The 60,948-nt window shown below is 46.1% G+C and overlaps 6 protein-coding genes across 9 annotated transcripts in view; 4 read left to right on the top strand and 2 right to left on the bottom strand.

Moving 5' to 3' along the window:
* Positions 1 to 2,006: 2,006 nt before the first annotated feature.
* On the top strand, positions 2,007 to 3,869 carry LOC117835460 (uncharacterized). Its single transcript, XM_072290457.1, has one exon. It carries the CDS (start codon positions 2,007 to 2,009, stop codon positions 3,639 to 3,641), a length of 1,635 nt encoding a protein of 544 aa, XP_072146558.1. The 3' UTR covers positions 3,642 to 3,869.
* Positions 3,870 to 9,016: 5,147 nt separating this feature from the next.
* On the top strand, positions 9,017 to 11,134 carry LOC117837410 (uncharacterized). The gene is made up of 2 exons (XM_034717027.2): positions 9,017 to 10,155; positions 10,666 to 11,134. The coding sequence occupies exons 1-2, from the start codon at positions 9,428 to 9,430 to the stop codon at positions 10,733 to 10,735; spliced, it is 798 nt and encodes a 265-aa protein (XP_034572918.1). The 5' UTR covers positions 9,017 to 9,427; the 3' UTR covers positions 10,736 to 11,134.
* A 139-nt stretch (positions 11,135 to 11,273) lies between these two features.
* LOC117837408 (pentatricopeptide repeat-containing protein At1g03100, mitochondrial) lies at positions 11,274 to 27,676 on the top strand. 4 transcript variants are annotated; one of them, XR_004636342.2, is made up of 5 exons: positions 11,274 to 12,434; positions 13,583 to 16,024; positions 24,368 to 24,514; positions 26,096 to 26,671; positions 26,774 to 27,676. XR_004636342.2 is itself a non-coding variant. In XM_034717025.2 (2 exons), exon 2 carries the CDS (start codon positions 13,587 to 13,589, stop codon positions 15,906 to 15,908), a length of 2,322 nt encoding a protein of 773 aa, XP_034572916.1. In that variant the 5' UTR covers positions 11,274 to 12,434; positions 13,583 to 13,586; the 3' UTR covers positions 15,909 to 16,169. The 4 variants fall into 4 exon arrangements, 1 of the variants encoding a protein (XP_034572916.1); XR_004636343.2 differs by lacking the exon at positions 26,096 to 26,671 and having other exon boundaries at positions 26,774 to 27,655; XR_004636341.2 differs by lacking the exons at positions 26,096 to 26,671; positions 26,774 to 27,676 and having other exon boundaries at positions 24,368 to 24,593.
* An 816-nt stretch (positions 27,677 to 28,492) lies between these two features.
* Positions 28,493 to 32,925, bottom strand: LOC117837409 (type I inositol polyphosphate 5-phosphatase 4). The gene is made up of 11 exons (XM_034717026.2): positions 32,486 to 32,925; positions 32,262 to 32,361; positions 31,844 to 31,918; positions 31,630 to 31,717; positions 31,419 to 31,523; positions 30,811 to 31,329; positions 30,517 to 30,652; positions 30,202 to 30,392; positions 29,992 to 30,100; positions 29,605 to 29,753; positions 28,493 to 29,460 (listed from the first exon to the last, which is right to left on the bottom strand). Exons 1-11 carry the CDS (start codon positions 32,519 to 32,521, stop codon positions 29,214 to 29,216), a joined length of 1,755 nt encoding a protein of 584 aa, XP_034572917.1. The 5' UTR covers positions 32,522 to 32,925; the 3' UTR covers positions 28,493 to 29,213.
* Positions 32,926 to 41,050: 8,125 nt separating this feature from the next.
* On the bottom strand, positions 41,051 to 45,178 carry LOC117840701 (pentatricopeptide repeat-containing protein At5g61370, mitochondrial). Its single transcript, XM_034721224.2, is given in 8 exon segments — positions 41,051 to 41,440; positions 41,541 to 41,613; positions 42,153 to 42,266; positions 42,497 to 42,775; positions 42,983 to 43,096; positions 43,177 to 43,265; positions 43,605 to 43,651; positions 43,654 to 45,178. Coding segments are annotated over 8 exon segments (2,190 nt in total). The 5' UTR covers positions 45,090 to 45,178; the 3' UTR covers positions 41,051 to 41,402.
* Positions 45,179 to 55,746: 10,568 nt separating this feature from the next.
* LOC117837909 (protein NETWORKED 1D) overlaps positions 55,747 to 60,948 on the top strand; it is a 9,087-nt gene continuing 3,885 nt past the window's right edge. Inside the window, exons 1-4 of the mRNA XM_034717718.2 lie at positions 55,747 to 55,990; positions 56,646 to 56,711; positions 56,817 to 57,121; positions 57,724 to 60,948. The exon at positions 57,724 to 60,948 is cut by the window's right edge and continues 125 nt beyond it. Of these exons, the coding sequence (XP_034573609.1) occupies positions 57,022 to 57,121; positions 57,724 to 60,948 (3,325 nt within the window). The 5' untranslated portion in view covers positions 55,747 to 55,990; positions 56,646 to 56,711; positions 56,817 to 57,021. The remainder of the gene's footprint in view (positions 55,991 to 56,645; positions 56,712 to 56,816; positions 57,122 to 57,723) is intronic.

Raw genomic sequence — 60,948 nt, 5'->3', positions numbered from 1 at the left:
TAGTAGAGAATTGGCTTTCGATGCGCCCCCTTTTGTCCCGGTTTAAAGTTGGCCCGGGACAAAAGGTTCACCAACCGGGACTAAAGCTCGGTCACTGGTGGGAGGCTCACCAACCGGGACCTTTTATCCCGGTTGCAAAGGTTAGTGTGAAAAAAAGATCCTGAGAGGCATTTTATCCCGGTTTGAAACACCAACCGGGATAAAAGACCCCCCCTTTTTATCCTGGTTGGTCTTACCAACCGGGATAAAAGGGTCGAGAGCCTTTTATCCCGGTTTGTAATACCAACCGGGATAAAATGGGGGTCTTTTATCCCGGTTGGTGTTTCAAACCGGGATAAAAGGGTCCCCAAAGAGGTCACTGGAACAGGACTAAATCCCTCGAACCCTTTTATCCCGGTTTGTAATACCAGCCGGGATAAAAGGGGGTCTTTTATCCCGGTTGGTGCCAACCGGAATAAAAGGGTCCCCCACGAGTTAATACAAAAGGATAGCATCCCCTACATAATCAGATGTGGTGTGTAGGTGGGATGGCAAGGAAGCTACGCGCGAGGCTGGAGGTTGTATGTTCGAATCCCACGTAGCGCGCACGCGCATATTTCGCGTGAAAAATCGCCTCCTGGGAGCATGGAATTTCTTTTTTTTTTTGCGGCGCATGGCGTGGTGACCCGTTTTATCCCGGTTGGTAAGGTCTTTTGTCCCGGTTGAGTGACCCGGGATAAAAGACCCCCCTTTTGTCCCGGTTGGTTTATCCCGGATGGATTTTCAGGAGATTTGCACCCTACCAACCGGGACTAAAGATCAGTTCTCTACTAGTGATTGCTTACCCTGATCTGCAGCAGCATTGCCTCCTACTCCATGCCCCATAGGTCCAACCAAATTCTTGCAAATTTGCATCATCCAGAAAATAAATAGAGATGCTCAAGCAATTCTCTCTGAAAACAAAGAGAGGTGCTGGCAGCTCAAGAAATTTACTTTCCCTAGCTGCTCGCCGGCAGCATTCTCATCTCCTAATTCTTCTGCAGGTAGGACAGCAAAATTTAAAGCAAGTCAGAGCAGGGAGCAATCATAATTCATAAGTAGGCGCCGGCGTCTAGTCCATGCGATTGACCACTACCTCCATCTCCATCTCCCCACACCATATCGAGCTCTAGTTCATGCCCAGGATCATCCCAATGAGCAATGCCATTCCAATCTATAGGGCTGTTTAAGCCCAACTGGGGAGGCTCAAGGTTTAGGTCAAAGGCATGTGCCGCCATTTCTGTTCTACTCCTGCTACAACATAGATCATGTAGAGACTAGAGAGGCATGATCGGAGAAGCTCTTAGCTTTTTTCCTTCCTTGATCCAATGGCGATATTTATAGGCAGCGGTGTTTGTCAGTTTTCAAATTTGGTCCATGGGCCATGGCCCAGAGAAAGTGGCGTGCGCGATCTGTGTAGCCCATCTAATCTAATACATGAATGAACATGTTCCATTGGCACAAAAAAAATTTTAAAAGGTGTGAACTTGTTCATTGCTGACTGGACGGTTCATATACGCGGCATGCAGCCCCTTTTTTTTGGTTTTTTTTTTGCATGCAGCCCCTTTGACTCCAACGCGTTCTAATCTAATCTGAACAGATTGACGACGCCTAAAAATCAGCAGCAGCCAAACAACTTGATCATTTGACACTTTCTATCTTTTCGGGAAAGATGTTCGTGCATGCATGGAATGATGGAAAGATGATCGGCGCGGCAGCCAAAAAATCAGCAGCAGCACAATTACAGCCCGGATTTTCATCTACCAGTCTCCGCTAAATCAGAAGCTGATATATGGGAACATATCTAGTGCAAATTATCTACCTCGTGCAACTTTGGAAACAATAAATCAAAATCATAAGATGCTAATCCAATAAGTAGAATTAGTGATAGGATTATTTTACAGTTAAGTCCTTTTCCAAAGGTTGCGACGTTCCCTTATATATACCTGGCCAACGAGATCGATCCAACCCTAGCCCACACACCGCCGATGCCGGACATCAAACTTCCCCACTTCGCGGCGGCGCCGCCGCCGCCCGTTGTCGTGTTCCAAGACGACGACCCATTGGAGCCTCGGCCGGCCGCCGGCGGGGCGCAGGCCGCCCCGGCAGCCAACGGCGGCCTGGTCCTCAAGGTGCAGTGCGAGTTCCCGGCGCTCGGGAGGGGCGCGTCCTGGGACAAGTTTGCGGTGCTCGTGGACGCCAAGGCTCCCGCCGACGTGGCGCGCGCGCCGCTGGACCTCGTCACCGTGCTCGACGTCAGCGGCAGCATGAATGGCCAGAAGCTGGAGCTGGTGAAGCGTGCCATGTGCTTCGTCGTCGACCAGCTGGGCCCCGCCGACCGCCTCTCCGTGGTCACCTTCTCCGACGCCGCGTGGCGCATCACCCACCTCGCACGCATGTCGGCCGCCGGGAAGGCCGCGGCGAAGCTGGCCGTGGAGCGCCTCGTCGTCGTGGGAGGCACCAACATTGGCCAGGGCCTCCTCGTGGGCACCCAGGTGCTCCTCGGCCGCCGCCACAGGAACGCCGTCGCCAGCATGATCCTCCTCTCCGACGGGCAGGACACGTGCCTCCCGCCTGCGATCGCCCAGCCGAACGGTGGCGTCGCCAAGAGTTACGCGAGCCTCGTGCCGCCCTCGTTCGCGTCGGCCGGCTCCCGGCCCGGGCCGATCCACACGTTCGGCTTCGGCGCCGACCACGACGCCGCCGCGATGCACGCCATCGCGGAGGCCACCGGCGGCACCTTCTCCTTCGTCCAGGACCAGGCGGCGATCCAGGACTCGTTCGCGCGCTGCGTCGGCGGGCTCCTCTCCGTCGCCGTGCAGGAGACGCGCGTCGCCGTCACGTGCCTGCACCGGGGCGTGCGGGTCCAGGACGTCAAGTCCGGATCCTACGAGAGCAACGTCGCCGCCGACGGCCGCGCCGCCACCATCGACGCCGGCGAGCTCTACGACGACGAGAGGAGGCGCTTCCTGGTGCTCGTGTACGTGCCGAGGGCCCGCGCGACGGAGGAGGTCACCCGCCTCGTCAAGGTCAGCTGCACCTACCGCGACGCCGCGACAGGGCAGACGGCCCACGCCGCCGCCCCCGCCGCGGTGATCCAGAGGCCGCTGGAGCTGGAACACATGCCGCCGCCGTCCATCGAGGTCGAGCGGGAGCGCGTCCGGCTCGCGGCGGCCGAGGGCATCGCGGCGGCGCGGGCGGCCGCCGACGGCGGCCAGCACGCCGGCGCCGCGCGGATCCTGGACGCCCGGCTGAAAGAGGTGGAGCGGTCGGCGCCGGGGGCGGCCGGCGACGACCCGACGTGCGAGGCGATCAAGGAGGAGCTCCGCGACCTGAGCGCCCGCGTCGGCGACCGGCGGGAGTACCAGCAGACGGGGCGCGCGTGCCTGCTCGCCGGCATGAGCTCGCACGCGCAGCAGCGAGCGTCAGGGGTGGAGCTGCAGGGGTCGGCGGGGAAGGCTGCTGCTACTGCTACTACTAGGGCGTACCTGACTCCCAAGATGGAGGAGATGGTGGATCTGTCGCGTGAGAGCAGCAGGAAGCGTGGCAGCAGCCAGAGGCCAGGCGGCAGGTCCGAGCAGGTTATTAAACAGGTCAAGCAAGATCTCAGCGAGAATTTCTGAGCCAGCGATTTTATCTGTGGCTTCAATCAGACTACGATACCCAGGTTGAGCCATTACCGTTCAATGCAGTGGCAAGCATGCAATTGGCTGGCCCTAATTAATTTTTCATTTCAGAACATGAACTTGCGCGGTGTATGGTTCTTGCTGGTAGTACCAGTTACAATGATGTTTTACAATAATAATATCTATAAACTTAAAAAATCAAAACAACCTACAATTTGGAACGAAGGGAGTATTTTCCATGGATCGATTTGTAGCAGCCCATTATAGCATTACGAGGTCAGTTCCTGGATCATCCTAGCTAACGTCAGATAAAACTGAACGTATTGACATCCGTGATTATTACTTGATTTAGCAGCTAACATTCTAAAGTGTAGGTGATCCGTGCATATTTTTCTGGTTTCTTCGGTGTCAGTTGTGTCGAGGACGAAGATCATGCATGCAAGAAACATGTCGAGCAAAGACATGACACAAACAAATCAGAAGCATTCGAAGTGCAGAGGCGATCATGCATGCATAAGCTCTGACTTTATTGGGTCCAAAGGATTTCAAGACTGGGCCCAGATGCACAACCCGATTGCTTGCTTTAAGGCCTTGTATGTGTGTAGCCCATAGGAATTTCTGGCTAAAGAAGACGGAACTGATTTTCCTGATGTTGATCATTTATTAGGATTAGGCAGGATTAATTATTTATTCGATATTTTCAGTTTCCATGTCATTCAATGACACGGCCAAATCATATTAAGATGTGGAGGCTGGGATATTTTTATCCCATTATTATCTAAAAAATGTCATTCAATGAGGAGGGATGACTGCGTGATAGGAGGCTAGCTTTAAATAAAATAATTTAATTGGCTTTGTATAAAAAAATATATATTATTCCTTCCGATCGTGTATTGCCGATCCCCTTTTCCCTTTCCTTTTTTCAGCCATAAAGGGGATTAAAGGGAGGAAAACTTGATCCAGCACATCCGATTTCCATTCCCTTTCCTCTTTAGTTTTAATTTTCTCAATCCCCTTTATTTCCCTCCCTTTATTTTTAATTTTTAATGATCACTTGGATTTAAAAAAAAGAGCAGATATTCACCACTCCTGAGTCCTGATCACATATAGGTGCAGCTTATTGTAAAAAGTTCCTAGCTTCTAAACTCTAATTGATGCAGATTATGCGGTGTTTGTGTCGCCTGATCAGTGCACAAACAAACATTACTGATAGCAACAAGGTAACTAATCCGTTGCGATCGGTCTCTCGCGTAAGATCGAGATTGAGCTAAGATTCAAGCTGTTCCATCGTCACCAACCTACTTTCCTTGTTATCTTGGAGCCTATTTGTGAGATCAACAAGGAAACAGTAGTCTATTTATAGCTAGCTAGCATGCTGTCATCTTGATTCCTGGCAGGCTCTGATACTAGCTTGATCACTCAATCAGATGTGTCTCAGTTGAATTCATGTGTTGTCCACCGCTAATTGATCCCTACTAGAGTGCCTTTTGAAATGTTGCACTTCAAGGATGTACAGGCTGACATCAAGATATTCTACAAACCTGTCTGTAAGCTGATTTATCAGACTGCTATCCTTACAATCAATAAGTGGTTGCAGTAAAAGTACCGGTGGTTAACTTGGATACATCCTTGATCCTTGCCATATGAAATGTAGGGCCCATCAGCTGGTTAATTATTAGGACTGCGCAACGATCAAAGTTTTGCTAATAATTGGTGCTTGGGCATGGAAAGTGTGTGTGGATCAAGTTGCAGTGACTTTGGATTAGCAGGAACTCGGTAGATAAGGAGCCTTGGATTGGAAGGCACAGCCCAAGAAAAGGGGCCGGGTTTTGAGCCCACTGACCAAACTTTGAAGGCCATTTCACAAACCCTTATCCATATGTTGGCCAAAATGATATCATTGCTCTCAAAGAGGATGAATCCTTTATGGTGGCATCTGATTCCTGCTGGCCCAAAGTGGTTACAACTGGTAAATCATGTGAAAAGGAAAACTATATTGCTGACTCAAAAGTTGTATGAGGGGCCATGCATATATATAACAACAGAATCGATTATGGGGTTAAATGGCAGACTCCTACCGCAACCACTTGTTCGTTGTCACTATCATGTAAGGCTAATCGTTGTTACTGGTCCTAAGCTGCCTTTCAGATGATAACAAAAGCCAAAGATGGGCTCACTATGCGACACCTGCTGGCCCGGTGATAACTTTGTTTACCAGGTTGTCAAGTGTAATTGTCCATCATCGAGGTGATAGGTTTGCATCCAGGCTTTGAAAGAGGGGGAGAGAGCACATGTTTGCCCATTTTGTTCTAGTTTAATAATTTCAAAGATGCAGTGCCAAAATTCCTTTTTGTGAACAGGTGGTGATCTTGAACAGTTGAACTTGTGAAATCTCTCTTGTTAGTGACAGTTCACAACGATTTCTTGCCATAACTTTCTCTTTGTAAAAAGAAAGCTTTTCTTGTTTTCTGAAACTTGTGAAAGGAAAAGCTGAGATGTGATCACTGGAGAGACAAAACAAAAAGAGAAGAATGTGGTTGCGCATCCATCTGTACCGAACTGGAGTACTGTCCATCATCAAGTAGAATAGCACACATATTAAGATGCTGACCGCAAGATGGTGACCTCTAATCGGAGGATTAGAAACTTAGAACGTACATATTAGAAGATCGATGGAAGCCTGATCATCACAAGGAGAGTGACCTCCAATGAGAGTTAGAGCTTGGGATCAAAAGGCCTGACCGCAAGGAGAGTGACCTCCAATGAGAGCTGATGCTTGACACCAAAAGATGAAAGCCTTCAGAGGCATGCATGGCGTGATGATATCTCTCCAGGGCATCATTGCCCGTGAGATCAAAGGGGAGTTAAGGCCCTGTCGTCTGGGTCATCCACTGACTGTTTGAGCATGTGAGATCAAAGGGGTCACAATGTTTGTAGAAACAGGGTAGGTTGGCAGTACCAGAAGTTCATGCTGATCCTTAGTTTCTTCATGTATTGGTAGGGCGCCTGCATAAATGTGGTCTGTGTCACTGATTGTAAAAAAAATCGTATATAGGAGGCTTTCTAACCCAAAATGTGCACAGAGGCCGCGGCATCGATTGCGCATATTTAGCATAAAAGATATGTATTCCATTTTCTTTTATAACTGTTAGAGGTCCCAAATTTCATTGCTGCTGTCGTCAGAATCAACCAAGTGAGAAGCATAACCTTGCACTTTCAGATTTCAGAATGTTCCAATGTCGAATCTTAACAACCCTTAATCGTACGGTATATAGCTGCTCATCAACTCCTTGATAATATAAAACTCCTGATGATTCACCCACTGAAAATTCCTTCACCAGAAAAAAAGAAACATGAGATAAAAACAACCAGAGAAAGCTAAGCCAAAGATGCTTACCACACTGAATCAGCATGGCAGTTAATGAGGGACCCCTACGAATATATCACTTTGGTCTCAAGCTAGCTAGCTAGCTACAGGTCATGGTCAAAGTGGCCATCCAATTTTTTCGGAGAGTAGAGTACCCACAAGAACAGGACCCATCATATCCATGCATATGCACTGTGCTGCTAGCCATCAACCCCATCAACTGATAAAATTTTTGTTTGGTCCAGCATTTCAGTTCAGCCACTCCTTTCTGATATATCTGAATCCCTCAAGAACACATGGATTCTACTGATTGTTGGCCCATCCCGTCAGCACTCCAACTGCAGAACTGAAGACAATTATTGAGCCGAGTACTGGTCGAAATGGGGACGGCCGTCTACTCGTCGGAGCAAACGGATTGAGTGCGAGCAAATCCAGTTTTAAATCCGGGGGTGAATCTTTTAAAGAGCTGCCGGGATGCGACGAAGCAGGATACAGTTTGAATAGTTGGAGCATTGATTTGATACTCCTCGAGCGTCCTTTTTTTTACGGCCGTGCTCCTTACGTGTCGATTGTCCATTGAGATCCGTGTCGCTTGTTACCTTTCTCCAAGGAGCATATGACAGCTACTCCATCCGGCTTTATTAGGTTCATAGACTTTGTTATAGTTAGATACACCATATACCTTGATGCATAATAATATCTATGCATCTAAAAAGTCAAAATAACCTATAATTTAGGATGGAAGGAGTACTATTTTATTTTTTACGATACTAAGCACAAATGCACACAACAGAAGACAGTATTCTAAGATATCTCTTGAGCTTGTTGCTGCTCACGAGTACCAGGTACATGTCCTGTGCTGTAAACATCAAGTAAAATCCTGTTTATTGCATCCCAGCCTCGCTCTCCATTAGAACGTACTGTATAAAAAGAAAAACAAAGGATAACTCGTAGGGTTAGGATTGTGTAGGAAAATCTGCCATCTAGAACAAATGGGATTCCTATATATGGAAAAGCCCTACGGAATGACTGGTTCTACAAGAATTTTGAAGGATTTATAATATGAGGTCTAAATACTAAAAAATGAGCTAATTTTATAGAACCACAACTATTTTTGCGGCACTGTAACATAAGGAATTACAACTTGTTGGTGACCATTTTATAAATTAACTATAACAAATTTGGCCACATGCAGAAAAGAACTAGTACAACTTTCATAAAAACAGGTCGCAGACTCGCAGGGTCCACTTTTCATCCAAAAATAGACGTGATTGTTTTTTTCTATTTTGGCTGGCAGGTCAACTTTTGGTCCAAAATAGTAGACGTGAACTTTTTTCTATTTTGGCTGGCAGGTGGGACCCACAGCCTGTTTTGTTAAAGTTGTATTTCCTTATTATTAGGGGGCCAAAGTTTGTTGCCATTTGTGTGATGGCGGCCACTAGAAATGATACTTCCTTGTTATGTCGCAATTAGTCATGGTTTTGCAAAATTTAATTAACTCTAGAAAACTCTTCATGTTTATCTTCATCACTTTCCTATGCGAAACGGCCATTTTTCTTATCTATGTCATTTTTATTCTTTTTTATATTTTTCTACGTGTGTTTTGAGAATTCAACGTTCTAAAGGAGCTCAGGATGATGGACGGTAAAACGTTCCCCTCATGCAGAGCTTGTTTGAATAGAAATGGATTGGAGTGGGAGGAAGGAGATTGAGTTTAAAATGAACTAATTTCCCTTCCAATCCTTCCCATTCCACTTCAATCCATTACTATTCAAACAAGACTCCTCTATAGAGTTTAGGGTACTTTCCTTTCCTTGCATAGATCAATGGTCATTGTTTCCTTGCACGTCAAAGCAAGATCAATGGTACTTTCCTTGCATGGGCGCTCACAGTTTTGCAGCTGATGATTATCCTTGGGCGCTAGCATGCGGCAACTTGCGAGTTAGCAGTGTGGCCCTTGCGATGCACCAGCGGCCACTGCACGATCCCGTCACACGCAATGCATTGCGAGGTGGGCCATCCACGTGGCGTGCGGGGCCCCACGTGTCAATGGCCAGTTGGCCACTAGTGTGCATGCACTTTCTCTGATTCTTTGTTGCAATTTGCATTGCATCTGCTGTAGCCTCCTGCAATGCACACTCGGATTGGCTGTTTGGCTCATCTCACCTCGTCCTCCTCTGTACTCGCACTTTGCCTGTCAAAAGGTGAAGCTGCATGCATGTATTTAACAGGCATCAGAGCCTTGCCCGCTGCTTGCTCGCATCACTTCCTTGGCTGCCTGCACTGCACGCTCTGCTCCGTGAGGCCGTGACTCTGCATGATGCTCTGCTTGGATTAATCGTTCGTAACTAGCTGGTAAGCAATTGGATTAGTATATCCGAAACCAGTATATAGATACCTCCGGCGAAGCACTGAGATGCTGGGGAGGATGGCGGGAGGAGTCGCCGACGCCGAGCAGCGCGACGCCTCGTCCGATCGCGGCCGTCACGCGGGCACCGCCGTTCCGCCGTCTCCCTTGTCGGCGCCCCCCAAGCTGTTCTTGGCTGATGATAGTGGCGTTTGCCGCGTGTCGCCGGTGCCGGTGGAGGCTGCCGCCGTCATGAGCCCCACCTCCACCCTGCAAGCGGCTGTCGACAGCCCCACGTCTCCGGCGGCCAAGGTCGGCGCGTTCTCCAGTCACGGGGCGAGCTCGTCATCCGGCGGCGACCGCCGGTGCAAGAGCAGGAGCCGCAGGTGCCACCGCCGCCCTGCCTGGGAGGCGGCGAGGAACGCCGGGCTTGGCCTCGCCGGCGCCCTGAACGGCGACGACGCCGTCCCCCACGCGGCGACGGTCCTGAGAGGACAGAGCCTCCGGAGCCCCGCGTTCGCCGTCGACGGCCACTTGGTGCGCTCCTCCTCCCCGCAAGGCCGCCGGTGCCTGATGATGTCGCCGACGGAGATGGAGGCGTCGGAGGACTATACCCGCGTCATCGCCCGCGGGGGGCCGAACCCGAGGACGACGCACATATTCGACGACCGCGTCGTCGTCGACGGCTCCGGCGGGTTCTCCATCGGAGCCGGCGGCGAGGACGATGAGTCGTTCCTGAGGTGGTGCCATGGATGCAGCAAGGACCTTGGGCAGGGCAAGGACATCTTCATGTACAGGTCAGTACTCAGTACCACTGCCCGGGAATCGTGTTCAGTATCAGTTCCGAACTCCCTTTAGTACCGGTTGTGTAGCCGGTATTACTATATTGGTTAGTACCGAGTGAAATAACCGGTACTAAATTACCTACCACATCATACATGGTCGAGACCTTTTTCGTTTCCTTTCCTTTTCTTATTTCTTTTCTGTTCTTTTCTTTCTTTTCTCATTTTTCTTTTCTGCCACGTCACACGCCGTTCCACCACTGTGCCATGCCGGGCTGCCACCCCTCCCAGCAGCTCTTGGGGAACTAGCTGTTAGCACATTAGTATTGGGTTAAAAACCAACCGGTACTAAGGGGTAGGATCAAAGCTCAGTTTTCAGTAGCGTCCGTACGTGCAAAAGTCTCTGTCTGTACACTGTACTGCATTGGCTTCTTTTCTTCAGTAACTGAACGATGCTCATGAGTAACCGTAGTTTCTTTGAAGCCATTTTGACGGACTGGCCAACTTAACTGTGCCGTGTTGCAGGGGCGAGATGGCCTTCTGCAGCCACGAGTGCCGCTACCGCGAGATGCTGCTCTTCGACGAAGAATCCTGAGGCGACATCTATCTCGGCTTTTTTTGTTTTCCAGCTTGGCGCGAAGAAGAATCAATCGATGGATCATGCTCCATTCCTGCTTCGCTGCAAGAATTTCATATCTATACAGTAGCTATTAGGGTTCCGAGCTTCAAAACGTGGTGTAGTAGTGTTTGTTTTTCAGCCAGCTCTAGATCGTTTTGCTAGCTGCTAATTGTAGACGAGCTGTACTGCTGGCTGGCGCTTAATTTAGCTGTGCCTGATCTGATGCGTGCAACTGTTGCGTTCCATCATCCACAATACATCGCCGGCTACTAGAGGAAGAACTGGAAAAACAAATCGCGTACCCATGCTACAATCTTATTGAAATTGTACGAATAAGAGTAAGAAATGTTAATGAATGACATATTTAAAGATTAACGAGGGTACCTCATATTAAAAATGTAGAAGTGTTTAGCACCGTAATATAATTCATGAATTCGATAAATTTCCAAGATCCAAGAGCTAGAAGAACCAACCTGCCAATTTGAAAATTAAATCAATTAGTTTGTGATATGAGACAATACATCTCAAAACTAGAACAAATTCGAATTGATTTCACTTGGTCAGGAAATGGCTCAAAAGTGATCAAACAAGTTTTCACATCAACAAAGCAATAAACTATAGTTCTAAATAGCCCGCTATAGCCTTGCTATAGCTTTTTTAGAGAGCTGGTGCTATGCTATTGCCAATTGTACCGCCATGGCCACTAAGGATGCTTTAGCTCCACTAAACACCGCTATTTTCCTTAGCCGCAAAATCTATTTAGCACCGCTAATCCTATTTTACGCTATGTGGGTTGATGATGTTTCATTATCTCCGCACTAACGAGGTCCAAAAGTCCATTAGTTGCTAAAAAAATATGATAGCGATACAAAATCAACTGTAATATTTAATTTTGAAGTGGTAGACACGAAGACACGCTCTCATGTAACCCTGGACATGAATAATTTTTCATAAAATTTCCAAGGCCCATGTTTTTTTTGCATGATTGACTCAAAATTTTCATATTTTTATAAAACCGCTAAATGAAATAGCTTCCACTATATCCCGCTATATCTTTTTATAGCTTTTGAACGAAGCCGCCGCTAAATGACTTAGCCTGCTATTTAAAACATTGAATAAACATGGCCTGAATAATATTTTGATCATTTTTTAGGTACTGGGCCTGTTGCCTTATTGGCTGCTGGGCTGCCGGCCATCTATCTATAGGCCAGGCCAGTAATCCACACCCTGCTTGTTTGGAGAGGAGGGAGGCCCAACTGGCAACGCAGCAGCAGCAGCATCTCCTTCCTTCCATCGGCGGTCGGCGCCTCGGCCGCACGACGCCGCCGCCGCCGCCAGCAGGGGAGGCGAGGGGTTCTCCGCGCCGCTGGTGGCTGACACACCCTGCCGTAGGAGCTGCTCCACCTCCGCGGTCCGCTAGGCGCCACTCCACCCGCCCATTCTCCACTCTCCAGGCTCTGCTCGAGGCTGCGCCGCCCGACATCGACGACGCCCTCACGCCCGACGCCCGAGCGGGAGCAGCCGAGCCTAGTGCCAGCGTGGCTGCGTATTTCCGCGGCCGCCCGACGCCACGACCGGCCGGCGCCGTGACGGGCGACGCCGGCACTCCACGACGGCGGACGGCCACAGCTACACAGGAGCCATCCCCAATCGGCAAATTCCCTCACGGCGACTGGTGTGTAGTCTACTCCATCTCCATCCGCTTTAACCCTTCGTCGTGATGCTTTAATGGACCAGATCATTACTGGTTAGTTAAACTAAATTGTTGGAGGAAATGTGGAGTTGGTACCATGTTCCTATACTGCTCTATTTATCTTTGTTAGGATGCGATTTATATTTCCCCTTGTTCCATGCTCCTGAAAGCTGGTACTCTCAAATCATGCCGGTGATAATGCTTCTTTTGAGTTCTTTATCAAATTATGACAACACAGCTTGTAAAATGTTTGGTCTTGCCCAATTGTTAGGCTCTGGAAGAGGTAGAGAAGAACATCTCATCCTTGAGATTGTAATTATGCCAGACCTTATCTGTGTTCAAACTTTTTATATTGTACCTTATGCAAGTTTTGAACTTATTTGTTGAATTTAAGGTATGGTGAGACCTTTTATGTATACCATCGCACTTTTGGTTACTTTATTATACTTGTATACTGAATTGTAGCAGAATTTTATAGTTGTATTACTGAATTGGTTATTTGATTGTACCGTATTGCATATTGGAGTTTTTTTAGCTAGGCATACCCTGGGTTCAAATCATGTGGCCTTTCATTTAGAATTAAATCATATAATGACGAATCTCTGAATTGAAAAATAGAATCGCAAGTAGGAATACAGCATGAACAAGATAAATTGTCCTACACATCCTTGGTTTGATGCGGCTTATATCCAAGGTGTGGCTGCAGTTTTTCAAAAAAAAGGGAATGAAAAAATCCAAGTTAAGTCCGTCGTCAATGTTCCCTTGACTGGTACATCTCCACCGCATTGTGCTAAACCAATTAGGGTCAGACATTAACATGAAAAATGGTTTCACAAATCACTGCCCGTGTAAAGTCCCTTTGCCTATGGCTATATCCTAATGCCTGTGCTAAACCACTGCAAGAAAATTGCACAGGTGCAAATTTGCCGAGTCTCAAGTTGTTTGTCGCCTGAGCTGATGTTTTCATTTTCTGCTGCAATTGCCTGGTTGTGCTAAATCAGTCTTATAAATTGGGCTGGGATATTGTCGAACTCCAGCAATTCTAATGGTGTAACCTGCCACATTCTGGATACTACATTTGTCCCATTAGTCTTGAGTTATTTTCATCTGACCCTCGTTATCCATGGCAGGTAAATGCTTCGTGCTGGAAGAATTTGTTCAGGATCTTATGCACGCCATGCTGTATCTTCATTACTGTTGGGTCCACGATGTTTGTTTGCTCTCGAAAGTCCACACTGCTTGGACTGCAAGTGTCATGGGATTAACCAAACAGGAGATAACAATACTAAATTCTTGAGTCCGCAGCTAAATGTAGGCAGTCATGGCACTTTCTTTTCCACTATTACTGAAACAATTCTAGTCCAAGCTCGTGATCCATCTCAGCTATCACTGGAGATAGATAATGCAATCGATGAGCGGAGATTTGATGATGCATGGAGGGCTTATGAGAAGCATGTTCACATGGATGGACTTCCAAGAAAGTCCGTTTTGAGCAAACTCATCACTGGCTTGGCAGAGACCTGTGATGCTCACTGGCTTAACCAGTCCTACAATGTGGTCAGTCATGCATTTGAAGAGAAGCATGAATTGTTGGGTAAGGAGCCCCTGATTTACCTATCTCTCACCCTTGCACGCTGTGCTCTGCCTAATCTTGCTATAAATGTTGTGAGGAAGTTGGTAAAGATGGAGGCATACCCACCTGTTTCAGCTTGGTCAGCAATTGTAGCACATATGTGTCAAACCAACACTGGTGCATTTCTTGCTGCAGACCTTGTTATGGAGCTTGGTTACCTTTTCCAGAATAATAGAGTTGATCCACGGAAGAAGAGCAACCGCCCTTTGCTATCAATGAAACCCAATTCATTTACATTCAATATTGTTCTGACTGCAGCTCTCCTGTTTGGTACTACAAGAAAAGCGGAGCAGCTTCTCGAACTAATGCCTAGGATAGGGGTGAAGCCTGAAGTCAACTTGTTGATTGTTATGGCCCGCATATATGAAAGGAATGGGCACAGAGATGAGATTCAGAAGTTAAAGAGGCATGTTGATGAGGCCTATGGTCTTAGCGAATCAGAGTTCAGGCAGTTTTATGATTGTCTGCTCTCCTGTCATTTGAAATTTGGGGATTTGGATTCTGCAGTTGATATGGTGTTGGATATGCTAAGAAAAGGCAAGAATGCAAAGCGGTCATTGGAAGCAGCCAAAGCAGTTCTTGAAGCTGTTGAAAATAGGAGACTTTATTTCCCTTATGAGAAGACTGAGGCTGAAAATCCATGCTCTTCAGAGAGACCTATATCTAATAGCCAAATGCTAAGTTATGTTTCGTTCTTCAAAGACAATAGCTTTGCAAGACTTGAATTGGAGGCACGAGAATTACTCGAGCTGTTATCGGATAAGCTGCAGGAACAGGTTGGACTGGTGAAATCTGAACATGGTATCCTCCACCCAACTGAAACAATGTACGCCAAGCTTGTTAAAGCTTTTCTGGAAGCAGATAAGATCAGTGCATTGGCTTCGTTTCTTGTGAAAGCAAGCAAAGAAGATTCTCCTGTGTCTGTTGAAAGGTCCTTTGTTGTTCAAGTGATAAATGCGTGCATTTGTCTTGGGTTATTAGAGCAAGCGCATGATCTTCTGGATGAAATGAGATTCTCTGGGATTAGAGTTGGTTCATCCATCTATTCATCACTCCTAAAAGCCTATTGCAAAGAGGGCCAACATGAAGATGACATAACTGCACTTTTGAAGGATGCTCAACAAGCAGGCATTCAGCTTGACGCAAGCTGCTATGAGGATTTGATACAATCTAGGGCGAGTCACAGTAACACCCCAGGTGCTCTCCATCTTTTTAAAGAATTGAAGAATTCAAATGTTTTGAAATCTGGTCACAAGGAATTTCAGACTTTAGTGCAAGGCTCTGATGAAAATGAAGCTGTTTTGACGACCAGGCTAGTGGAGGAAGTAAGAAGTGGTCATATGGTTGATCATGCTGTTCATGACTGGAATAATGTCATCCATTTCTTCTGCAAGAAGAGATTGATGCATGATGCTCACAGTGCACTGAACAAGATGCGAGCTTCTGGCCATGTGCCAAATGCACAAACTTTTCATTCTTTAATCACTGCTTATGCTGCCATTGGTGGCAAATATGTGGAGGTGACAGATTTGTGGGGTGAAATGAAAGTTCTGGCTGGTTCAAGCTCTATGAAGTTTGATCAGGAGCTCTTGGACTCTCTGTTGTATTGCTTTGTGAGAGGTGGTTTCTTCCTTCGAGCCATGGAAGTTATAGAGATGATGGAGAAAAGCGATATGTTTATAGACAAATACAAGTACAAGTCCTTGTGGCTTAAATATCACAGGACATTGTACAAAGGTAAGGCTCCCAAGGTGCAAACAGAAGCACAGCTAAAAAGGAGAGAAGCAGCAATACATTTCAAGAAATGGATTGGGTTGACATGAGAGCATAAGATTCAACTCATACTCTATGATATTTGATCAGGAGCTCTTTTATCATCTGCTATGTGGATAGATCTTTACAAATTCCTGAAAATCATAATCATAGAGTTCATTAGAAGGTAACATGATTTCATTTTGCAATTTTGTGAAGTTCATGTTTGAAGACTAATCAGAACCCAAACTATGTTATGTATAGAAACTCGGTTGTTATGTTTATGACGAAAATGCTTCAGCTGACACATTCAATATAGTGTTGTTCCATTCCATGTGATTAAGAGAGCGGTATTTGTGCATTTTCAAGGCATACAGAATGCAAATCATAATTACAGAGAATTGGATGTAGTTCTGTATATGATTGTAATTTTGTGAATATTCTTTTAAGAAAAAAATTATCATATTCAAATTTTTAATGAGTACATCCAGATTTACGTCTTGTGAAAAATGTGGAATTTACAACAGAGAACATCAATCTAGTTGTGGAGATTTAATAAGATGTAATAATATTCAGAATTGTAAATTGTAATCTAGCAATAGACAATTGGTAGCAATAATTCTCACTTATGCTGCCTATCTCATGTTTTAAATTTTCCATGTGTTAGCGAATTAGTCTGACCTGATCTAAGAAGCCAATCGCACTTGTGTTAATTAATCATTAATCATTACAACCTTGTTTACAAATAATATTCATCCACAGGCTACCAAATTATTTTATTTTAGTTTGATAATGCTTTTGGCTTGAAATTGTCTTTTTTGCAACAATGATCAAGACAAGCAGTTTGAATCCCTTAACTGTACACATTTTAATTGAATCTTTATTTGCATTGCAAGATTCTGGAGGTCCTATATCTTTAAATGGCAATTCATTCTGTGGCTATCCTGAACAGTTGCATTGGTTAACTAGATTTGTTATTCCAAATGTTGCCTAGTATGCTACAGTAGTGCCATAGTGTGAATTACTCGCATTCCCCCACCTAATTTTTGATGCAGCACACTATTGTGAAGGAACAGCTCCACGTTGCTGCTAAAAATAGATAGATATAGCACAAGTACTGTAGGAACCTCTCCAAGGTGCTGATAGGTAGAAAGAACACAAAGTGTTGAAGGAACCACTTCAACATGCTGTGCTAGATATGGTTCTAAAGACGTAGATGGACCAAAAGGTCGAAACCAAATCCACGGATAGCGAGAGCTTAATCTAAAGCCCTTAGGATACATCTAAAGGGTAGAACAACATGTTCTATTGATAACTATAGTGGCTACATCAAACCATCCTACAAACTTGAGGGCTTGCCTCTATTTATAGTCTCAAAAACCTTAGACAACTCACCTACAACTGATATGACCACGACATAATAACTCGTACTTGACAACTAGATAAAACTCATATTTGAGAACCTATACTTGACAACTAGGTAACAACTCGTACATAACTCATTGACACCTAAAGCACAACTTCTAGGACATATGAAATGACGTCACAATTCTCTTGGGTAAGGTAGTGTAGCTTAGAGGTAAACCGTAAACCTCAAATTGACTCCTTGTTCTTAGTAGCAAAATTAGATTTGTCTCCTAACTCTTGAATCTTGATATCAAAATACAGTTTGTGGTTTGGACTCTTGAATGTTCGAGCACCCATGTGATGTCCCTCATCAATTTTACTTCAAGTAGTGAAGTATGATACTAAGGAACATTGAATTGTCATAACAGGTAGTGTTTTTTTTTTCTCTCGAACACACAGTTAATAGTAGAAGATTGGAGTCACCCCCCCCCCCCACCCACCCACCCACTTTAGAAGAAGACTTAATCGGCTTTTACAAATAAGGACGATCCGAGACCTGGACAGCCTAGCCAACCTCCCTAACCGAGAGAGAGGGGCCCTTGGCTCCTGCCAAGGTCCACAGTTGAGCTTCATCCCTAGCCATGCTCAGCACAGTGGCAACGCTTGTGGCAGCCCCATTAAAAACACAGTCATTTCGATGCTTCTAGATGCACCAAGCACCAAGAATGATTAGGGAGTTTAGTCCTTTACGTGCATCGCCCGTAACAACTGCTCCCACACTTTCCCACCATGCGTCGAAGGATGATTCAGCGGCCGTCGTGGCAAGTTGGGAGAAGCCAACATGATGGAAGAGGGAGTACCAGAATTGCCTTGCAACCACACACCCAATGAGCAGATGTTGGATGTTCTCTTCCTCCTGATCACACAAGAGGCACTTGTCTGGGTGTTGAAGGCCTCGCCGTGCCAACCGATCAGCTGTCCAGTATCGATTGTGGGCAAGCAGCCACATAAAGAAGCGGCATTTGGGTGGAGCCCAAGACTTCCAAATCCTCTCATATGGTCTGAAATAAATGGCCCCCTGAAAGAGAACATCATATGCCGATTTCGCTGTATATTGTCCTGAGGTAGAAAGGCTCCAAATGTGTTTGTCCTGTACCCCGACTTGTAATTCTACCTCAGAGATCACATCCCACAATACCACATACTCCATTAGAGCTTCCAAGGAAATTGAACCTTGAATATCTTCTATCCACCTTTGATTGATCAGTGCATCTAGAACTCCAGAACTGTACGCCTTCCTACTGTTCTCCTAGAGACCAAGGCATATACCTGTGGTGCAATATCCTGAATATTTTTTCCTGCTAGCCATTTATCTTTCCAGAAAAGAGTGTTGGCTCCACCACCAACTTCAGTGACCACAGCCATAGAGAGAAGACAATCCATTTCCTTGCTGATTTGGAGAGGCAGACTTGCCCAAGGTTTATTTGGATCAGACTTCTTGAGCCATGGCCATCTTACTCTTAAGGCTAGTCCAAGGGATTTTAGATCTGATATTCCTAAACCACCAAGTTCCCGTGACAGACACACTTTGGGCCAAGCAATGAGGCAATGCCCTCCATTTGCTTCCTTCCGCTCCCTCCAGATAAAGCCTCTTCTAATCTTGTCAATAGCTTTAATTGCCCAGGATGGCAATTCTGTCGCCATGGCCAAATATACCAACATTGCAGTTAATACATACTGTACCTGCACCACCCTTCCTGCACGCGTCATCAAGTCCGCTTTCCATCCTGGTAGCTGATCAGCTATTCTATCAATAACAGATTGGAATTGCTCCTTGGTAAGCTTTCGAAGAGAGAGTGGCAGCCCAAGATACTTGCACGGAAAGTCCAAGATTTCACAAGGCAGCAGGATCTGGATGAGAGTCATATTGTCCTCGGAGCAATGGATTGGCAGCACATTACCCTTCTGCACATTGGTCTTGAGTCCCGAGGCATCCCCAAAGAGCTGGAGCATTCGCAGGGTCAAGGTGATATCCGCTGCTGCAGGCCGTAGAAAGAGGGCAACATCATCAGCATATAACAATATTCTATGTTGAATTGGCCTTCGGGACAGTGGCTGTAGGAGACCAGCCTCAGCGGCTCTGGTGACCACCAATCCAGCACATCCATGACTAGGATGAAGAGCATTGGGGAGAGCGGGTCTCCCTGGCGAAGAGGACTTCGGTGTTGTATGATATCCCCAGGAATACCATTAAGAAGAACTTGAGTGGAAGAAGACGATAGGAGGCTACGCAACAAGTCACACCGCCGAGATCCAAAGCCAAGTTTTTGGAGCACCTCCATGAGAAAACTCCAGGATACCGAGTCGAAGGCTTTTGTGATGTCCAACTTGAGAAGGATTCTTGGCTGCTTTTGGGAGTACAGAAACCTCACAGTTTGCTGAACCAACATATAACTGTCCTGAATAAACCATTTTTTGATGAAGGCACTTTGATTGGGAGAGACCATTTCGTCTAGGCGGCTAGATAAACGGTTAGCTAGAATTTTGGTCACCAATTTTGCAAAACTGTGCACCAGACTGATGGGTCTGAAGTCCTTTACCTGTTCAGCGTCTGACCTTTTAGGAATCAAGGTGATGTAAGCGGAGTTTAGCATCCAAAGATTCCTAAAAATTCCCATACAGTATGCACGGTAGCCATCACGTCATCCTTAATAACTGACCAACAGGACTTGTAGAAACGCCCTGTGAACCCGTCAGGCCCTGAAGCTTTATCAGAAGGAAGTTGCTTAATGGTGTTCCACACCACCTCTTCTGTAAAAGGTATATCCAAGGCTTTAAGATTATATCCAGGGATGTTCAGCCCGTTGAGATCAATGGTCCTATCCCGAGTACAATCTGTACCAATTAGGTTAGAATAGAACTCCAAAATTTCAGCAGCCTTCTCCTCATGTGTTGTGATGGTGGGATCATCCACCCTCAATTTGGCAATGAAGTTCTTCTTTTTTCGGTGACGAGCATGCATGTGGAACAACAATCTAGTATTGGCATCTCCCTCTTTGAGCCGTCCAATGTGGGATCTCAGTTGGGCTACTATCCGCAGTAGGGAGGCAAGGGCGAGAGCGTGCTTTTTCAGGTTGTTGTGCAGCCATAATTCATTTGGTTGTAGGGTGCGGCTTTCTTGGGCAATATCAAACTGGTGGATGATCTCCTTTGCTAAAAGCAGTTGGGAGTTGATATGCCCAATTTTCTTCTGGCTCCAACTTTGCAAACCTCTTGCTGTTGCCTTGAGTTTCAGGGACAGAGTCTCCACAGGGCAGTGGCAGGGCTGAACTGAGTTCCAGGCAGTCTTGACTACTTCCATAAAACCATCCATGCCGGGCCAGAAGGATTCGAAGTGAAAGTGCCTTTTGCCAGCTAGGTTGTCCCTGAGACCAAGAATTAGAGGACAGTGATCTGAATCGTCAGAGGCTGCACTTTGCAGGGGACATTCAGGGAACATGTCTTCCCAATCCGGCAAGCAGAACACACGATCTAGCTTCACAAGTGTAGGATCAGCACTAGTAGAGGAACTAGACCAAGTAAACTTACGACCATGAAGAGGAACTTCAGTAATTGCCATATCATTTATCCATCTTCTAAACCTTCCCATCATAGCTCTGTTTAGATTTGTGTTGTTCTTGTCCTCATCTTTATAAATAAGATTAAAATCGCCTGCCACCATCCAGGTCCCTGTGCACTGCGCCCGCAGATAGCGCTGCTCCTGTAAGAATTGAACTTTTGCTTGATTGTCTTGAGGCCCGTAGACACATGTTAACCACCAGGCAGTACCATTAGGTGAGCAGAACTGAACCAAAGCACAATGTGAATCAATCCGGCTTGCACCAACAGGCCCAAGGAGAGATCTCCACGCAACTAGGATTCCTCCACTGGCCCCGACCGAAGGTAGAAAGATATAATTATTATCAAAGTCACTGCCTAGCATAGAGAGGATAATCTCCCTAGACACTGAATTCATCTTTGTTTCTTGTAAACAAATAATATCAATTTTGGAAGAGTCCACAATAACGCGCACTGCATCTCTTCTTGCTAAGGAATTGAGCCCTCTAACATTCCATATCAGTATATGTGTTGGATTCATAGAACAGAGAAAATAAGCGACCAGAAACAAACCAAAAAGCCTGAGAATCAAACCATACATTCCACTACCCCAAATGCGGTGTCATCTTCTTGAGGTGACCATCCGAAGATGGCAGCAAGAGCTTTGGTGTGCGGAGTCGCCTGGAGCTGCCGGAAGCACTTGGCATATTTGTCCAAGATCCTTTGGTCAAATTGTTCTTTTTCGTCATTCACCTCCATATCAAGAGCTCGCATAACCCGTTTCTTCAGATGTGCAGGGCATACCTCTAGATTTGCTGCCTCCAGACCAGCTAGGCGGCGGCTTCGGCGAGGTGCCTCAGTAGGTGGCTGCATCAACTTCTTTCTTCGCTTGTTGATGTGTGGAATCGGCAGGAGGGCACCCGGCGTCTTGGATAGACTGTTGATGAACTCCGTCGCGAGGCTGACTGGCTTCGCGGCTAGGCCGGACCCATTCAAATCCCTCTCCCCACCATTCTTCTTGAGGCGGCGCCTTGAATAGACTCGAAGCGGGGGCTCCGCGGTTGTGCTGCTTAGGACCTGTGGCGGCGATGAGACAGGGGCAGGCGAGGCCAGCGCCTCTGCAAGCGAGGGAGTCAACTCTGGAGCCGGAGCTTCTACAGGGGAAGCAAGAGGCCAGGCATCGATTCATCCAGTAGGGGAGCAGGCCCATCAGTTGAAATCAAGGGCCCATTAGTAGCCAGGCTGAGACGAGTCCCAAGAGCTGTGAATTCATAGCTGGTGCCGACATCACACTCTGGCGTAGGGTGGAGTTAGGTGGGCTGTTTTGGGGCAATGAAGGCCCACACGATGTCTCAGCCATTGGGCCTAGCCCAAAAGACTCCATGCAGACCTCATATAAAGGCGCCGCCGCTCCCTCTTTCTCCTTGTGACTTAACGCGGGCATGCACGCTTTGGACGCTTGGGACGTCGAGCATCTGTTAATATTTGCGATCATGCCCGCCTCGGCTTCCATAGCAGCAGCCTCGGTAACCAACGATGGCACCTCGTGCACCTCCCGCACCGTTGGCCCAGCCGGCACAGCATCAATGGGGGGCTCGGAAGCCGATTCCTCTTGGTGGGGGTGGGCCAGCCGGGGCTGGGTGCGTGGGCCCAGCCGATCCTGCACTGGCGCACAGCGTCCCTGAGTTGACGATGACGCGCCTCCTGGTGCTGCCTACTCTGGGGGAATTGACGGCGAGCGGTGTCTTCATCTTCGGCGACGGCGGCGTCCATTATCATTGGCCGGAGGTGGAGAGGGAGGATCATCTTCAGAATTGGACGACCCGATCTGAGATACAACGATTGAGATAGGATACTTCAGGGTGTGCATCCCGGGCTAGTGCTCCGCCGCCAATGGAGGTTCAACAATCTCAAGATCCATCTCTACAGGGAAGTAGTTCGGGTTCGAGCACCAGGCCTTCTTCTGGTAGATGTCACGCCGTTCCGCGATGCTTGGATGCAAACCAACAATCCAGCAATACTCATTGAGGAGCAGCTCGGCTGTTGGTAGCTCCCAAGCATGTGCCGGAATGCCTCTGATTTCCACCTCAATGGCCAGAGGGAGGCTCGCCGCCGACGACTGAAGAAAACGCGTCCATTGCATGACGTGCAGGCGGGCTGAGGGGGTGATGATGGGTCTTCCGCCATTGTAGACGCGCTTAAGCATTGCATCAGTAGGCAAGATCAAAAGGAAGCTAGTCGATCCCCACGGGCGTAGGATTAGGCTTCTTCCTTGATCTCAAACCTATTGGCGATTGTTGTGCGCACCAGCTCCATCGCGCCAACCTCGTGTCCTTTGATCATGGTGATGACCAAGGCGCGAGCAAGATCATCTTCTCTTCGGGCGATGCTAGCTGAGCGATCAAGAATGCGCCTGGGCTTCAGTGGGCGATCTTCAGCAATCAAATTACGATCGTCCTCACTTGGGATGGACTGAGAGAAGCCTTCGTTGCCCTCCTCCGAACCACCGCCGGGTGTCTCCGTGCTTCTCCTGGCTCTCGGTCGTCGAGCGCGATGACGTCGCTTTCTTCCCTGAGCAGTTGTCGCGGCGTCCGCAGGAGGGACATCCGCCGCGACCACCGGGGGCTGCTGGGAAGCCATCTCCGATGTGGCCACCGAGCACCAGGTCAGCATTGGTCGCGGACGAGGCACCACACAAAGAGCTGCCGGGCGCCGGGACGGGCACTGGCCGGAACGATGACCTAGCTCCCGGCAGACGAAGCACCGGGGCCTAGAGCAACAATCCGCCGCCCGATGTTTCAGGGAGAAGCAATTGAAGCATCTCCCCAGGAGATCAGCAGGAACCGCTCGACAGGGAGGAGCTTCATGCCGGTGTCGCGCCTGACGGGCTTGACGATTCTCCGCCTTCAACAATCCGTAGTCGTCCGGAGTGCCTGCTACCACGTGAGACCTCCGTGTCTTAGGGTAGAGGATGATGCGGGGCGCCGGCCGTGGGGGGACCTGCAAGGACACGGCCGAGGCTCATGGAGCACCTGGAGCCTTCAAGGCCGCACCCGAGGTCGTCAGAGCCGGGATAACGACGGGGACAGTGCCGACGAGGAGCACGTCTTTGAATGAGGGAGAGGCTCCGTCGCCAAAAGCCCCAGAAGAAGGGGAATCGTCCCTCCAACGCTAGAATTTGGAACGACCCGTGGTGGCCCAGGGAGGAGCTTGAGGAGCCAAGCACGGACGGTGTTCCTCCGGCGCCGAAGAGGAGGGGATTTGGGTGGCCGCCATGCCTGGAGTAGGTGACGGCGTGAGGCTGGTGGAGGGGGGAGGGGGTGCGCCAGGAGTGGGAGGGGAACGGAACGAGGAGCCATTCAATCCAGACTGTTACAGGTAGTGTGTATTAACAACAAACTCAATACAGGTACATTTCTGTTATTTCTCTACCAACTCCACTCCAGTGATGTATCTTACAACATCGTTGTGCCAAATGGATTCGTTGTTTAATTTGTATCACTAGCATTTGCAAATGCCCAATATGAAATTTTCATATAGCAACAATATTAGTAGGATATACTAAACCTCTGTTTCTTTTTTCCAGGCACATATATCAAGTCTACTTTGCTTCAAACAGAAGTACCGAAGTTGTAATGGGCTAATGGCTGAAACAATAACTTCCTCTATGTGGTGCAAGGGTGCTTGTTGATAAAGATGGTAGTTTGGTACAAGGGGTTGATTGATAACAAAGGTATTTATTTGTACGCTTGCTACCCAGCTCACACTTTCAATGCAATGTATCATCCTTTAGGTGACATGTTTATGCATCAGTATGTTATAAATGTTTTGCTGATGGTTTCTAATCCAGTCTATTATTTCTTTGGACAATAATCATTTAGTACCGCACTAAATCTTTATCTATAACTTGGCTTAGCAAAGGAAGATGAGAATAAAGTTATTTCAACTACTAGATCATTCACCAGTGAGATGCCTTAGTTCAGTGAAATCTCAATGAGCATAATATACACCATGAAACCATACACAGCCGTGGTGATTAAAGCACGTTGTAATGATTTGACTGCTATTATTTGTAATCTACTATTCAAGGTTCAACATAATATAGGCCACTTGAGTAATCTAGTGTAATATGTCATTTCTGTAGACAGTAAGCTTGCTTTTATAGACTTAGACCCATGCTGTTTTTTTTTAAATGATAACTTGGCTCAAGCAAAGAATGTACATTAGCACCTTTGCATGGTGGAAAGGAAAAGTCCAAGGTATAAAAGGATCTTGACAACTAAGTTACTTAAAATGCTAGATCATTCAGAGAGACAGGCCCTCGCTCATGGAAATCTCAGTGAGAGCTTGATACGCACCATGAAATCATACACGGCCGTGGTGAATTGGTGATTAAAGCACCTTTGAGTGATCTGACTGCTATTATTTGCAATCTTCCATTGGAGGCTCGATGTGTTATAATGCTACTTGAGTAATCTGCATGACACCACCATGCAATTAATTTTGTTCCCAATGGAACCATCGTGGTTTGAAGATTCCAGGGAGATACATGCAAGGTTCTTTAAAAAGAATGTTTGTTTGGTTGTAACGGCGAGATGATTGTGAAAGAGTAATGACAAATTGAGTGACCTACTGAACTTGATGCACAGAGTTAATCATATCAACTGCATGAGTACAACTTAGGCCTCCTTTGCATAAAAGCTCTACTAATCTGTAATCACGGTGAAACGTTAACCTGCATCTTTCGGATTGAACCTTGTGTGATTCTAGACAGTATTTTTTGTGTTATGTACAACACTGAATCAGTTTTGCCATCTTTCTTATACCAAATTGCTGTTAAGTTTACTAGAAACACTCTCCAGCGGGCAGGATAGTGTTAAGGGTTGACCTGAATTCACAACAGTAAAAAGCTGGAAAGTGTTGTCGGTGCGGATTCAGGTGCAGACGTGCACGTCAGAAAAAGTTCTTCGATGTTCGTGTGTGTGTGTGTGTGTGTAGATCATAGATGCATGGGCTGGATTCTGTCTGTCCCAGAGAGACCAAAATGCATGCTTCCATTGCCCTGCAGTTGATAGTATACAATGACTTGTCGTGTGTCATTCTCTCGATCATTTAGTGGGTTTAATAGATTTGATAGGTGCAATAGTATGTTTGGTTCGAGGGGTGGGTTTGTGAAATGGATGGGATATTCGATTTTGACTCAAGGGCCTCTTTTTTATCAGAATCGTTTGAGGCTCCTACAAACCAAGACAAGTACAACAATCTCACCTAGCTTTGATGGCTGCTAATGCTAATAACCTTTTCCAATATACAGTGCACTGGATGAGGCATCTGATTCTAGCTCCGAACCTAACCCCTCCTCCAAGGAACAGAATGGTTGAGTGCACTAAGGATGTCTTCTTATGTGCTCTAAGCACACATTATGCACTAAGGATGCCTTTGGATACTCCATAAGGAAAATTAACAGGAAGGGTGTCCACCTTGTCTTTGGTTCAATCCAAAAGATATTGATGTGTCCGCTGTGTTATGTTGCCTCTCATGGAGTGGCGTGAATGTTCGCTGGCTACACGTACCAACTGATTGAAGTTGTACAGCTAAATTTGGTTTTTGATTTGTGCGTATGGAGCTGAGGAACACATACGCACATTGTTTTTTTTTATAAGGCATACTCACATTGTTGGAACCAGAGCTGGAGAGTAGAAATCCACTTCTGCAGGACTTAAATGTTCACATGGAAGTACCTTTGTACTTGGAGAAAAGTATTAGATTTGAGCAGCAGAACTGGAGAGATTTAGAGCATGTGGGGATGAATCCTCAACTCCTTCTGAGCGTTCTGGTTAATTTCTCCATATATCTGGACCGTATGTAATTAGACAAAATGAATGAAGAGGTTAGAGTAGTACTCTTTTTTCTCGATTGCCTTCTTTCCACATATCCATGCATGCCCATGTACTGTTTGTAAATCTTGATTAATCTCGTCCTTTTTTGGCAGGCCAGTCCAGAGATGATGCTGCATGCATGTCAACTATAGCAAACAAGTACAAGCTAGGACTCTCCTGGCGACAGTGGCTGCTGCCTGTGGGCTAGGGCTCTTCTGCCGCATGCTCTGGAAGGTGATCAACAAGACATCGCGTGCCTCGGTATTCGGGCTCCATCAGACGGGTAGACGATGATAGCCACTTTGCTCGTCGATCAGTTCCCCTCCCAATCGTGCATGATGCGTGCTAAAGCACGCCGGGGGTGTGGTGCTTCGGAAAGAGCAGCAGCAGCAGCAGCCATAGGCACCCGGCCGGCCTGCGTGCAGTGCATGAGCATGACGACCTGAGGCACACTCCCCAATCATGAGGCCAAGGACACAAGCAATGAACCCCCACAACAAGGGCATGCAAAGATGTGGGCATGTGCCACATCATTCTGCACCATGCATGCCACTGCATATGCATATAATTGGCCATCAGAACTGAGACTGCTTAATTTGCAGATTAAGCTTCACTGGTATGCTTTAGGCTGGTTGATGTTGTGCCAAGGATGGCTACTAGCTTCTGGAGTTGTATAGGAGCTATATTTGGCGACGGCGATGGTGATGATCCATCCACGGATGGATCGAGGGTGATGGCGAAAGGATCAAGGGTCATTTTGCTTTACTCCAGTCACTTCCATGCCCAAAGGAAAGGATCTTAGCTTGGCCCCCATATGCAAGCACGCCATGCAGTGCACCGACCTATCACACGCTTTTATCGTCAACACACTCTGTCGACGTACACTAGCGGCGGGTGTGCCGCTTGATTGCAAGGCTTTTGAAACTTTTGGCCCATTGTGTGCCAAAGAAAGGAGGTGTTTTTGTTCAGTCACACGAAATGGATGTAACAATCAAATTGTGTACCACCAAATACACACACACACACTTGACACTTCTTTTCAGGGAGCTGCTACGTAGCGGACACTGTATTCCTCGTGGAAAGACGTTCACGGTTTGCAAGGCTGACACGAGTGTTCATGGTTAAAGCGCGCCGTCTAGTAGACACGTTGGGACGCTTTTTGGTCCGTCGTCTCGTCTCTGAGATGTGATGGTCTTTGTTGATCTCTCGTTCTTCCGTCAGATCAAACTGTCCAACAAAGATCCCAGTGTGCGTGAAAAGAGAGGTAACAAACACGCACTTCACCTACAGTATCACATACATAGCTTTCGCTACAGTTTATCGCAGCAATCGGTTCAGTCCAATTATCGTGGCAATCAGGAGAGATCTTCGTCTGTTCCCAAGAGGGCCTATCGCATAGCTTGGCTAAAAAAAACTTGTATATATTGATGGATGTAATGTAGAAAACTTGCTTCATGCGTCTGAATTTGATTGCACATCAAGATCACAAATTGGACGATCCCACACTTGCACCAGTACAGTACACTCTTAATGAGAGTTGAACATAATCGTCTGAAACGTCAGAATGCAAAAGCAAGAGTAGTGGCTCCATGATGGCTTTGGGGGGGAAACCGGAGAGAGGCAACAACAAATTAAACAGTCACTACTGCAGATCCCAGCACAACAAAGGGCCTCTGCACATTCCTGAAGACTTAAGGCTGCAATGTCACAGGTAGCCTTTTTCATCAGCTCACTGATCACGCATTGCCCCTGCCTGCAATGCAACTGTCAACGCATGATGGCCATGCATTGCTTCCACACAACCTTTTCCTCCATGCAGGGAAACGAAATGATTTGAGGACATTGCAGGCATTCATGACCTTTTTTTCTTTTACTGATTTCAAAACACAGCAAAAACTAGCTAGTATTGTTACAGCTAGGAATAAACCGAATACGGCCAAAGTATACAGATGTAGAGAGGAAAGGGGGAAAAGGAATATTTCCAAATTCACCTGGCCCTTCAAATTGAAGGGCCAGTGCTATGCTATCTATCTGCTCATCATCTTTTGAGCATCTCTCTCGACATTTCTCAGGTCAATTTTGTTTCTCTTTTTTCTGTCTCTAAGAGCCATTGAAGCTTCCTTCATCTTCCAACTACTTGCAATATCTAATCTAACACTAGATGGAGACCTTCAAAAGAAACCATCCAGTGGCTCATCAGATGTCTCATTTCGCCACAGAGGCAGCTTTTGTGCATGTACTGGGTATTTACCTTGTTCGAACCGGTAAAATCTTGATAGCAACCTGAACCGTCAGAAAATTGCGATGCTGAAGTTCGAGATTTGCTTCTCTCAACTCAAGGTAAGTGTCTACATTAACAAGCTTCTACAACCATGAGAAGCAAATGCAGCGCACCAATCGATCAGTAGCAGAAACTTATTGCAGATTACTCCTTGTCTGTCAACTCTGTCCTCAATTGTTGGCAAAGATAACTGGCATCGAAATCAACCAATAACTAGACGCAGTTCAGTTGAGGCATCTAGCTCAAGCTGTGAGTGAGTAGCATTGTCCATTTCAAAAGAAATTGAGGTCAGTATATCCATAATGATTGATCTCAGTGTACCCATATGAGTATGGCAGTAATTCTTCCATGTCCAACTGGGAGCTCCAAGAACTCATCTTCTGAATTCGGCTGTGATTGATCGATTCCACTTCTGCACTGAACATGCTGTAGACAGGTCTGTGGTCTGAGAAGCGAGACTCTCCTCGAACATATGAGAGTTGGCTAAGGCCCCTTCCATACCACAAAATGCGGTCACACCTGCATAAAAAGATACCAAATTTCGATAAATGTACAAACTAGGACAAACTTCTGGCAATTTAACTATAATTATATATCATGCTGGTGTTCGATTAAATGTACAAATTATGACAAAATTCTGGCAATTTAACTATAATTATATACCATGCCGGTGTTCGCTTCTTCTCCTTATGGTTTATGTCGTCTCCTGCGTATTTGTCAGAATTGTTGGAGTATTTGTAGGTTGGTGGGAAGTATATCCTCCCCTCATTCCAGCCGGGAAACACACGTCCGCCTCTTTGCTCACTCCTCAGCTGAAAGCACAAAAGTTTCACACCATCTCATCAGGATTGTACTTGCCTTTTACTTTGTCGAACTATTGACGCCTTGTAACATCAACGAAGCAAAAGAATGACAAGAGATAAAGCACTGGTTGCCAATGTCACAAGAAATCTACTATTGGAAAGAATTTTGCTACTTTTTCTATTACTCACGATCAGAAGATATGCATGGAAGTACATTGTGTCTACAAAGTTGTAGCTAAGCTCTCACCTGATCTTTTTCCAGCAATGCTTTCCAGTTACGCATCTCTACAAGCGCCTTCACTGATCGATAGGAAAGTGCGATGCGATAATTCAGATCCCCGAGCCAGATTATCCGACTAAAACAAAATGCAGAGACATGGGATGGCATTAGTACATTTACACAAGATATGCAATTGAAAGTTGCTACTGATGCACTCAGAATAAGGTGTCTGCTTACTCATGCTCCAAGATAGTTTCCGGACATCTCTCATACTGCCCACAAACCCTTGGGAACCTGGTCTTCCTCAAAATCTCCATTACATCGGAGTTCCTACGGTGCTCGTCACCATCTTTTTGACCTGATGTTAGATGACTGCAGACGAAGCAAAAGCTCGTTTGGTGCAATAACATGCTAATGGAAATTGAACCCTGAAAAACACACCAAAACCCTCTTATTGGATTCCAAAACGACCAGAACCAAACCAACTCTCTTTCTCTGATTCCACGTTTGAGTTGCATTGTTGTCAATTAATCAGGATAGAGTACAACTCACCTTGTTTCCAAGATAGCCCATTAATCCCCTCCCAACACAAGAAACTTTCAGATTTCTTATGTCATTCTTCATCTCTTTCCGAGACCAAATCATCAGGAACAATCCAACCATCTGCTTGCTTGCAACCAGGCAGTACCTAATCATCAAAATTGTACAAATAAACTTAACTAAATTTCATGAAAACAGCATATGTTTACATGATTTTAAAATAAATAGTTTTTCAGATAATACGAAGGAGAATTGCATTTTCCAGTTAAGAAGATGGCATGATCCACTGACTGAAATTGCAGGTACCTGGCAGGGCCACGAACTGATCCGCTGTATTCTTCCATGGGCGGAGCATTGCCGTATCCGTGCGACATCGGAGAGAACACCGTGGTCGGCGACCCGCCGCCGTCGTCCTCGTCGTCGGACTGACCGCCGCCCCACCGGTAGTTGGCCTCGTAGTCGCTGGGCCTGCTGCCGTACATGACGCGATCGTTGACGCTGAAACGCCGCTCGAGCCTGGCAGGGCCGGGGCCGGCGAGGATGTCGCCGTCCGCCCGCAGGCTCCGGCTGAGCCCGGACTGGAACGACCGCCGGTGGAAAAAGGACGGGTTGTTCTGCCTCGACCGCTCGAAATCGGCGTCCATCTCCGCCACCGGGTACGGCGCCGGCGACGGCGTCTGCAGGCTCCCGCCGCCGCCAACGCCGCCGCTGCTTCCCGGCAGGCTGTTCAGGGTCTGCCTGACCAGCGACACCCACTTCCTCGCCGGACCGTTGTCCTCGGCGCCGAGGACGTTCCCGGCGTTCAGCGGGACGATTTCTTGGAACCTGCGCCGCAACCGCAACGGCAATCAGCCGCCGATCAATCAGGCTAAACAACGCAAGAGAAGAGAAGAAGGCAACAGAGTCCGGCGTACCCTAGGACGTAGATGTCGGCCGGCGGCGAGGAGCGGAGCCAGTCGTCGAGGCTGAGGGAGGCCGGCGGCGCGCGGCCACCTACATTCCACGTGGCAGCAAAGATCCTACCCTCACGAGTCACGACACAAGAGGAAGATGACATCACGCTCCCGGACGGAACCGATCGATCCAGTTCGTGGACGCACTCCGCGACATCGCAACAGGGCTCACCTGTAGTCCAGCATGACGGTGGCCTCGGCGGCGTCGAGGTCGATCTTGCTGCGCCGCGACCGCTCGTGGCTCCTCCGCGACGCCCTCTCTGGATCGGGAATTCCACGGCGTTGGGCAACGCGAGTCAGGAATCAGAGGTCGGGGCCGCTGCACGATTCAATCGCAAGCAGAAATGCGGAAACTTTTTATTTTTCTGCAGGAACGAATTCCTCACCTGTTCTGCTCTTCTTGGCGCCGCAGGAGTCCCTCCTGGTGAAGCCGCTATCCATCCAGTCATCATCCGCTCCACCTGCAGCAAGAACGGGTATTAAATTTGACAAAAAAAAAATCTAAGAGAGGAATGACTCATCGACGTTCGATTACAAAAACAGAGAATGATTAAAGAACAGGAAACAGGTACTGAAGTCTGAAAAGTTGAGGCCTTTGACAGTTTGACTAGCAGCAGCTGCAGGAGGACAGGACAAGGGGAAGGCAGGGGGAACAGTAGACGGAAGGAACAAAAGAGTGATCTTCCAGTGGCAGACAGAGGTAGGAGAGATGGAAGCCAGTGGTGGGCCCCACAAGAACACACACACCGAGAGACACTCCGAGAGGCCAAGCACCAAGCAGGTTGCAGCTATCAACTGACTCACCTGACCTCCCAGTCCCAGCTGCCGCAGCATCGGCGTGGAAGTCATGGGACTTGCCCCTGATGTTGAACCACTTCCTCACCAGGCTCTTGGACCACGACAGCTGCAAAATGGATCAAACGCAGCAGCAAGAAGAAGAACAGCAGCAGCAGCAAGAAGACGGTCAGGTCAGGCAAGTAAACAAGGTTAAGATAATTGCAGGGATTCAAGAGCAGTGAGAACTCCACCTTGCTCATCTTGCCGCCGCCGCCGCCATCCCTCATTGTTCCCCTTCCTCAGGGGGGGAGCACTCATGCAGCCAGGCCCGGCGATGGCTCTTGACCTGTCTCTTGTCAATGCAGGGGATGGGCAGGCCAGGTGAGGCTAATAAGGTAGGAGCCAGGGGCGGTAGAGACAAGCAGGGCACTGTTTGTCTTTCCGTGCACAGAGATTGCGATGTGATGGGAAAGAGAGAGTTGAGAGGGAGGAGCAAGAAGGCTGCAAGAGGGATTGTTCTGGTTCTGGGCAGGCAGCAACGCAAGGGATTTGTTAATGGGAGGGAGAGGAGGAGGACGGGGGGAAAGAGAAGACGGGGTCAGTCAGGCTCAGGCTCACGCCGGCCGGCCGCGGCTGGAATGGCTGGCCTGTGAAGCAAAGGGAGAAAGGAGGCGCCCCAGCCGAATGGCAGTACTCCTGCTGTCTCCTACTTCTAGGAGGTAAAGAGAGGCCTACTAGCATTTGCAGACACTGACAGAGAGCGAGAGTAAAGCTAGAGAGAGTGTGTATGCGTGTGTGCCCATCTCTCTCTTCCCGTTCGAAAGTTTAAGCGTTTAGGACACCTGATTACTGATTAGCCGTCAAATAACAGTAGTCGATTCAGATTACCTGCTCAGCTGATGATCACGTCACAGGACAGCCCACGGCCACTGCCGCGGTCAAAACCTGAAACCGCCGTGCTGTTAATTTTGTTTGGCCGGGCTTGGCAGGTGACTCCTGCTGCCGGCACGGGGTGAGGTAAAGCTGTTGAATTGCCGGCATTAACTGGCGGGCGGGATTGGTGGGTAAATGAGGACAATGGCCACCTCAATTCAAGTGGTTTCTCTGAGTCTGTGGATGGAAGGAGCGGAATTGGTGGATAACAAGCACAAACTTCTCTGGGAACAGGGGCCTTGTTTCGAATGCAGAGTTTCTCTTGGGGTAAAACTGATATATGCAAAATTCTTGTGAATTTACCGCGTTCCAACTGGACCGTGAACTACAGCTATACGAATTTCATGTAAAATGAGCTCTTAGGCAAAATCTTGTTGGGTAGTAAATTCAAACTCAAGCTCATTTTTGCTTGCTAAATCCTCTAGGTAAAAAAAGAATGACCATTTCTCCTAGGTAAAACCTCAATTTTCCTATCAAAAGTGAAGTTATGAAGAGCGGTAGAGGGACTATGGCAGTCGTATGGGCAGGAGTATTGAATATCAAATGGCATTTGCGTGATGTATGTAATTTTGAACAAGTAGTTCTTTTTCTTTTGGAGTCATAACTGTCGTAAGATGTCTATATGTCACGTTAACAAGAACCGTTAGAGAAGAAGAACCAAGTACCCTTGTAGAAGAAGGTGTACATAGATCTAAATTAGAGACGTAATACGTAAACACGTCATGTTGACTAAGCAGTAGGTATGTTGCTAAAGGAACTTTTTATGTACAAACGACTAAATAGCTAGCTCTATAGAAACAAGAGACCAAAAGTGGTAGACAAGCAAGTTGTGTTCCACCCTCTTACCGAAAGAAAACATGACATGATGACGTTATAGTAAAAAAAAAAAAAGGGCCAACACTCTTAATGTGACTTCCTCGTGGATGAGTTGGACAAACCTTGACTAGCACTCTATTGAAAACAATGCTCTTCAATTTCTTTCCTTTTTGATGCTCTATTACGTGTAAATAGTTACACATATAATTGCTTCATCAAGTTGCTTTTCTTGTCCTACAAATAAGAATTCTCCTCAAAACATCTTAGATGAAGTTTTTTCTTAGGGAATAACATCTTGGGTGAATTGACAAGCCAAGGCTCAATTCGAGGGTAATGTGTTTAACATCCTTTGGGGAAATATAATATACTTTGCCGAAGATTTGTCCAAGATGGCTCACCTTATTTTTTTTCAGTAGAGTGAAGAACCAAGTATCCTCATAGAAGAAGGTTTACATAGGTATTAGTTACAGACTTACATGATATGTCAACACGTCATGTTGACTAAAAAATAGGTGCGCTGCTAAGGAAACCTTTTTATGCACAAGTGACCAAATAGCTTCATAAAAACATGAGACCAGAAGAGGTAGACAAACAAGTTCTCTACTGCCAACTAATCGAAAGAAAACATGACATGATGATGTTATGGTAAAAGGTCATGCTATCTTAAGGTGACTTCTTGTGGGCTAGTTGGACAAATCTTGACTAGAACTCTACTGGAAAAAAATACTCTTCAGTTTCTTTCCTTTTAGATGCTCCACTATGTGTAAATAGTTACTTATCAGAAAGAATGTCCATTTCTCCTAGCTAGGTAAAAAAACTTTTTTTCCATTGGAAGTAGAGTTATGAACAGTGGTAGAGGGACTATGGCATTCCTAGGTGGGAGTTTTGAATATCAAATGGCATTCATATAATATATGTAATTTTGATCAAGTAGTTACTCTAGAGTCATGACTACCTTTAGATATAGATATATGATGTTAACAAGAAGTTGTTAGAGAGAACTAAGTATCCTTGTAGAAGAAAAAAGGTTTAAATAAATATTAGTTAGAGACTTACATGATACGTCAACATGTCATATTCACTAAGCGGTAGGTGCACTACTAGGGAAACTTTTTATGTGCATGCGATCAAACGGCTCTACAAAAACAAGAGATCAAAAGGGATAGGCAACAAGTTCTCTGCCACCGGCTAACCAAAAGAAAACACGACATGATGATGTTATGGTAAAGAAAAAAGTTCCTACACTCTTAGCGTGACTTCCTCTTGTACCAGTTGGACAAGTATTGACCACATTCTATTGATAAGCTAATCTTTAGTTTCTTTCCTTTTAGATGCTCTGTTATGTGTAAATTCATCATATTTATTGGGATTAGGATGCTTTTCTTGTCCTACAAACAAGAATTTTCCTCAAAACATATTGGTTGAAGCTACAAGCCTAGAATCAAGTTAAGGGTGATGTGTTCAACACCCTTTGGGAAAATATAACATAGTTTGCCAAAGTATCACTGATTTCAAATTTATTTACATGCAACATATTGAAGAACTTGCATATGCTTTCTAATGCCATATGCTTTCTAAATCCTCCTAACACTACATACCATCAAATGAAAGGTTGGTATAGCTCCCTAAAGCTAGCTACCATCAACTAATTTGGATGTATGTTCTCTATTAATGATACATGTGTATAGTCCTATCAAACTTATCATCCTCAAAAAATGTATTTCTCTTGGTCGTTTCTAATTAATGATGATTGGATCGTCAGAGTTAAACTTGAATTTATATGTATTCTTATAAGAGATGCAATCCATCTATCTGACAAAAATGTAGTTTGGTAATTTCATTGTGTGGGTTTTAGATCAGATCCATGGGTCAAGATTTTCTTGTAGCACACTAGTTTTATCTTTATGCAATACTTTGCCGGGTTTTTATGTAAATAATTGATCTAATCAAACACTTATCTTATATTAGCATTTTTTTCCTTAGGCAATGTTCCCCTTGAATGGCACTTTTGATTACTGATTGTGGTTGGCTAGGATGGCCTAGCGCCATGCTACCTGTTATGCGAGCTCTAGTGACCTACACAGGATGTAGGATATTACGTGTACGGACGGTCTAAACCTATCTAAGTTTTCGTCTGTCCTTAGTTCCTACTCCAAGGAAGCTTAGCACCTTTTCACCCCCAACCGAATCCAAAAGGGTTCCTCCAGACTCTTGCTTTTGGTGCTCATTCACCAACAATGGTAGATGGATGAGTGTGTAAATTAAAGAAGCAAATTACATGAAAGAAATAATAATGATCACTTTCTTACCATATTCATATTAAATGGACCTAAACCATAAGCAATGTAGACAAGGGAGGAAGCATTGACATCCAACTTGAGTACCTTGATTAAAATATCCTAACGAATAATTTAATAAAATGAGCAAATGAAGTGGAACATCAATAAACTAGCAATTAACATAATAATCCTAGAACCAAGCGACTAAGACACATTATATTGTCCGTAATAAAAGATACACAAGAAATTTTAAAATAAATGCATCAACACCATTTTTACTAACAAAAAATATGTATACTAAATATATAAAATATTATAATGTGTCATATGACAAATAGACACATTTGAAAATAGTTCAACTGCACACATTCATTGATGATATATCTGTTTTGTACCGAGAGTACTAGTAAAACTTCAGGAAACATGGAGCATGCTAATAGTGTGTGAAACTTCATCAGTTCATGAAATACCTTAATGTATAGCTTATAGTCGTGCCTCCATATGTGCATCACAACTTAAAATAGTTACAAAGAACATCTAAGGGTTCGCATGTCCCAAGCAAGGATGTGACATTACTAGTGCACATAATGTGCTTTATGATTTAATTGGAAGGATGAACCAAATTGAATAGTATTTTCTAGTCTAATCTTAGAGTTCAATTTTTAAGTAGACTAACAACCTCTATTGCCCCATGAGTAGAAATCTTTTATACAAGGTTACTTTATAGTAGAAGTTGCCTTGTAGGAAGACTTTGGCTAAGGTCAACATCACTCATTCGTGCTATATTTGTATCTTGGTAAAAAAGGTATCTCAACTCCGATGGAATTATTTTTCCATGCTCCTCTTATCGGACATGAAGAATTTCCATTTTTAGGTAAATCTCAAATTTTCATTTGGGTTAGAATTTTAAAGAGTAGGTAGAGCAATTACTAAGTGGAAATTTTCAATCTTGAAGGGTACTATATGATAGGTATAGTTTAATTTGGCATAGTAGTTTTTCTGCAATTATATTTTCTTGTGCCAATACATCTTGCTAACAAGAACATAATAGAGAAAAATCATGTGTCGTGGTACAAGCTGGGCTACATACGTATTATCAATGTACTTATGTAATACATCATCTTAACTAATCTAGTCCAAAGCATATGATATTTTACTTGTTATCTCTTTTTTTAACGGAAGCACATAGAACACATATTTTCATGCAAGCGTCCAAAACATGTGTGTCAAAAAAATATTTATGAACACACACACACATTGATTTTTCATGTATAAAATCTTTATGTGTTGAAAAATATTGATTGTTATAATTCAAAATGTCTGAATCAAAGCATATATATAATCAAAACTTTGTATTTTCATGAACGGAGGGAGTACATGGATCTAAAGTTCAATAAATGGACTTGGGATTAGGGAATTGATAACCATATGGTTGACTACCTCTGGTTACAAATATAGGAAGTTTTAGATTTATTTGAAGTCACTTGTTTAGCTTTGATCATCAGTAACTAAAAGTACATATAGTTTGGCAACGTATGGTTTCTTTAGGAGAACAATAGGGAGGCCCCTACTGAAATTGTCTATTTATGAAGGAATAAATATGGTTGGTGCTACTACATTCATCATGAAAGGTAACTTCATAATGTATGAGTTTCACCTTTTAGGCCGAGTTGATGTCTTAAACTGGTTATATTTGTAATAATCCAAGGGAATACTCCATTATAATCTGGAACCAAGAGATATGACACATTTTGAGAAAAAAAATATTAGCATAATTATCCTTGGGAAAATATATTAGCATCATTTATGAGAAACAACGGTAAAAAAAGAAGGTTCAAATAATAACATGTTGGTACGGAGTCAATGCCAAATTTTATGGCATGCCCATCCAAACACGAATTGGTATTCGCTGACTCATTGAATTCCATCTAGCAATTTCATCGACATCCAAACAATCTCTTTAGCATTGTGATCCATTTCGAAAGATACCAATTCAATGCCAAAACTCACAATATCGACATCCCTCGATGTAAACCGATGTAGTATAATTTAGGCCTTCGTACGGTCAGCAGAACCGGAAACCAGTTGCTCTAGCTGCTGAACAACACATCATCCCTACTGCTGGGACCTACGGCCGTGGCATTTAACATAAATATTTGTGCATATACAAGAGGAACTGCACGAGCGGGCATCAGATATGATTAGTAGTCTACTTAAAGGTCGCAATCTAGGATTTAGACCGGCAAAGTACACAGCACCCAGGTCGTTAGCATCACACTAATTAAATCGCAAAGTACACCCTTGGGCAGTAGCGTTTGCTCCCCTTGAGCAGAGCAAGCCTAGCTAAAAGCCTTCCTGTCTTGTGGGCAGGGCTTTGACCAAGGTCAAACAACTAAGCTAGAGAGAGAAAGAGAGATAAAACAAATCCATTTCGATCCTTTTGTTAGGATAATATGATAGTGTCTGTTTTAGGTATGCCAAGTAGGGCATGAGAGAGTAATTAAGAATGGTTGAGTGCATAATATGTGTCAGGGCAATGGCAGGCAGGCCAGAGCTGGCTCTTCTTGTGGTGTAGCAGCTGCTAGATTAAGATGCAAGTAAACTAAAGGCCTGCAGTGGCCGTGCATGCCCCCTTGCTGATCCTGATTAGCTAGGTTTTAATGGACAAATTAGGAAGCACCGCACGATGCTACAGCAGTAGAGGGACGACGAGGGCCCAGTGGGTTGCTTAATTAGGGCGTGGGAGCATGCAGCTTCATGCGCGAGAAAGGTTCACGTGGTCTGCAGCTAGGTGCTACGGTGCTCCGAACCTGTGGATGCACCTCTAAATATGCATCAAAAATTTATTTAAATTATGAATGGCTAAAAAAATTGTGTAAGGAGAAGAAAAAAAGAAATCAATGCATGAATAGTAATGGGTGTGTGTTTGCATCTATTTTTCTTTTTTGTTTCATCAAATTTTTTATTGCCGAAATCAATGCTAAGAAAAATTTAGAGGTGTTGAAAGCACGATAGCATCCTAACTCGCGGAAGCGCATGAACCTTTCTTGCCGTACGTAATACACGTAATCAGTGAGCCTTAGCCTAGCTCTAGCTAATCGAGGCCAGGATTATTAGTATTGTTATGAATGCCATGATGATGATGCGGTGAGCTGCTGCTAAGCTTTTTCTTCTGGTTTATTGTTGCGTTGGTCGTTGGGCAATTGAGCGTGTCACCGTGGGGGCGGTCAAAACAGGATCTGGGCTGCATGTACGCTTTTGGCAGAGGGGGCCCGGCGGCCCCCTGCTCGGCTGCTCCTCTCTTCTTGTGTGTGTCTCTCTCTGCCTTTTGAGACTTTTTTTCCTTTGAGCTTTGGTAGCCGGCTAGATGGTCGTGATCGACCGACCGGGATCTGCAGTACTCGACGAACGAAGAAAAGGATGGGATAGTAACGTGAGGTACAGTAGGAGCGGACATTCAAAAATGTACCGCCATGGATCCGCTGTCAGAATTAGGCCCCGTTTGATAGGCCGGGATTCTTCAAACGGGGAAATTGGTTCTGAAGAAATATGAGAGAATCCTACCAAAGGATTTATTGGGATTCTCCAAACGGGAAATCAGTCCCGAAGAAACTTGTTGGATTGTACCAAAAAGCAGAAAAAACATGTTTTTTTTTTCAGAAGAATCAAACTAGTTTTTCTCCAATAGCATTTGTTTGAGAAAGCGTATCCCTGCCAAATGGGAGCCTTAAATAGAGAGACTTGCACCAGAATCTCATATGGCTGTGAGGAAACAACAAACGCCATAGACAATGATCCTTCAGATGAGCAAGACGGGCTAACGGGCTAACTCCACGATCCGCACTCTCGCTACTAGGGTCTCATTGGCTTATTCTAACCTGGTTGCACATTTTATGCTGCTAGCCGTTGCGTGCCCACAGTCGTATAGCCCTCGTGCATCCCCGCGCACGGGCGCGTCCGTTTGGCAAGTTTCCAAAGAGCATCCTGACCAAATCCCCTAGCTCGCATGCATGTTTGCCTGCGTCTCTGCGAGATCCTCTAGCTAGATAGCTACGTGAAAGCGATGCGCGACACGCTTGGTTTTGCACTCCGGGAGCCGCCTGGAGAGACCGGAAGGTGCACGCAGAATTGCAGATGGTGCCGAGCGAGCGAGGCTCTCTACTCTCTACTTCTCTAGTAGGTGGTGGAATGGTGGATCGGATCGGCGAGATGGTGACTGACTGCTAGTGATGATTGCGAGACGAGCGAGGTCGCTCCGGCTGGGCCCCGCTCTCTGCTTTCCTGCTCTTCTTCTCTTGCGATCTGATCGCCTCTGCTGCTGCTGCTGCTCCAGCAGCCTTCTTCATCCCTCTTCCTTTGCTGGGCCTCCCTTCCATTCCCTTCCCTTCCCTGCTGTCATTCCTTCCCTTTTGTCCATCCACATGCACGCTATGTTATGCTACCAACGCGTCCGTACGCACACAGTATGCAGCAAGGACCACACTAGACTACCCGTTCCTCGCTTGCTTGCACTTGCGGCAGTCTCTTCCAGCTGGGGCCCTCTCCATCCATCCATCCGGCCCCATCATTGACCGGCCTTGTTAGTACGATGCCCCGTGGAGGCAATGAGCATGTCGTCGTGATCGTGAGCCAGGGCCCACCAGCGACGAGCACGCAATCATCGCATCATGCTTGCTACTAATGGAACGCCTGTCCTCCTAGCAGTTGCAGCGCTCTAGGCTACAGGCGCTCGCCTCTTTAACACCACGACGAGTCCACGGCACACACAAGTGCAAGTGAAAATGACCGTGGCGGCGAAGGAGAGTTCATTCTTCGCCATTCCGGCCATTTCAAACATACAGCCCAATACAGTCAGCGAGAGCCCTCTACCACATGCCCACATCAAGCCTATCAGGCCCACGAGCCCGGTGAGATCACGACACACAGACTAGCAGAATACACGTAACCATGCCCAGTTCAGAGCAACGCTACTTCTGGCGCTGACGCAATTGGGTTCCAAGCAGTACAAATGATACAGCAGGCAAAGCCGCTATCGGTCGCTTAAAAACACAGCAACGGAATCGGTTCATGCGGGAGCCGTGAATACTTCTGGTTCATAATTTAGATCGCCTTTCTTTCAAATATATCCAGGCAGCAGGTTTTATCCGACCATCGTGCGCTTCCTGCCCCGTTGCCTCACTGCAAGTTTTAATTGCAGACAGTAGGAAAAGGTCAATCGTCATGCTAACAGAGCTACATAAGCAAAGATGCGCATGCGCTGGGGGAGGGCCAGGATCACCTTGAGCCAGCTTGTTCTGGGTGGAGCACCACTGCTTCGAAGACTTTCTGTACGCCGCCAGGATCTTCTCCATCTGGTTCATCACACAAATCAGCCGTGTGTTATCAGTATCAAAACTTCAAAAGTTGCACGGCATATGGTATTAGGGAGATGGGAGTAAAGCAAACTTGACTATCTCATGAAACAGAAAAAAAAAAGTTTTGCATGATCAATTGAAAAATCAGTAGAAAAATCATCAGAAACAAAATGCCAAAGAAAGAAAGGAAAAAATGGACTAGGTTGTGCTGTAACATTCTATGTGTCCATACAAGAACAGTCAGCCCCAAGTTCAGAATAACAGTTAAACAAAGCTAAATATTGATAGCACATTTCATGATTTCAATGATTGTCCCAACATTCATGATTGTCAAACATTTCAATCAATCCAATCTTGTGGGCTGCTTAGATAACCCTGTATACAGTATACATTCAACAAAATACTAAATTACTGAATAATTGTACTGGCTAGTATATGTTAAGGTATATGAACTGACAAAACATAAACGAGTAACAATACAAAGCAAAGCACACTAATGGTCAGGAAAAAAAATTAACTTGAACGCAGTCGCTTACCACATCCCCACAGGATGAATGCATCGAAATCAAAGCTCTCTCTAGCACATATAGGTCCACCGCTTTGTCCTCGGGGATTGTTGATGTGAAGCTCAGACCAAAATCAATAAGAACCTGCCAAAATGAAGTTACAAAACTGATAAATAAGTAGCCAAGACGTGTCTCCTGTGTTCAGCCTTGATCACATAGCTCAACATAGAAAATACAAAGACATCAACACTATTCTACAGCTCTACATCTGGAGTTGATTGCTGCTGATCTTGATTACCATAAACTTGATTTCATAGCTCAGGAAAGTGAATACATGGACCAAAAGATGTTGGCACAAAGGACACTTTACGCACCAATTGATTGTTGCTGTTCTTGATTATCATGTTTGACGTGGTCAAATCACCATGAACCAGGCCTCCATCATGTAGTTTCCCGATTGCATTCCCTATCTGTGTGGCAATATCATTCAGACGTTCCTCATTAACCCCATTTGAACCAAACCCAAGAAGTATATCCTTGACAGACAAACCATCCACATACTCAAAGGTCAAAGTATGCAGAAGCGGATCCACAGCATAAAGAACTGGGGTAGGAACACCAAGCCGTCTTGCTTTTGTCATGCACCGAGCTTCCTGAACATAAAAAAGAACCATGCTAAGCTAAATTTCAGTGAATCAGTTGTTATGCGCAACTGTTCAGACTATGTTTTTCAACGTGAGTAAACCAATAATTTATACCTTTCAGACATATGGAAAGGCAAAAATATGTATGAATTCCAAATTCTTTTACACGTGAATAAAAAAACAAATCTAAAAGGAACATGTTGGTTAGAGACTAACAGCATTTAAGCGCTTTAGAGTCAACTTTGCATCCAACAATGGGTGCCGGTACTTCTTCGAAAAGCGCTCTTTGATTACACATTTCCGTCCCACAAATGTTGAAACAAATACCCTCTGCAGAGAAGCAAACAAGCTATTTAGAATGCAGACAAAAGGATAAATTGCAAGCATGTAGCGATTGATTCTTGACTTACCCCTTCTGCCCCCTGCTTCAGCAATACACCAAAATCATGTTCTTGATCCTGAGAATTATCCATGAAGTATAACAAGCACTTGAACAAAGCTGCAATTGATGAAGTACAGAAAGAAAAAGATCTGTCAAAAGAGGTACAGAAAGAAAAACTAAAGGATGTCAGACAGACATTATAAGAAAGAAAAACAAATGTAATAGACAAATCTGACATCATGAAGCCATCTGTTCTGCCAGATTACTAGTTATTTAAAACTTTTTTTTCAAGGATAGCCATTTTAAAACTACCAATATTGCCAGACTACAGGTTTCATGCCTTTTAGCATAGCTGATAGGCATGGGATGGTTTTTACATTTCAGCTTGCACAGCTCATCATCACAAATTCCAAGAGTAACAGGAAGATTTGCTCAAGTTAACAAATTCAATAGTACCTACACTCCCTACTTCTTCCTTGAGGCTGTGGTAGCAGTGTTCTTTTTGGCTCCAACAGCAGTAATCTTCTTTCTTTGTGTCAGACGCTTATAGCTCTGAGGACTTAATCTTTGTGCTGGACAAGCTGGTCTGAATACCTCTGTCTTCAAGGGATCCAACAGATCCTCTGAGCATCCTAACACAAGGCCACTCTTTGTAGCATCATCCCAGAGCTCTCTTCCAAGCTCAAATCTACCATTCCTACAAAGCTTTTCTATAAGGAGGTCGTATATATGAGTGTCCACTAACTCACAACTTTCCATGAGTCTGAACATATCAAGAGCATGGTCAACTTGCTCAGTTCCACAAAGGACACCTATAAGGCCATGGAAAAACTTAGCAGTTGGAAGCACCCCATTTTCAAGCATGGCATGTACAAGCCTTTTCCCTCTAATGATTCTCCCAGTCAAATAGAGGACCCTAACCACAAGATAGTAGCTAACCCAGTCAGGTGAGCACCCTGCCTTTCCTTCTATCATCAGGTACAAGATTCTATAAGCTTCTTTCACTCTTCTTGCTCGGCCTAAACATGAAAGTAATATGTTGAAGCTAGAAGCAGCTGGGGCAACACCATAGGACCTCATCTCTGCTAATATATCCATAGCCTCCGGAACAAGGGCAGAGGGATTGAACTTGAGGTTTCTATGGCACACACAATGGAGAAAATCATTGAACGATGGCAAGCCCAACGGAACGCCTGCAGATTTCATCTCATCAAGGACTCTCCGAGCCTCCTTAGCGTTCCCATGAACGCACCAACCATGGAGAAGGCTACGTTCAACAATGCTAACCATAGGCTCTACCGATAGTTCGCTCTTGTGGTGCCACACCACACCCTGCGCCTCGCGGGCGTGGCCCCTCTTACACAATGCCTGAACCGTGGCAAGGCTGCTCGACCATACGCCATCTCCTCTGACACTGTCACCGCGCTCAGGAAGCAATTTCTGCCTCTCCAGGCCTCTGAACAGCCGGACCGCCTCATCCTCATTCCCCGCATCGACAAGGGCCTCGACCACGGTGGTAAAGGTCTCCGGAGCCATCCTTCGGCCATCCTTCTCCACATCAGCAATGGCAATTCGCATCGCGGTTAGGTCCCCAGCCCGTGCGAGCACCCCAATCGCCCTATCGAGCGCTCCCTCCCCCAACGCCCCGGGGTCCTTGGACCGGCACCACGCCAGGAAACGCAGGAGCCTCCTGCCCGAGCCGACGCCGCCGCTCTCCCGGCACGAGTCGATCACGCGCCCGACCAGGGCCGGCGATACGGCCACGCCCAGCCGGTCCAGCCTGCTCCCCACCTCGTCGAGGCTCCCGGACCCGGAGCACACGACGTCGCGCACCGCCGCGTCCAGCTCCGGGCCCAGCGGCGCGCCGGAGCAGAGAGCGCGGCGGCACGGAGGAAGGGCGCGCGGAGTGAGGGCCGCCGCCGTCAATCTCCTCATCGCCATCGTGTCCTGACACGGGCTCTACGCGGCTGCCAGACGAGAAACTGGCGGCCGGCAGCGGCTAGGTCTGGAGGAGAGAAGAGGGGGGAAGTGGCGGCGGGTCGGGGGTGAAACTGACCTTAGGGAGGGCTCTGGTGGTGTTGGTGGCGGTTGCTGCGACGGCACGCGACTCGGCGTTTCTCCGGGAGATGGGCGGCGGCGGCCGGGGGCGGAGGCGTTGCGGCGGGGATGAGCGCCGAGCGACAGTGGGGATTGGCTAGGGGTTCTGAGCTGGGCCGAGCATGGGCCGCAAATAGACCAGAATGTGGAGCTCGACTTTCTTTCGGCCTGATGAATTATAGAGCAGCAGCAAATAGGCTCTCGGTCTCAGATCAGATCCTTGACATTTTCCATTCACCATTTCAAATTTTCAATCCTGGCCTGAGCCTGAGGGCTTGCTTATTGCTCCGTCCAGTTGCAAAGAAGCGGAATCTTGTGCGTCAAAATCATCCCCAGAAACAATTTTATAGCTAGCTAGCCTAGTAAATTTCAAATACCAAACAGGCTAATTGAATGACGGCGAGCCCAATCTCCGAAAAAAGTATATATTCATACTACACTCGTGGGCGGCTGGCTAAAAACTTGCTTAAAGTTAATTTTAGGCCATGCCAAACAGGGCTGTTGCCTTTGCACCCATGAGTCCTTTGGAACGAGTTTCAGTTGCTACAAAGTTCGGTTTGCTATGCAAATTATCAGGTAATAAAAATCGGTAAGCGCAGTGATTCTTGTTCCTTTTCTTTTCGTACACTGACAGCAGCATTCGGCATCTCAATCAAGCCGGATCGCACGATTGAAATGAGGCCCATTTAGAATCTTGAGCTTTTTCTTTTTGTGCTGAGGGCAATCGTGCCGTGCATTTCATGAGGTTGCGGCCCTTTGCTTTTGCTTCTCTCCCGGTCGTGTCTCTCACCATTTTCTTTTCAAACCAACTGGCATGGTCTCTGCTGATCAAATTTGCGTGTCAAATCAGCTAATTGTTCTTTGTTTTCCCCCTCAAATCCCAACTACATTGTAGATGCAAAAACAATGACAAATGCATCTTTAAAATTCCATGATAGTACTGTAGGAGGGAGGAGTAGATCGCCATCCTTTCTAGCCAGAAAAAGAAAATCACTGCGAGCTTGTCTGAGTGGACCCTTTAATCGTATCCTGGTACGTAAAAGCCGAATCGAATCGAGGCTGATGACAATTTACGAGTGCTTTTGTTGAACCATTGCCGTTGATTCGTTTTTTTAAAATAAAAAAAGGCACTTGTATTCCAATCCAACAAAGCAATTATTCGGCGACAGTTTCTTTTTGCTGCACATGAGCGCATCTACGCGCGCGCGCACAGGCGTCACCACACATGGCGGCTTGACACGCCATGTGAGGGCGAGCGTGAGGCACCCACGCGAGTCCTAGGGAAAAGCTGTGTGCCGAAAGGCGCCTCCCCTTGATGCCAATATACCCAGCTGTACGTACACCCATCTGCTGCGATCGCGAGCCCCCCCTATCACAGCAAGGGTACATGCTTCTTCTTCTTCCCCTTTGTATGTACGTACAGTCCCAAGCTTGCAAGGCTTGCGTGCGTCGCCATCGAGATCTCGGGACCCAGGGAGATGCAGGATTTTGTTTGGGCGCGGCCGGACGTGGCCTTTTCAGGCATTGATGGAGGCTCCATGGCACTTTGCGACGGCATGGGAGGTCACTCATGCTGCGTGCTCTGCCCAGCTGTGTTTCTCTCCTCCTTCCCGTCCAACGCTGTGATCTTGTGATGCGCTGGTTATCGGATTCCAGTTGGCAAAGCCAATTAAGCTCGCTCCTGTGTTCGCCATGCATGTGTGGCTATGTCCGTTCATGTTCCAATTCGACGGGGCCCGCTTGTCAGCTAGACGTTGAAATATTAATTTTTTTTTGTGTTTGAACATACTTCCTCCACCTATGTTTATAAGGTGTGGTATGACTTGGCACCAAATAATACTCGGACTATTCGTTTATCTTATATTATATTGTTTATGGTTATAAACGTATAATCATTTTACAGTATATTTGATTACGAATCCAACCATATAAATTTTACATTATAAAAATAAAAAAATAATAGTTGAATTATTGATCAAATATTATCAAATATTACCAAGTTTGAATCATAAATAAGGAGTACCGAGACGGCACAAACGGCTTTCCTGCAGCCTACCTAATGATGGTGTTTAGGACCGAGCGGCTCGTTTACAGTGCACTCACAAGGCTGTGGCTGATGGGCCTCAGCTCCAGTGGCTTCCTTCTTCCTTTCTTTACCTGTTGATGCTGGTCCGACGACTGGAGAAGGCTTCCTGCTAAAGCAACAGCTGCGCGAAGCTCCCACTGATGACCGTTCTCTTCTGTGACACCGCCCAATGACTGGACCAGAGATACTAGCAAGTAACTAACGTCTGCCTGCTGACAAAGGTGGCAATCTTTTATCATCCGCCGGGTCAGTGAAGCCACGTGAAACTGCGATGAGCAACCACCATCCATCCAACCAACCATCATTCCGTTTCCACCACCCGTGGAGATGGACAGTGGCTTCTGAAGCCCATCTGCAAAAAGTTCGACGGTCCCCGGCTGTGGTGCACTTCTCGATCGGGGTTTCACAGATAAGGGGCAGGAGCAGGCAGCCGCACGAATTCCTGTCCGACGCGACGTAACGCTACCGCTCATCCACACCGTCGAGCTCGATCAGTAGCATCATGCATGTGATCACTTTACTTTCTTTCATGGCCGAGGCCGTAGGCGATGCGATCATGCGCAGACTTGCTGTGGAATCCTGGCAATTTCCGATCTGGATTTGCAGGTTGTTATCAAGTGCTACTACGTACAAATACAGTGCTATCTCAGCCATCCTAGACGGAGAGTCCTGAGATTGGGTTTCGATTTGGCAGTATGAGAAAAGCCCGCAAGATTCCTTCCCAACTCTGAAAAAGATGATGACTCAGCAGGGACAGCGAGTCAGCGACGGCTCCCTATGTTTTGGCTCCCATCCACGCTGTCAGATTAGCTCGACCGGCGCCTGAATTCCCCCTCCATATGTTTTGTTTACACAAAAAGAAAATTCCAACCACTTCTTGATGACAAGAACAAAACGCCGGAATCCTTTGTAGTGGCTGGCTGATGTGTGATGGCTGCCGCCACCGACGACTGACAGCGGCTCCCCATCTGACCAACCACCCACCCGTACGCCTGTTCTTGTTCATCAGTTGCTTCGGAGCTCCTCCCTGACGAAGCAACCGCCTACTGCTATTGCTATGAAGCTCAGAAGCTGTAGAAAATGGAGGCTGTGGTGCTGGCATATGGCGTCACAGGACAACAGCAGCCAGAAGCTGCAACAAAAGGCTGTGGTGCCGCGGGTGCGCTCACTGGGTGTGGGGCCCACGTGACGCCAGCAGGCGGCGCCCACCGCGCAGGAACGATAACCTTGTTTACTCTTGCTTGGAATTGGAATCACGAGCCAATAATGCTATACCTTTTTTTTCCCTTTCGATTTGGATTATTCATAGGGTTTGTTTTTGCCGAACCGAACCATTCCCAGTCTCTAATCTAAAAATCTACAGGAAGTCAGGAATAATGAACAACGCGACTTCGTAAGGGGAAAAAACGGTGCGTAATTCACACTTGTTGACGAGTATGACAGTACCATGGGTGTAGCACTATATAACAGATATCCCTTTGATTAGGGATAATTATGGGTTTATACCGAAGATACCTTGAAGGTTGACCCTATATAATGGAATCTGTACTCATCTATTATTGAATAAGAGATCTGTTCCACCTACATCTACTGTCCCTCGTGTGTGTCATGCTTGGGATTGGGAAGGGACACAGGTCATCTACCATCTTCTCCACGCCTCATCTTCTGTTGGGAAGGGAACACGGATCAGGGGATTCGTAACGACGCCTACAACTTAATATAGCCAACTGCTACTCTATGTTTTCATCACCCTTTTCGCTGCATGTTTTTGCATGCATTTTTAATGAACCACTATTTTTAATAAAAGAATTATCGAGTACTTATACGTAATATATGATTATCATATAGAAAAGCACGAGTTCAGATCCGTCCTGCTTACACGTGACTTGCACGACCCATCTGAAGCTTTATTTCTCCTTTATAAAAAAAAGAAGACCAAAATATATACTACTAGTGCTTTTGGTTACTGATGATTTTTCCTTTTTTGTCCACAACAACCGTGTAGCCTAAAAGAAATTGAATATTTGAACATGTTCTCTGATGCAATCACAAAGACATCAAGCCTCTTAATTATACATTCTCTATACATGTTTCATGGCTAGAAAGGTTTTGTAATTACGCACTATGGCCCTGTTTGGCACGGCTCCACTCCTAAACTCCAGCAACTCCATCAAAAAATTCAGCCAAACACCCCAACTCCAAAACTCCATGGAGTTGCCAACTCCATGGAGCTGTAGTGCAAATGTAGGTGGAGTTTTGGAGCACCTCTTTTGCTGCTCCAGAAACCTCTCTTTTGAACCTTCTCGTGGAGTTGGTGGGTAATTACCCACCAATACCACTGGTTACACAAAAAAATGTTTCATTCTATTCTCCCTTCTATTCTCCCGAGCCCCACTCGCCGCCAAAGCCCTGCCCGTCGCCACCCCCGTGGCCGGCCTGCCCCGCCGCCCGTTGCCGCCCGCCGCCGCCCGTCGCCGCCCGCTGCCGCCCGTCGCCGCGCCCGTCGCCCGTCGTCGCCAGCCGCCGCCCGTCGCCCGCCGCCGCCCGTCGCCGCCCGCCGCCGCCCGTCGCCCGTCGCCGCCCGCCGCCGCCCGTCGCTCGTCGCCGCCCGCCGCCGCCCGTTGCCGCGCCCGTCGCCCGTCACCGCCGCCCACCGCCCGTCGCCGCCCGCCGCCCGCCGCGCCCGTCGCCCGTCGCCGCCGCCCACCGCCCGTCGTCGCCCGTCGCCACCCACCCAGCCACCTGTCGCCGTCCGTCGTCGCCCGTCGCCACCCGCCGCCCCGTCGCTACCCACCCCGCCACCCGTGGAGGGTCTCCCGTGTGCGGCACAGTGCAGTGGAAAAAGGGGAAGAAGAAGATGGGATAGAGAGGATGACAAGTGGGGCCTTAATTGGGGGGCAACAATGGCAATCCACACTGAAATCGATCTTTTTTGGAGCTGAGAGCACCCATCTAGCCAAACACCTCATTTTTGTTCTGGAGTTTTGGAGCGGAGCTGGCTCCATGTGGAGTTCTGGAGTGGAGCAGCTCCACCCGGAGTTGGAGCCATGCCAAACAGGGCCTATGTATAGAGTCCAAATCATCGATCCAGAGTTTTATTTGGTTATCTCAAAATATAAAATTTATCACACTACGCCCATACGGCGCCATAGTGAGAATGTGACACATGAAGCCTCACAACAGAGGGATCATTTTGTGATCTTCTATTTTTTTTAAGAAAAGAGAGTCTCACTATCACGGTACAGTACCACATAAAAGCACCCGCATGACATTCAACAAATTCAATTTCTGCATTTCAAATGCACAGACACAATGAGAAAATATGGGCAGCTTTCTGCCTGCCCGTTTTACAAAAAGGGTCTTTATTAAGCTTCGTTACATATTAACGTTTTTGTCCGCACGTACCGTGCAATTCCAAATATTAGGAAGATTGCAAAAGCAAAAATCATCGTCATGTATAACTTGGAGTTTGTGATCCTTCTGAGTTGTGTTTGTTGCAAATGTTCACCGTATCACCCATACCCAAAATCTATTGCAAAAGCCATTACACGGCATGCATGTTTAACCAATTCTATCCGTTTACACTTACGTACAGTGATGAAAGGCCAAACTAGCCAAGTCAAACTTGTTCAAGCGTTTGGATTAGACTTATATGAATTTTCTTTTTTACAAACAGAATAACTCAGAGTTAAAATGTTTAACCTCTCATCAACCATTCTTTTGGAATATCTAAAAAGCATCACGATTATACACTATCAGAAATGCAAAATTTACCGAGTGGGAGCAAACAAATGCCCAGCAGTTTCTGAAAACACCAGAGAATCTAGTGTTAACTGATAGTTTGGAGGAAAAAAAAGGTGGCCGACGGTTTAACATTTTCGTATAGTTCTACTATTCTATCTACTGATAGTACTTGTGGAAAAACCTTCGGCAATATTAGCATTAACCGACCAATCTTTTTGGACAAAAACACTTGATAAAGTCTTTGCCAACAATTTCTTTGGAATGGCTAACGGTTTATCATATTTGGGAAACAGATACAAATTAAACTGAGTAGTGATACGACAAAATAAAAACTCCAAGCAATAAAAACTCATGGCTGTAGTCCTTGTACTATCGAGCTGTGTGTGTGCAGCGGCTAGGGATGGGACGCTTCGGGTGAAAACCTTTACCGGCAATCTTGCTGGTGGCGATGGTGGCGGCGTTCTAGGGCGTCGTTCTCCCCGCTGGGGGCGTCATGTTGGAGCTCTATCCCCACTGCACGGGGTTCTCTGGGTGAAAACTCTATCCAGATTTTGGACGAGCGACGGCGGCGCTATTAGATGCCCTCCTTGGAGGCGTCGTTTCTAGAGACCCAACTCGGCTTGTGGCAATACTAGTGACACCGATGGTCATGGAAGGCTGCCGTCGATGGTGGCGGTCTTGCCGTGATGGGCTTGCGACGCGGCAAGACGGCATGGTGCAGGATGGCAATCTTGACGGGGGTTGCTGAGCTCATGTGGAGGTGATCGTAGTTGTGGTGGCGGCCAGGGGTTGCCGCATGTTTGTTGGGTTGGCTGTTTGCAGCGGACTACGACAGCTGGCGTTGCTTGGTAGCTGTTAGTGCGGTGTGGGACTGCGTCGGAGGATGGCGCTTGCAGCAATGACATTGTAGGATGACTAGGCTTGCAGCGGGTTGCTCAACTATGTTGGGCTACTCTGGTGCGATACATCATCGGAAGACGGCGCAAGCGTGTTGACAGCAGTTAGCACGCCAATTTATGAACCGCAAGCGCACGGATCAGTTGTAGTTTTTCCCTTAGAGATCCCTCAAGGTTTATCAATCCATGGAATAAGGGATTTGCACGCTTAACTAAGCATTAATCTATATAACGGAAAGCATTTTTATTGAATAAGATTGTACAAACCAAACGAACTTAGCAATCTAGATCAAGTAGATAGAGAATAAAGGTGTGAACAAGATAGATAAAATGCTTGTCCTAGGGATCTAGGATCACTTGCAGATGCAAATCGCCATGCATGAAAGAACTCGATCTAAGTATTATCATAAGTGGATATGAACCATGACCAATACTTTCCCTCTCGCATATTGTCATTACACAAGAGTAGTACTCAACTATTGGACGATAAGAACACGACATGATCTCGCATATTGTCACTACACAAGGGTAGTACTTAACTATTGGATGATAAGAACACGACATGATCTCGCATATTGTCACTACACAAGGGTAGTACTCAACTATTGGACAATAAGAACACGACATGATGATCATTCTAGATAAGCATATAACCAAGTCAAAGTAGCTCTGACCAGCTATTACATGAAAGAGCATCATCAAGATATAATTGATAACAAATAGATCTTAAACAAGAGGTTCAACGATTACAAATCAAGATCTTCATACAACCCCGATGACAAACAGAGACTTTACCCCATGATCTTACACATGTTGACACAATTCGAGGTAAAGGATGCCTTGTAGATCAATTGGACCGAAGATGACGACGTACGGGGTAGGAAAGCCCCAGGCCGATCGGCCTAGGCATCTCCGAGCTGATCGGCTCAGGGGGTTTGTGCCTCCCCTGGTGTTTCGCTTCGCGTGGCCTCCTGTAGATCCAATCTTCTCTTCATTTTTCCTTCTTGTAGCGGCGGTGGATGGTGTTTTCATGGTGTTTCCTCCTCCTCCTCTCTCTCTTCTTCAAGTAATCCATGAGGGGGCTATTCATTGTCCTTCATAGGCAGCGGCTCTAGGTCAATGGTCGATGAAAAAATCCTAGAGATGTTGTGGATATCACGCTGAAGAAATGGGAGGTCGATCGAGCCTTGGAATGGATTGGCTTGGAGGATCCTAGGCCGATCGGCCTGGACCCTTTCTAGCCCTTCTGATCCTCTCCTTACTCGTGCAGGCTTCCCTTGATGACCCATGTCTATCCATTAAACTCTTTATGTAAATCCCCTTAATTATATCGTATTTACTATGAAAATGCAATATGCTGCAAAATTCAACACATATGCAATAATGGGATGGATTATTTTAGGTGCCAATTGGAGAGTTAGTATAGAAATATGCATGATCTAGTTAAATAGCACTAAAAGTGTGTCAATAACGAGCATCAACAAAGCGACTTACTTGGCTTGCTGGCACGGCAGCAGAGGCTATGTGCGCGGATTGAGCAACGAGGCAAAGTTGACCTGCGGCGGCGGCTTGGCTATTTGATGAAGACATTGGGTAGTGAGGCAACATTGTTCACCATTCTGACGGTGACAAAAGAAACGGATCCGTGACAAGGGGGTACTGTGGCGAACGTGGTGAGACTCCTGCGCGCGATGTTTCTTTGAGGAGGTGAAGTCCAACGACGGATGTGGCGAGGCTCCTGTGCGTTGCGTTTTTCGTGGTGGCGACTGCGAGAGGTTCGGGGTCTGGTGGTATCACTCTGTCGGGCGGAGTGTGGTGTTGCAGTAGCACTACGACGAAGGGTCCCACATGGCGGTGGCCTTCTCGGTGCGGTGCGGTCTGGTTCTCTCGGTTCCCTATCGACGCGGAGTCACGCTTGGAGGTTCGGCGACTACATGAGCATGAGACTGTTGGGGGTGTCGCGATAAAGGATTCGGCTCTACGCTGTTGCGAGTCGAGTGGTGCAGTGTGCTATGCTGCCGCTGTTTGAGTGGTGTGGTGCGACTGCGTTGATGTCCCAATCCAACCGGTTGGGTTTAGCAGTTTTGAGTTAAGTGGTTACCCGCGTTGACATCCCAATCCAACCGCACGAGTAGAGCTGTTTTTCCTTTTTTTCCCTACCTATAGCCTCCCAGGGTTGTAATCTTATATTTTCTCTGCTATATCAATAGAAACTGTACTATCCTATGTGGTTCGTTTAAAAAAAATATAGAGTGATTTTTGCAATCCCCAAATGTACATGACTCATGTGAGGGCCCAACTGAATATTTTGCGGGTCAGATCGATCTAAAACGACAAAAAAGGCAACTTCTTTCGAGTTTAAAATCAGTTTCCAAATCTACCCGTTAACTCTACCTGACTGCTCGAATCAGTAAAGTTAGTGCCAAGCCCCGCCCCAAATGAGTATCGGACCGAGCTTATTTTGCTTAGGTCCATGCGTGACTTGTGTGAATCTTTCTATTTCAAGGAAAAAAATTGGAAACTGTGAGCGCAAATGTGCATCCGAACTTGATGAGTGTCGGACCGGCCTTGTGCTTGATAAAGATGGCATTCGAACTTGTACAGATTAAATTTCTGCGTTCGAAGCGTACGGGCAAAATTGAGAAAAAAGGTCGTAGTGTGAAAAAAGGGGTTCCGTTGCATTGAATACTCTTTGGAAAAGGAGGAAGTCCGGCGGTGTGCGTGCCTACGGCACACGGATGAGCAACGGTTGCAAGAGAACGTGACGTTTGTCATGGACACCTCTGCAACCACATGGGGATCATCGTTCTGTCCTCTCGATCCCCGTAACAGCCAAGTCAGCCAAAATTTTAATCAACGCCCTCCGATGATCGGATCAACACATCCGTTGGTAACTGTACTCCGAACCATTAAAGAATTTGCCATCAACGGCAGGGACGACAAGACAAAATGCTCATCATCTTGCTTCGTTGGAATGAACTGGAGTGGAGAGCCCAGCATTTACCTGCTGGGACGGACACTCAACGACTCTGTAGACTGTATACAATGTTTTCTTTTAATTTATTACAATATCCGTAATATTGCCATCGCAAATGCTGTATCACCTACTGAGTTTTTTTTTTAAAAAAATCGTACACATGTGCAATAGATTGTTGACATGCATGTGACCTCGGGCTTCACGTTGCACATATATCATCCTGACGCTAGGTGATAATTTTCAATATACTCCTCTTATTTCGATGGGACTTTTTCTAATGAGGAATCGGGACGTCTAATAAAACAAAAGGAATGGACGTGAAGGATGTAAGCTAATTAAGCAGGGGGAGGGAAAAATGCTTGGTGTAAGAGCAAAGTCACCGCACACTTTTATCCAATCATTTTCGTGTTAGATTGCACCTTTACATGTTGGATCAAAGAGGAACAGACTCATGTCCACCACCACCAGGAATGTTTCAGGTCCCGGTTATGAAAGTGAGAAGCAGAAAAAAACATGATGCTAAGTTTTTCCGAACTCGATGAGCAAGTACTATGTACGGGCACAAAATTTACGCGAAATTTGAAACGGCCGTTTCAATCACAACGGGCCTTTTTTTTTTTGGAAAAATATTTCAAACAGCACCTTATTGTAGCCGTTTGCTTCGTAGATGCTTGATATTCATATAATTCTCTCCCCAAATTGACGCCATCCCATTTATGACGCCCAAAACACCAGCTCATTGGCATCACCTCCAAGGCTGGTCACGAGTAGTCTATTCCTTCCTCCTGTATCGTCCGCTCTCCGGTGGGGCCCGCATACTGCCGCCTCCTACTGTGTGTCCTGCCCAAGCAAGCAGCCTTTCTCCTTGGCACCACGCCGCGGGCAGGCTCCAGAGCAGGATAAACGCAATAGGGAGAGGGCGCAGCACCCCAGCACGGGGATGGGTTGAGAAAGATGGAGGGAGAAAGTGGGCAGCTCGGTGGATCTTGGCATCTCGCCGCCGCCGCTCACTTCCGCCGCTCCGCCTGAGAGGCTCCACCTGGTATGCTTTTGCTCCCCCACCCCGCTCTGGACTCTGCTGCAAGATTGGATCTTTGGTTCCCTTTTTCCGTGCCGTGATTATTGCCCGTTTATGGCCTTTCTTGATCCATGTTTTGCACCTGGATGCTTCAAAGATCCATCTTTTTGGGTGCTTCGTGATTTGCATTTGCTGGGAATTGGATTGGCGGAATGGTTGGTGTTGACGGGTGGGTCTGGTTGGTGGGGTGAGACAAAGAACAGCCAGCCGGCGTGGATCATGTGATTCATATCCCTTCTCTGTTTTTTTTTTATTTTCTGCTTGTTGAATGGCGCCTCGGTCGTGAGGTTTGCTTCCGAAACTTGCTCCTCTGATCCTTTCTTGGGTGCTGCTGTCCTGCTGCAGCATCGCGGTTCGAGGTTGTTGCTCCGTGCGGAAATTTCGGCTTTGGGGATTTGTGTTTTCAGTCCTGTTGCTTTTCTCTTCCCAAAATCTTTGACGGGATTGCTTTCTGGTTCCACCTATTATCATTCAGTCTGTGAAGATTTTGATTGTTGTTTACATTAAATCAGACAAGACGGAAGCGTTTCACCTTTGCAGCTTGCTATGCCTATGCATGCACGGGTTCGTTCTCCATCCAATACTGACTACTGTGTTGTTTTCTCCTCCTTGATTTCAGGTTACTGCAGTACGAATTATCCATATATCTTCCTGCCAGTTCAACTAATCCAAAGACTTGCCACTGGTATGTACTAACTCATAGGCTGCCATGAAGTTGTTGATTGGTCAGTGTTGCTGACAACTTGTTTAGCTGATTTTATTCACGCTGTTTGTGTCTGTAATTGTGCAGGTAAAAGCACTAACAACTTGGACGGGAGCTTGCTGTAGCATGACTGCACAAGCTAATTCTGCTGATCCCACATTCTGAAAAGCGAGCAAGTTCAGAAATTTTCAGATTTCAAGGATACAATATTGTATTTCTGCACTTGTCTAAGTGCTGAGGAAGTGAGACGTTATTTACTGGTTGGAGTAGTCTGTGTTGCTATCTAGCACCAATGGCAGCTCTGGCGCGTCATGACTCAAGGCAGTACTCATGGTTGTGGGTCAGCCATATCAGCCCCAAGAACTCCAAATGGCTCCAGGAAAATCTCAGTGGTGAGTTTTTCTGTCTTCAGCTCATCTTTTACCAAAGAGCAATTTTCCTAATTTACTAGAAAGGCTAAGGCAAAGATAACAGCCTGCCAAGCTCATGACTATGCACTGTTTGTGCCCTACCTATCACTTATTATTCAGCCTGGGACTACATTTCTAAATTTCATTGCTCATGCTGTGAGTCATTACATGTGTAACTTTCCAGCCCATTGGGCTGTTTTCTCAATGCCAGTGTTTGATAAAAATTTGCACATATGGTACTTGAATTTGGAAAAGCATGCAATATTTTCACAATCTGATTATGTGTCAAAACTCAAAAGTTCCCCTTTCATGTGAAAACTGAATGAATTTTGGATGTGAAGTGCATTTTCTATATGGAAAGAAGATATCATATGAAAGGATGACAAAATAATCTTATCATGGGGCGACCCTGAATCTGATTTCTATAGTCCTGTTTTTCCATGGGTTGAAATGCTTGGATGGCATAGGTGTTTTTTACTTTGTCATGTAGCAGTAGGAGTAACCAACATTGTTCTATATATATGTACCATTTCATAACTATCAGTGTGGTCAACGAACTAATTGGGTCTTGTTTTGTGCAACAGACATGGACACAAAGGTTAAATCAATGATCAAACTTATCAATGAAGATGCCGATTCTTTTGCAAGGAGAGCGGAGATGTACTACAAGAAACGCCCAGAGCTAATGAAATTGGTGGAGGAGTTCTATCGAGCATATCGTGCGCTGGCAGAAAGGTATGATCAGGCCACTGGGGCACTTCGTCAGGCTCACAGAACAATGTCCGAAGCATTTCCAAATCAGATGCCGTCAATGTCAGATGAATCACCCTCTGCTTCTGGCCAAGAAATGGAGCCACATACTCCAGATATGTCTACTTCCACCCGTGCACCGTTTGATTCCAATGAGCAGAAGGACGGAGTTGGGGTGTCACCACAGAATTTCACATCCAAGAGGAATGGTACACACCCTGAGGAAACCAGTGCATTGTCAAGTCGAAAAGGCCTAAAGTTGTTCAACGATTTGTCATCGAGTGGTGAAAATGCTCCTCGGGCTGGTTTTGATGGAAAGGTGCGGAAAGGCCTAACCTTTCAAAGCCCAGAAGTTAAACAGAAAGAGGACATCAGCAAAGACATGGAAAATTTGCAACAAGAAGTTTCAAGACTCTTAGCTGAGAGCCAGAATCTGAAACAACAGATGTTGTCAGAATCTGAGCGGGCAGACAAGGCTGAAAATGAGATCCAAATCCTTAAGGAGACAGTATTGCAATTGAATTCTGATAAAGACACATCTCTTCTGCAATATAATAAATCCTCTGAGCAAATATGTACATTGGAGTCTGAGCTCTCTAAAGCACAGGCTGACCTCAAGAAGTTAACTGATGAAATGGCTGCAGACGTCCAGAAGCTAATTAATGCTGAAACATTCAATATTGCTATACAGTCTGAGGCTGAGGGTTTGGATCAGAAGATGAAGATGCAACAACAAGAACTAGATCAAAAGCTTAAGGAACTGGAAAGTTTCCACTTCAGCTTCCAAGAGGAGCACGAAAAGCGCATGCAGGCTGAAAATGCTCTACTTTCCCAGGGGAAGGAGCTTGCTCAATCTCATAAAGAGGTACAGAGGTTGGCTACAGAAATAAATATGGCAAATGAAAAGTTGAATGATCTCAAGCAGACCAAGGAGGACCTTGAGAACACTGTTTGTGAGCTGAAGAAGGATGTTGAGAGCCTTACTGAACAAAACCACTCCTCTGAGATGCTTATACAGAAACTTCATGATGAGATAAACACGCTCAAGGATTCAAAGAATGAACTTCAAAGTGAAATACAAAGCCTTAAGAGCATCATTTCACAGCTAAACACTGAGAAGAATGCAGCTCTTCTTCAATACCAGCAGTGTGTGGAGCAGGTTTCAGTTCTTGAATCTCAGCTCTCAAAGCTACAATTAGAGGTAGAAGAGACTCGGCAGAAAGTACAGCTGCTGACACAAGATCTTGAACAAGAGAGAGAAGAAGCGAACAGTGTTCGCGCCCAGCTGCAAGATGAATGCCATAGGCGCACACAAACTGAAGCAACTCTTCTCATGACAGAGGGTCTGCATTCCCAGTTGCAGGAAAAAATGAAAACACTGACACAAGATCTTGATGGATCGACGGAGAAGCTGAGTGACTTGGAAAATAACAAGTTAAATCTGGAGAGCACACTGAAGGAACTGAAGAACACCATTCTGGATTTGAACTCCGAGAAGGATGCAGCACTTCTTGAACAACAAAAGTCATTGGAGAAAGCATCTGATTTGGAGTTAGAACTCTCAAAGATGCAGTTAGAAATGGAGAAGCATGAACAGAAAATCCAGTTACTGGAGCTAGAAATTGCACAGAAGAATGAAAATGTCGACAGCTTGGAGTTGAGTTTGAAAGATGAATGTGAGAAGAGGCTGCAAACCCAAACATCACTTGTGTCAATGGAGAGAATGTATTCTCAATCTCAGGAAGATGTGAGTAGGTTGCATCTAGAGATTGAGAAGCAGAATGGCAAGTTGAATGAGTTGGAGAACTTGTCATCCGAACTTAAGAATACCATACTACTTCTAAACGCCGAGAAGGATGCCACCCTTCATGAGAACCAGCAGTCCTCAGCGAGGATATCTGGCCTTGAATCTGAACTCACGGCTTTGAAAGCAGAACTGGAGCAGGTTGAAGGCAAAGTACAGATGCTGGGACAAGAACTCAAACATAAGAAAGAAGAAGCAGATAACCTCCAAATTAGCCTACAAGATGAGGCTCAGAAACGGGTTGAAGGTGAATCATCTCTCCTTATGATGACAAATCTTCACTCTGAATCACAGAATGAAGTGAACAGGTTGGCATTGGAAATTGAGAAGCTGACTGGTAATTTAAGTCAGGTGGAGAACAGTAAGATGGATCTTGAGAACATTGTAACCAAGCACACAGAGGAGATCCATAGCCTTCGTGAACAGAATCTTTCCACTGAGCTTATGATAAAGGACCTTCATCGTGAACTGGAAGCATTGAAGGAATTAAATGTGAAACTTCAAACAGAAATGGGATTACACATAGATGAAAAAGAAGTACTTCGGAGAGATTTTGCTTGCCAAAGGGAAGAGAAGGAAAATCTAGAGGGGATACATCACACTCTGGTTGATGAGATGGATGCCCTGAAAACCAGTGCAGCAATAAACCATAAATTAATTGAGGAATTGCAAATTATGAACTCAAAACTGAAGGAGGTGTGTGCAAAGAATGAGGTTGAAAAGGCACTTCTTTCTGAAAAGCTCCAAGAGGTGGAGAAGCTATCTGAAGAATATTCACTCTTGGAGAACTCACTTTCAGATGCAAATGCTGAAATGGATGCATTGAGGGAGAAGATAAAAGCCTTTGAGGCTTCAGAAAGCTCTCTGAAGGATATAATTTCCTGTCATGTTTCTGAAAAGGCTGTTCTTACATCAGAGCTCGAGATCCTTGGTAAAAGTTTATCTGATGTTTCAGAGAAGAATTCCATCTTGGATACCTCATTATCTGATATAAAAACTGAGCTAGAAGATTTGAGAACGAAGCTGAAAAGTTCTGAAGAATCCTGCCAGGCTCAACTAGCAAATAACTCAGCTCTCTCTGCTGAAATGGATGCATTGAGGGAGAATATAAAAACATTAGAGGTCTCGGAAAGCTCTCTGAAGGATGCAATTTCCTGCCATGTTTCTGAAAAGGCTAATCTTGCTTCAGAGCTGGAGAGCCTTGGTAAACATTTATCAGATGTTTTAGAGAAGAATTCAGTCTTGGATATCTCGC

This window comes from Setaria viridis, chromosome 9 (genome assembly GCF_005286985.2).
Source record: "Setaria viridis chromosome 9, Setaria_viridis_v4.0, whole genome shotgun sequence".
Lineage (NCBI taxonomy): Eukaryota > Viridiplantae > Streptophyta > Magnoliopsida > Poales > Poaceae > Setaria > Setaria viridis.
This window is presented reverse-complemented; position numbering and strand designations above follow the sequence as displayed.

Coding starts and splice junctions, on each gene's coding strand:
- LOC117835460 (XM_072290457.1), top strand. CDS start 2,007: ATGCCGGACATCAAACTTCCCCACTTCGCGGCGGCGCCGCCGCCGCCC.
- LOC117837410 (XM_034717027.2), top strand. CDS start 9,428: ATGCTGGGGAGGATGGCGGGAGGAGTCGCCGACGCCGAGCAGCGCGAC. Junction 10,156..10,665: donor AAGGACATCTTCATGTACAG/GTCAGTACTCAG, acceptor GCCGTGTTGCAG/GGGCGAGATGGCCTTCTGCA.
- LOC117837408 (XM_034717025.2), top strand. CDS start 13,587: ATGCTTCGTGCTGGAAGAATTTGTTCAGGATCTTATGCACGCCATGCT.
- LOC117837409 (XM_034717026.2), bottom strand. CDS start 32,521: ATGAGGGATGGCGGCGGCGGCGGCAAGATGAGCAAG. Junction 30,101..30,201: donor GAAACTATCTTGGAGCATGA/GTAAGCAGACAC, acceptor ATTTTGTTTTAG/TCGGATAATCTGGCTCGGGG. Junction 29,754..29,991: donor CATTGCTGGAAAAAGATCAG/GTGAGAGCTTAG, acceptor TTGTGCTTTCAG/CTGAGGAGTGAGCAAAGAGG.